This window comes from Diabrotica undecimpunctata, chromosome 4 (genome assembly GCF_040954645.1).
Source record: "Diabrotica undecimpunctata isolate CICGRU chromosome 4, icDiaUnde3, whole genome shotgun sequence".
NCBI lineage: Eukaryota > Metazoa > Arthropoda > Insecta > Coleoptera > Chrysomelidae > Diabrotica > Diabrotica undecimpunctata.
In genome coordinates this window covers 84,612,897-84,684,985 of record NC_092806.1, presented here as the reverse complement: position 1 = coordinate 84,684,985, position 72,089 = coordinate 84,612,897, and positions in this window count along the sequence as shown.

The following is a 72,089-nucleotide window of genomic DNA, read 5'->3' as shown; positions in this document are numbered from 1 at the left end:
TAAGCTATGTAAAAAAAGAATAGCACAATTTTTTTTCTAAAATGTATTTCTCAACAAGTTTCTCACTTAGTTATATCGATAATTCTGTATATTCAATTAATCATAGGATATTTTGTATCTCTGAATAAAAATTATTGGTTTGAAATCAGCTCTTTTTTTATTATTGGTTTCATTAACTTACATAAATAAGTACAACCTGATTTAAAGTAAAGTTTATGTTGATTTTTAAATGCACACTTTAGATACTCTGTTTTTGTTTGCCTTAGTTTTAGACCTTTTTGCTCAAGCGTCCATCTCCATTGTCTCAATCATTAATTCAATTCTGTCTCCTTGACATGTTTTCGTTAATTTTTCCAACACTAATTAGAAGAGATAAGGGATTAGCACTGACCCCTGATGCAATACTATTCTCAAATAAAATTTATCAGTCTTACCCTCACTTGTTCTAACATTACTTTTCCATTACTTGCCTTATGATAAAAATTGCATCCGTTGTTGATTTGCCTTGCATGCATTTAAACTGATTTCCTAATATTTCTGTTTCTTCCTATATCCTACCATCAATTATTCTCTCCCACAGTTTCATGGTGTGACAGAGTAGTTTTAGGGCTCTATAGTTTGTACATAGTTTAACCCTAGAATAACAGAGACACATAGAAGCGACACAGCGGTCCAAAAGCGGGTACCATTTTTGTATACGCATGCCCGATTCTGGTTGTATTACTGTCAAAAACACGTGCTTATTCTTTAATTCTGGTTGTATTCGATAGTCCGTAGGCGTCTATGGTAAATACTCGACGCAACAAGTGCATTTGACCATTTATATAATTTATTTATAGTTAAAAGGTTATAGTTATAGTTTATAGTTAAATATATAAGTTTATAGTTATAGTTTATAGTTAAAAGTTTAATTTATATTTAAAATGGCTGGATATATTTGTGCGATTCGCGGATGTTCATCTGTGACAGGAAAAGGAATAAGTTTATTTAGATTTCCTAAGAATAATAACAGGTAATTACTATTGCTTTGTAATTATTATTAGTTATTACTAATTACATAATAGTATTGGTTTGACTTTCGAACAGTAAGCCGACGCCGACGTGTCTGTCCGAGCTATAAAAAAATAAACTTTGGTCTGCCAAGGGATACCTAGTTCAAACTGAAAACATTAAATTTGGTGACAGTGCTTTTTCTTTTATTGAAAGACGCAAGTCTCCGAAGGCTAGGTCAAAAAATCAACAGATGGTGGCCAAATGTCGGCGCGCTCGAAGACAATAACAATACGAATATAGTATTTTTAAGAAATAAAAATATATAGAGGGTTTTATACACGGGAATATTTGATTTAAGAGCGTAGGCGCAAAATTTGGGGCAAATGTTTTTTAAATGTATTCATTTTTTTCGAATCCTGAAAAACTAATAAGTATTTTTGAAAAATTTAAAAGCAGAATGAAAGACCACATTATTACTGAGGGCCAAAAGTCCCCGAAAACTTTTATAATGTTTATTTTAATAAGTTACAGGGGTGAAAAAAAAGAGAAAATTTAGTGTGATTTTTAATTTCAAATATCTCATTCAAAAAAACTTTTTGTTTATTCTAAGGGACTTTCGGCCCTCGGTAATAATGTAATCTTTCATTCTGTGTTTAAATTTTACAAAAATATTTGTTAGTTTTCTCAGGATTCCAAAAAAATGTTAAAAAGCATTGGCCTGAAATTTTGCGTCTACGCTCTTAAACGAAACAAAGAAATTACTAAAATGCTCAAACTAAAAATTGTTGGAAACATAATTAGACCGATAATTGGGAAAATCTTAAAATTCCAACAGAACAAGACTTCAAAATTGCAAAAACATGGTTGCAAATAAACAAACTTACATTAAATTATGAAAAAACTAAATAGGTACTCATCTACTTTTTGCTATATACAAAAGTTTTCTGCCAATTTTTAATTCGTTAAATATAAATAAAAAAGATCAAATATATGGATCGAAATACATAAAATATTTAGGAGTTTTAAATGGGAATTACAAATAAAAAATATTAAAACTTTATTTGTTGTATATCTCAATATTTAGTGACTTCATCAGGAGAAAACTGAAAATTTATTAAGATTAGATATTGACAAAAGTTAAATATTTCATTACTTACAATATACTTAGAATATACTAATACCATAGAATAACAGTGCTAATACTCTTATAATTGTAAGTAATAAAGTATTATTTATAAATACAGACAAAGTTCTTTGTTTAAAATTTGTTCTGTTAAAAATTTGTGACAGAATGAAAGATTACATTATTACCGAGGGCCGAAAGTCCCTTAGAATAAACAAAAAGTTTTTTTGAATGAGATATTTCAAATTAAAAATCACACTAAATTTTCTCTTTTTCTTTCACCCCTGTAACTTATTAAAATAAATATTATAGAAGTTTTCAGGGACTTTCGGCCCTCAGTAATAATGTAGTCTTTCACTCTGCGTTTAAATTTTTCAAAAATACTTATTAGTTTTTTCAGGATTCGGAAAAAATGAATGCATTTAAAAAACATTGGCCCGAAATTTTGCGCCTACGCTCGAAGAATTTATATTGTGTGATATGCCCACTGACTATTAATTTTCTGGTTGTTAGCTGTCATTGGCGGCTTGGCCACGTAACTTCAAAGAGCTGTCGCTTCTCTGTGTTGGGTTTTTCTCTGGTTTAACATCTACTTTGTTTCTGTATACAGGTACTAAAATGCTACTTCTCCATTCATCCGGTATTCGCCTTACTTTCAAAATTCTATTAAATAGTCCTGTTAGCCAACTTGTTCCTGATTTTCCTAATGCTGATCATATATATCCAGGGATGCCATCAGGACCTATGCCTTTTCTTTTTTCATCTTATGTAGCTCTTGAGTTACTTCCGCGGTCGTCATTTTCGGCACCATTGCTATTACTGTCTCTGTTGGCTCTATAGACGCTTTCTCAAACTCTTCGTTTAATTAGTCGTTAAAGAACTCCTTCCAGCGATTTTTTACATCCTTTGCTTGCATAAATAGTTTAATGTATTTATCTCGTATACATTTAATCTGATTAAAATCTTTGGTTTTCTTTGCTCCACTTTTAGCAATTTTGTATATGATTTTTTCTTAGTATTCAGTTCATTGTACAGCTTTTCATACGCTGCTACCTTAGATTGTGCTACCGCTACTTTTAGCAATCTTGTATGTTTTTTTCTTAGTATTCAGTTCATTGTACAGCTTTTCATACGCTGCTACCTTAGATTGTGCTACCGCTACTTTTGCTTCCTCTTTATCTATTTGACAATTTTGATAATCTTAGTTTGATATATTTTCTTGTCCCTCCTTATATAACCTTCTCTTATCTTTTATATTGTCTTAAACATCGTCTGACTATCTATATTTACCAATTTTTAAGTCAATTTGCTGAGATTTTTCCAAGTATTTTAGTTGCACCCTCTTTAATAATTTTTGACACATTTCTTCAAATTTCATTATGACCTTTTTTCATATTCCGACACATTCTTTCTTCTATTTCTGTTCTAAATTGAACTAATTTGTCGCTTGTTAACGTCAATTAATTGTTTTTGTGACTCTCCTCGATCTTTTTCTTTTATTTCATATTTTGCGAACATGGAATCCTTTTAAATGGAGAACGCCTAAATAACATCCGCTATGCAGATCCTTCCGTTTTTTTGCAGACAGTTAACATTTTACAGCAACTAATAACAAAGTAAGTGAAAGATTTGGACTACAACTAAACATATCGAGAACTAAATTTATGGTCATCAGCAAAAATAAAATTAGAGACGTCCAACTGCTTATCAAGAATACACCAGTGTACCGAGTAAAACAGTATACCTATCTTGGAACAATAATAAAAAAACCATGGGATCACTCACAAGAAGTAAAATCAGAGAACAACCGAACACAAAGAAGCGACAGTCCTTTGAAGTTACGTGGCCAAGCCGCCAATGACAGCTAACAACCAGAAAATTAATAGTCAGTGGGCATATCACACAATATAAATTCTTAAGAGAGTAGGCGCAAAATTTCGGTCCAATGTTTTTTAAATGCATTAATTTTTTCGAATCCTGAAACAACTAATAAGTATTTTTGAAAAATTTAAACGCAAAATGAAAGACTACATTATTACTGAGGGCCGAAAGTCCCTGAAAACACCTATAATGTTTATTTTAATAAGTTACAGGGGTGAAAAAAAAAAGAGTGTGATTTTTAATTTCAAATATCTCATTCAAAAAAACTATTTGTTTATTCTAAGGGACTTTTGGCCCTCGGTAATAATGTAATCTTTCATTCTGTGTTTAAATTTTTCAAAAATATTTGTTAGTTTTCTCAGGATTCGAAAAAAATGATTGTATTTAAAAAGCATTGGCCCGAAATTTTGCGCCTACGCTCTTAAGCGAAACAAAAAATTACTAAAAATCTTAAAATTACAACAGAACAAGACTTCAAAATTGCAAAAACATGGTTGCAAATAAACAAACTTACATTAAATTATGAAAAACTAAATAGGTACTCATCTACTTTTTGCTATATACAAAAGTTGTCTGCCAATTTTTAATTCGTTAAATATAAATAACAAAGATCATTGAAGGTACTGCGTCATGCGCCAATGTTTTTCTTTTATTTCCTTTTACAATAACATTATCTTCAAAATGCAGTTCACAAATCCTATAATTATTATAAAGTGAATCCATTTTGAATAACAAATCTTCTCGTCTGCAAGCTTCTATCCACACTTTGGCACTACAAATTTTTAACAGAACAAATTTTAAACAAAGAACTTTTTCTGTATTTATAAATAATACTTTATTACTTACAACTATAAGAGTATTGGTATATTCTAAGTATATTGTAAGTTATGAAATATTTAACTTTTGTCAATATCTAATCTTAATAAATTTACAGTTTTCTCCTAAGTCACAAAAATGTCACTAAATATTGAGATATGCAACAAATAAAGTTTTATTATTTTTTATTTGTAAATCCTATTTAAAACTTCTAAATATTTTATGTACTTTGATCCATATATTTGATCTTTTTTATTTATATTTAACGAATTAAAAATTGGCAGACAACTTTTGTATATAGCAAAAAGTAGATGAGTACCTATTTAGTTTTTTCATAATTTAATGTAAGTTTGTTTATTTGCAACCATGTTTTTGAAATTTTGAAGTCTTGTTCTATTGTAATTTTAAGATTTTCCTATATCGGTCTAATTATGTTTCCAACAATTTTTAGTTTGAGCATTTTAGTAATGTCTTTGTTTCGTTTAAGAGCGTAGGCGCAAAATTTCGGGCCAATGCTTTTTAACATTTTTTTGGAATCCTGAGAAAACTAACAAATATTTTTGAAAAATTTAAACACAGAATGAAAGATTACATTATTACCGAGGGCTGAAAGTCCCTTAGAATAAACAAAAAGTTTTTTTGAATGAGATATTTGAAATTACAAATCACACTAAATTTTCTCTTTTTTTTTTCACCCCTGTAACTTATTAAAATAAACATAATAGAAGTTTTCGGGGACTTTTGGCCCTCAGTAATAATGTGGTCTTTCATTCTGCGTTTAAATTTTTCAAAAATACTTATTAGTTTTTTCAGGATTCGAACAAAATGAATACATTTAAAAAACATTTGCCCGAAATTTTGCGCCTACGCTCTTAAATAAAATATTCTCGTGTATAAAACCCTCTATATATTTTTATTTCCTAAAAATACTATATTCGTATTGTTGTCTTCGAGCGCACTGACGCCGGGCCACCATCTGTTGATTTTTTGACCTGAGCCTTCGGAGACTTGCGTCTTTCAATAAAAGAAATAGCACTGACACCAAATTTAATGTTTTCATTTTGAACTATCCCTTGGCAGACCAAAGTTTATTTTTTATAGCTCGGACAGACACGTTGGCGTCGGCTTACTGTTCGAAAGTCAAACCAATACTATTATGTAATAACTAATAATAATTACAAAGCAATAGTAATTACCTGTTATTATTCTTAGGAAATCTAAATAAACTTATTCCTTTTCCTGTCACAGATGAACATCCGCGAATCGCACAAATATATCCAGACATTTTAAATATAAATTAAACTTTGAACTATAAAATATAACTGTAAACTTATATATTTAACTATAACTATAAACTATAACTATAACCTTTTAACTATAAATAAATTATATAAATGGTCAAATGCACTTGTTGTGTCGAGTATTTACCATAGACGCCTACGGACTATCGAAAACAACCAGAATTAAAGAATAAGCACGTGTTTTTGACAGTTACACAACCAGAATCGGGCATGCGTATACAAAAATGGTACACGCTTTTGGACCGTTGTGTCGCTTCTATGTGTGTTCGGTTTTTCTATGGTAAAATGTAGAATAGAGAAGGCTAGGAGTGTATTCAACAACATGGCTAAACTCTTTAAAAGCCACAACCTTAATCTGGAGATAAACGTAAGGCTCCTACGATGTTATATCTTCTCGATATTATACTACGGAGTTGAATCCTGGACACTCACTGAAGCGATCGAGAAAAAACTTAAAGCCTTCGAGATGTGGCTATGCATAAGAATCCTAAGGATATCATGGACGGACAAGATAACCAACCGGACTGTACTACGAAGAATGGGGAAAGAAAGAGAAGTGATGTATACTAGGAAATGGTTCTCCACAACAACAACTAATCTATTTAAAGCATCAGTTAATAAAACAATTATAGCCAGAATGATCGCCAATATTCGAAACGAGTAGGCACCAAAAGAAGAAGAATGCAAGTTCCGTTGCAAATTCAGACAATAAATTCATTAATTCTTCAGAAGTAAAATTGCCTGCCATCAACTTGCCAACATTTTCAGGCCAATCAGGTGATTGAGATCTACAATTACAATCTACAATCTCAATACAGAGTGTGTGTGTGTGTGTGTGTGTGTGTGTGTGTGTGTGTGTGTGTGTGTGTGTGTGTGTGTGTGTGTGTGTGTGTGTGTGTGTGTGTGTGTGTGTGTGTGTGTGTGTGGGCGCGCGCGCGCGCGCGGAGGAAAGGGATGGCCTTAGACATAGTCTATTAGCCACAGGATACATTTTTATTTATACACATAAAGATACATATTAGGTGCTTATAATGTTAAAATCGATTTTAGCTCCTTTAACGTAATTTATTATTGCATCTAAAACGCGTTTATTATGGCTTGATAACAGGGAACCAATGTTTAGAGGGAGAGGAGTGTTGTATTCTATAAGAGAATTATATAGTCTAGAGATAGCTGTATCATTTTTTTTACACTCCAGAAATATGTGGTTAATATCACCTGTGTACAATTGCACACCCACACAATCTGTACATCCATTGAAGATCATACGATCTGTCTCCTCAAGAAAGTCCCCGTTTACTGTTAAATAATTACAATAGTTGACCTGAGTTCTCCAATCAACAATCCAAGATAGTTTGAACCATGTTCTTTCAACCATCAATTAATAGAGTACCGGCATGTAAGTAATGTTTATTTATTGGTTTATTTATTAATTCATTACAGTTTAATAGACTATGTTACCAATTTGTGGGTCGTACCTTGTCTGCTTAAACATTTTATTCATTTATAAAACCACAGACATGTAATATTGGCATAATTGCTGTAATTTATATAATTTATATCACCTACCTATTTTTTATCTTTGTTTTTATCTTTATTAGACAACACCCTAATATGGGATTATTATTTTCAGCATTTTAACTTTGTATCGTGACCTGAAGATGCTTTGCATATTATAGAAAGCGAAACCGGTCGTCCGATTAGTTAAATTAAATTGATTGTGAGTAAGTCTAACTTATTATTTCTTTTACCTTTTTTAAATATTTTTCTGTTATGAAAGAGACTTATGATATTGGCACATACGGTTTTATTAATTCCAATTGTTTCCATTTTTTTTGCTAAAATATTTAGGTCAACTACATCATAGGCCCCTGATAGATCTATAAATAAACATAATGTATAAAGGTTTCTAGAAAACTTATTTGTATTTCTGAAACTAAATGACTCACAGCATCGATTGTTCCTCGTCCTCTACGAAAACCATATTGAATGCTTGGTAATAGGGATCTATATTCAACAAAATGTTCTAATCTAAACTTAATTAATCTTTCGAATGTTTTGGTGACACATGATATTAACGAGATTGGGCGGTATGAAGATGGAATTTCTGGATCTTTATAAGGTTTAAGCTTAAGGCAAATTATAATATTTTTAAAGCAGTCGGAATATTTTTGTTTCCTCCACCAGTCATTAAATAACTGCAAAAGAAAAAGTTTAGCAGAATATGGTAAATTATAAACTATTTTATAGGTAAAACCATCTAACCCGGGAGCAGTGTTTCGACTATTTTTAATCGCTAAATCCAGTTCGTTCATTGTGAAAGAAGAAGACAATTCATCTTCGTGGTTAAATAGAAATTTGTTAAATGGTTTTACTACGAAATTAGAAGCAGAAGAAGGACCTATTTTGTTTAGAATTTGATCTATTAATTGTTTTGAAAGGGGTTTTTTGGGACAAAGAAAATTTTTGTTATTTACAGTTTTAACGAACTTCCAAATTTCGGTCAGTGGTGTATTTTTGTTAAGCTTATTTAGAAAGTTAATCCAGCTGCAACGTTGTTTGTTTTTAAATAAAGGTTTAGTTTGGGCAGCTACGTATTGATATACTAAATAATTATTATGATTGGACTAAATTCTATAATTTTTTAAGGTCGTTTTCCGTTTTTCTACCATCTTGCTACATTCCTGATCCCACCAAACTGGTCTAGGAGAAATAGGCGTAAAAGATTTTTTAACCGGCATAGACAGATTCGCTGCAGTGGAAATCATCTCGAAAAAAGTTGCTGCATTATTCATATTATTTTTAGAAAGTAACTCAGTAAGATCTTTTTCCAAGAGTATTCGAAATAATTCCCAGTCCGCGAATGTATCATTCCATTTAGTAGAAGGATTTATTAAAAAAGATGAAGGATTAATTTGGATGTCGATAGCTATTGGGTAGTGGTCTGATCCCATTGTATCATCTAAGACGGTCCAAGTTAATTTATCGACTAAAAAATGGGAAGTTATGTCCACCGCTGAATGATTTCCACTAGAGTTACCTAATTCTAGTGGGAGTACCATCATTTATTACAACAAGGTCTAGATGATCTATTGCGTCTGCTAAAATTTTTCCATGTCGATCATCAGGTATAGGTCCCCAACTATCATGGTGCGCATTAAAGTCTCCGCAAAAAAGAGTGTGGGCCTTGAACTGCTGAAATAATTCTATCCAATCGGTAAATTTGACAACCACGTCGGGTAGTCGGTAAATAGATACTATTGACAAGTTTATAGCAGATAACGTAATTGCGCAAACTTCTAACTCTTTGTTTGACGATTGAATAATATTAACCTCTTTAAACACTAATCCTTCAGCTATAAAAATGCCTACCCCGCCATAACCATCAATTCTACATTTTTTAACTAAATTAAACCCTCTCAAAAAAAAGTTTTCGTCAGGCTTAAGCCATAATTCTGATAAAACAATAATGTCAATTTGTGTACTGTGAACAAAATTAATTAAACTTGCTTTAACAAAAAGAGAAATCAAACGATTTCTACTTAGCGAAACCGAATTCAAATCTTAACCACTGTGTTTCCTAAAATTTGCGAAACAAACAGCTGGATGAATTAAACATTCTGTAAACTTGCTTTATTTGCTTTTAATGATCTAGCGTTCCATTGTAAAATACATAGTTTTTCTTTTGTAATTTTGTGGTTAGGAATCGGGAAGGTTAATAATATTCGGATTCAGACCCACTAATATTACAGTCTATTCCATCAGTGGGATTATCGGAATCAAATATATTATTAACAAATTCTCTTATATCTGAATCTGCAAAAGTAACTGAGCTAGACGGAAAATTTTTTTGAAGTTGTTTAACGAATGTAGATAGTATAAGTACGGACATTTCTTTATAGTTCATATATTCGTCTCTATAAGGATTAGGAAGAACAGTATTAGCATTTAATGCTAATTGAGAAGTTTTTTTTATTGGTGAAGTTTCTGTAGTGGGGGATAGAGGGGAAGGTTTTCGTTTTTTTGAAGTAGGCAGAATTGTTTTGATAAAGGGGTTTCCTTGAGACTGCTGAAGAAGGTTAAGAGGATTTTTGCTTGACATCAGGTAATGGTGGAAAGTTATTAATATTATTTAATATTGAGAACTTGTTATTCGTAATAATTTTTGCATAAGAAGGATTTATATACTTATTCTCAGCTTCTTTAAAGGACACATTTTCCTGGGCCATAATCTGTTTTATTTGTTTTTGTTTTGTGAAGACAGGGCATTTTCGCGAGATTGAAGTGTGTTAATTATTTTTACAGTATATGCAAACATTTTCCGATTGACATTCATCTTCCAGATGATCCAGACTTGTGCATTTTTTGCATCTACTATCTTTAGATTTGCATTGTCTGGCCGAGTGACCATAACGCAAACACTTAAAGCACTGCACAACTGGTTGTATATATGGCTCTACTTGTATTGTCTTGTAAATTGTACTACAATCGTCTGCCTATTAACTAAACAAGGATTTCCATCGGAATCTATTATTTTCCTTTTCATTCTTTGTACACTTACTACTTTTTTATTGGAAATGATAGCATTTAGTAGGTACTCATCGGAAAAAAAAGTATTCTTTTTATTTATTATACCATTCTTATGATACCCTTTTTGTGGGTGTAGAATTTAGGGATATATGCAACTCGATTATTTTGTTTAATGACATAATGATTAACTAGAGAATTAGCCGATTCCAAAATTTTAAATATAACTTTCACGCGGTTTATTTCTACTGACTTTATATCCTCTACTTCTTTACTTATTGCTTCATCGGGGAGTAGGTAGTGACCGGTTTTAATTGGAAAAAGTCTTCCAATATTTTTTTCTTTGTGTTGAACAAACACGAAATAAGGACCTTTATCGCCTGGTCTATAACGATTTTCTAGATCAATAATATTATTATAATCATCTTTTATTCCGCTTCCAATATTGTTCATACCTTCATTTAAATCGGGCGGTTCCCGCCCGATTTAAATGTTTAAATAAAATAGATTTTGATATAGCTTTTTTCTATCGCTATATAGATGACTGCTTGAGCGCAGCACCAGAGGATAAAATGGATATTTTACTAAATGAATTCAATAACTTTCACCAAAAACTAAAATTCACATTAGAAATTGAAAAAAATTATCAAATTAATTTTCTGGACCTGACCTTACATAGAAAAAACAGTACTATAACTACTTCATGGTACACCAAAAAAACCTGGTCGTCGAGATATCTGAATTTCAACTCTCATCATCCCCTGTCTCAAAAGAAATCAGTAGTTATCAGACTCGCCGATAGAGCTATTAGATTATCCGATCCTATCAATAGACCTCAGGCCATTAAAAAGGCAAAAACAGCACTAACACTTAATTCATACCCACACCACCTTATCGACAACACTTTCAAATCGCGACTGCATAAATTTTACAATAACAATAACAATGAAACCAACACGGTAAAGAAAAACTATATGTCTCTTCCGTATATCAAAGGATTATCAGAACAAATTGCAAATCTTCTGTCCAAACATAATATTACGGTTGCTCATAAAGGACACAATCTTTTGAAAAAGAATTTTACAAGACTAAAAACAAAAACCCCTCTATTAAAAAGATCGCATGTTGTATATGAAATTCCCTGCTCGAATTGAGATGGAGTTTATATTGGACAAACCAGTCAGCTACTTAACTCAAGAATACGTTCCCACAAATATGACAAAAAAAACTCAACCGCCCTCACAAAACATGAAAACGAAAAAAACATAAATTTGATTTTGAGAAAACCAAGATACTGGGAAGTGAACCCAACAGGAAGAAGAGAGAGCTTCTAGAGTCTATACAAATAAAAAAAAATAATAATGCAATAAATGATAAAAAAGATGTCAAAAATTTGAACAAAATATATTTTAACTTAATTTAAAAACACATAAAAAAACAATCTCAGAACGCCTATGATGTTAAAATAACTGATTGTTTAAACGATAAACTAACATCAATAAACAACACATTAGATTTAAAATACATTTTACATGTAATGACTTAGTGGGTATGTCCTATGTTTTTAATATTATTTTAAATATGACGTCTATTTGTTAGTTCCGAATTTTTACATGCTTGGTAAGTCGAAAGTTTAACTTTTAAACCGTATTATGTATGTCAAAATGTTTTTTAGTCAATATTACTTCTTGAAAAAGGCATGGATTTCCTGCCGAAACGTCGAAAAAATATATGAAAATGTCTTAGTATAAATCAAAATTTTTTTATGAACCTAAGCCCAAGAAAATCCACTAAAAAAATATATATTAAGGTTCAAGAACTAAACTCAAACTATATATATATATATATATATATATATATATATATATATATATATATATATATATATATATATATATATATATATTGATTTATAGTATCAGCAATCGGTCAGGAAATAAAACTCTATTTGTTCAGTCTCAATATTTCGTCACGATTTTGTAACTTCTTCAGGAGAAAACTGTAAATTTAAATTTATTAGAATAATTAATGATTATATGTAAACAAAATGAATATTTTAATACTTACAACTATAAGAATGAAAATTTAAATTTTTTTGACATATCTAAATAAATGACATATTTGTTTGATTTTATTAAGGAGTTATGGTAACCGCAATATGTTATAGAGTGAATTCCCGTTGTACAATTTTCAGCGAGTAGGTTAAAATAAATTAATTGCTGATACTATAAATCAATATTTAAAACAGTACGGTCAAAAAAATAATTTGAAAAATATATATATATATATATATATATATATATATATATATATATATATATATATATATATAAAGAGAGAGAGAGAGAGAGAGAGAGAGAGAGAGACGGTTGTATATTTTTGGAGAATATAAAATAGATTTCTTAACTAGCTCATTGGACAGGATACGTAAATACACATCAGAGCTTGAATTTCTTGTGGAGTAGTCATGATTAGGTCTTGCTGGAAAAACATGTAGGTGTTTACGAATTAAGCAAACAGTTTCCAGAATATATAAACAGGGAATAGTTTAAATCTCGTGATTTTTGAAGTAGTTTCTGCAATGTGTTGTTCTTCTGAGGCCAATGTTATTACTCTTTTTTGTAATTTAAAAACAACGTTAGATTGGTTAGCTGTACTAGAACCCTAAAAAGAAATACCATATCGAAGAACCAAAACAGATCTTATTGCATGATGCTGAGGCTTATTTCCTACTTAACAAATCAATATGAATTTAAGGTTGCTGTCTATAAAAATACCAAGAAATTTTACAGAATTAATGATACTGCTCTGGCTGTTATTAAGAAGCAACAGTTGAAGAGCTCTTTTATAGGATAAGGCTATTGTCTTATCCATGTTAACAGAGAGTAAATTAGTCTGCCAGGTTTTTATTTTAAGTAGATCAGAAGTTATAATTGCATGAAGAGTTGCAATATTAGAGTTCCTTCTGGTAATACTGGTATCATCAGCAAAAAGAAAAATGTTTCCATCGATTTTTAAGTTAGTGATATCATTTATAAAGATAAGGAAAAGTAGACAACCCAGTACTGAACCTTGTGGTACTCCTCCACATTCAATGCTTTTGTGACTAGAGTCAGTATCATTTGCTCTAACTAGTTGTTTCCTATTCCTCAAGTAAGAAGCTTTGGCATAGTCACAACAAATAGTGGCAGTATAAAGATTATTTTTTTTTTGCTTGATAGATCTCATGTAGTACAGAAAACATAGGATCGCTGGTACATTTATTAGATAAAAAGCCAAACTGACTATATATATATATATATATATATATATATATATATATATATATATATATATATATATATATATATATATATATATATATCTTTGTAGTACCAATTGACTTCTGGACGAAAAGTATTCCCATTTGGCATCCGTAAATATTCACGGGCCACAATATACAGCGAATTCTGTTGCGGTACCAATTGGCATCAATCGCTGTTGCGGTTTCTTTGGCATCGATTGGCTTTGGACCTTTAGCATCCATTGGTTTATGACTCAAGTCGACAATAATACCTAAAGGTTTCGGTGGAATTCTACCTGAGTCAATTCATCTGTTCAGTCATTGTAATATTTTGTTGTCGAAACGGATGTTTAAAAATTTAACTTGTTAGAGTATGCCCCATATACACCCTATTGTACAAAAAAAAACAGTAGACTCTAAACTTCAAAATATTCCCATTTAAGCCAGTTTGCTTAAAATGTAAATATGTATTAAGAAAGATACAGGGTGTTAAAGTTGAAATTTAAAATTTTATTTTTCGCTACAACTTTCATGTTTGTAGACATTTTTACGAATTAAAATTTATGACTGAGGGCTTTTGAGTACGAGGAATTATAATTTGATGCATACTTTGATGACTGATGTAGCTGATTGAGGACGCCACATACGCCACATAGGCGGCATACATTTGCGTTTAACTTTTTTGCTCTTTAAGTTAGCACTATTTGGGTAAAAAAATATTAGAGTTACATGATTGTAACAAAAAAAGGTATAATTGTTAATAACTTCAAAACTTAACAGTTTACGAAATAATCCCATTTTACAAATCAGCTGCACAACTCTGATTTAATGCAATTACTCATAGCCACGAAGGAGAAATAGGCTAAACCATGAATACTTCTTAAATTCGGTATGAAATACCTTTAACAAAAGTTAAGAATGTACTATAAAGTATGAATAATTAATAACATGCTACATGTTTTGACATTGCATTATTTTATGTTTCATGAATTTGGCCAAATCTTATCATACGTTAATTCAATCCATAGTAATATTAAATTTACAAGAGAAATAAAACAAAACCAGTCAATAAATTTTCTAGACTTAAAAATTATAAGAATTGAAAACAAACACGAGTTCTCTGTATTTCATAAACCTATACATACTGACACAACCATACACAGTACTTCATCCCATCCTGCACAACATAAATTAGCAGCCTACTATAGTATGTTCCACAGATTGACAGAAATCCCAATGTCAAATAATAACTTCGAAGTAGAATTGAATATCATTAAACTTATAGCAATAAATATTGGATACAACGAACACATAATAAACAAAATGTTACAGCAAAAACTACTCAAGAAAGCCCTTAAATCAATCTTCCCACCACAAGAGAAAAAGCCCAATACAATATATTGCTCGATCACGTCATATACAGGTAATATATTAACTAAAATAGCCAGACAGATCAAAAGAAAAGAATAACGAACACATAATAAACAAAATGTTACAGCAAAAACTACTCAAGAAAGCCCTTAAATCAATCTTCCCACCACAAGAGAAAAAGCCCAATACAATATATTGCTCGATCACGTCATATACAGGTAATATATTAACTAAAATAGCCAGACAGATCAAAAGAAAAGAATAACACCAGCATTTAAATATATTAAGAACAACAAGAGCCAAACGAAAAACATGCACTTACACACTGGGGTTTATAAACTCACCTGTGGAGACTGTCCAAAAGCTTACATCGGTCAAACCGGTAGAGCCTTCAACAAACGTATAACAGAACATAAAAGGGCTTTCAATAATAGGAAAACAGAATCCACATATTCACTTCACCTTCTAGATCATAATCATTCTTTTAACGACCAATTTCAAATTCTTCACGTCCAAAATAAAAGCCTTAAGCTATCTTTATTAGAATCTATGAAAATTAAAAGACACCAATTCTGAATGACGAACTTGAGACTAACAACTCCACCCCTCCTCAACCTGTTCAGTGAAACTATATAACCTGAACGCACAGTAGGTTAACCATCACTTAAGAAAGGCAAGTTGCCGAAACAGCTGTAGTGACAATTACTAAATAAATTTTGTGGAAGTACAGAAAACAAAAGTTTTCAGTTGTTTTATTCTAGAAATTTTACATTTCATCATAAATTGTTAAGTTTCACACTAGTTTTTCAAAATGAGAGATGACAGAATGATATACAAATAAGCAAGAAATCGTTCTTGTTGTTACTAATGAAAATGGTACCAGTATTCGACAGGTGGCAAGGAATTTTATCGTCAGTTCTTCCGTCATCCATCATGCTTGGAATCGATATGTAGAAACCGGTCGATATAAAAGACGCATTGGACAGGGTCATAAAAGCAAATCAAACCCAAGAACTTCCTTCAGCAGCACGGGATTCAAACCATGGATTGGCCACCCCTGAGTCTCGATCTAAATCTAATTGAACATAGCTTAACTTTTTGGATCAATAGCAACAACTACTCCGATGGCTAATGCCTCTCCCGGTGTTGAATTACACTATTGATCCAAATGGTTGCAGAACAACACAACTCACCAAGTGTGAAACACTAGACAGCTGTTTCGGTCCACCCAGACTATCATTAGTGACGTTTGGGTTCACCATTGGAAAGTTGTCCGTTCTGCTTTGGGGACTGTGTCCTCTGACTATAAAATATAAGCGAAAAATTGCAATACACTCTTAACTGCTCAACATATCAAGGTGTTATAGCAGGTGTTCCGCGTGCAATGCTGCCATGTTCACATGTACAGCGTGGAAAACAAGAGTCATTTGCTGTCGGTTAAGGTTACCGAAAACCCAAGCAAAGCTTAACTTTTTGGATCAATAGCAACAACTACTCCAGTGACTCCAATAGTGAACATGGCAGCATTGCACGCGGAACACCTGCTATAACACCTTGATGTGTTGAGCAGTTAAGAGTGTATTGCATTTATTCGCTTATACTAATTGAACATCTTTGATAGATGTGTCCCGAGGCGCCCACATCCACCTCAAATTCTTCAACAACTAAAAGAAACTCTAATCGAAGAATGGGAAAATATAGGTACCTCAACAAGATATCGACAGGCTTATACGCAGCATGCCACGTAGATTTCAAGCACTAATTCGCGCTGGTGAAAAATACACACGATATTAAGAATCAATTTTTCTTCATATCCTTACGTTAGAGATGTGGAACAACTGCTTATTCCATTTCATTTGTTGTAGTGTTTTCAAGTTGTTATGATTATCTTCAAAATGGTATGTAGAAATGGTTTTAATTTATTAAATTTATTTGAACAAAACATGATTCCTTTATTCAGGTAATAAGATTTCTATATTATTAAAATTATTAAGACGCAAATATGTGTGAGGCAAAATTAATAACAAACTATGAACGAATAAATAAACGAAACACAAATATAGAGATATCAGCAGGAGTGGTGAGAAAAGCAAAGAATAGTAGAAGGTAGGAGAGTAATAATATCCCAGTTAAAGACAAAAAATGATCCAGAAATTGAAATTTCATAAGACACTTTAATAAAATATAGGTAGAAGAGCGAGCACTAAATCCTACATATCTGATCTACCCGAAAATGTATTACTTTGCTATACTATAAAATACTAGTTATGTTTGGATCAACAGAAACAACTACTCCGAGGGCTAATACCCCTACCGGCATTGAATTATACTATTGATCCTATAGTCGCAGAACAACACAACCCATCAAGTGTGAAACGCCAAACAGCTGTTTCGGTCCGCCAGACCTCATCAGTGACGCTTGGCTTCTCCATTGGAAAGTTGTTCGTTCTGCTTAAGGGTACAAGGTCCTCTGAATCTCAAATGTAGATGAGAATGCAATCCACTCTTAACTGATCAACATTTAATATGTCATCACAGGTGTTCCGTGTGCAATGCTGCCAGGTCACCCATGTACAGCTTGGAACAACAAGAGCCATTTGCTGATCGGTTTAGGTCACTGAAACCCAACCAATTATGTTTGGATCAACAGAAACAACTACTCCGAGGGCTAATACCCCTACCGGCATTGAATTATACTATTGATCCAATGGTCGCAGAACAACACAACCCATCAAGTGTGAAACGCCAAACAGCTGTTTCGGTCCGCCAGACCTTATCTGTGACGCTTGGCTTCTCCATTGGAAAGTTGTCCGTTCTGCTTAAGGGGACAAGGTCCTCTGAATCTCAAATGTAAATGAGAATGCAATCCACTCTTAACTGATCAACATTTAATATGTCATCACAGGTGTTCCGTGTGCAATGCCGCCAGGTCACCCATGTACAGCTTGGAACAACAAGAGCCATTTGCTGATCGGTTTAGGTCACTGAAACCCAACCAATTATGTTTGGATAAACAGAAACAACTACTCCGAGGGCTAATACCCCTACCGGCATTGAATTATACTATTGATCCAATGGTCGCAGATCAACACAACCCATCAAGTGTGAAACGCCAAACAGCAGTTTCGGTCCGCCAGACCTCATCAGTGACGCTTGGCTTCTCCATTGGAAAGTTGTCCGTTCTGCTTAAGGGGACAAGGTCCTCTGAATCTCAAATGTAAATGAGAATGCAATCCACTCTTAACTGATCAACATTTAATATGTCATCACAGGTGTTCCGTGTGCAATGCTGCCAGGTCACCCATGTACAGCTTGGAACAACAAGAGCCATTTGCTGATCGGTTTAGGTCACCAAAACCCAACCAATTATGATTGGATCAACAGAAACAACTACTCCGTGGGCTAATACCCCTACCGGCATTGAATTATACTATTGATCCAATGGTCGCAGAAAAACACAACCCATCAAGTGTGAAACGCCAAACAGCTGTTTCGGTCCGCCAGACCTTATCTGTGACGCTTGGCTTCTCCATTGGAAAGTTGTCCGTTCTGCTTAAGGGGACAAGGTCCTCTGAATCTCAAATGTAAATGAGAATGCAATCCACTCTTAACTGATCAACATTTAATATGTCATCACAGGTGTTCCGTGTGCAATGCTGCTAGGTCACCTATGTGATCAGTTAAGAGTGGATTGCATTCTCATTTACATTTGAGATTCAGAGGACCTTGTCCCCTTAAGCAGAACGGACAACTTTCCAATGGAGAAGCCAAGCGTCACTGATGAGGTCTGGCGGACCGAAACTGCTGTTTGGCGTTTCACACTTGATGGGTTGTGTTGATCTGCAACCATTGGATCAATAGTATAATTCAATGCCAGTAGGTGTATTACCCCTCGGAGTAGTGGTTTTTGTTGATCCAAACATAATTGGTTGGGTTTCGGTGACCTAAACCGATCAGCAAAGGGCTCTTGTTGTTCCAAGTTGTACATGGGTGACCTGGCAGCATTGCACACGGAACACCGGTGATGACATATTAAATGTTGATCAGTTAAGAATGGATTGCATTCTCATTTACATTTGAGATGCAGAGGACCTTGTCCCCTTAAGCAGAACGGACAACTTTCCAATGGAGAAGCCAAGCGTCACTGATGAGGTCTGGCGGACCGCAACAACTGTTTGGCGTTTCACACTTGATGGGTTGTGTTGTTCTGCGACCATTGGATCAATAGTATAATTCAATGCCGGTAGGGGTATTAGCCCACGGAGTAGTTGTTTCTGTTGATCCAATCATAATTGGTTGGGTTTCGGTGACCTAAACCGATCAGCAAATGGCTCTTGTTGTTCCAAGCTGTACATGGGTGACCTGGCAGCATTGCACACGGAACACCTGTGATGACATATTAAATGTTGATCAGTTAAGAGTGGATTGCATTCTCATTTACATATAAAATACTAGCTTTTATCCTCGATTCGATTGTGATGGCGTCTTCTGCCGAGAAGTATCCCTTGAAAATACAACTTTTTTTAATAAAATGTATCATCTGTGCTTATTTGTGTCCCTGTCAAAATTGCAAAAATAATCAATATGATCGGTTAAAAAGTTAAACAGGGAATGCGAAAAAAAACAAGCCGACAAACACCTTACACTCACATTTATAATATTAGTTAATATTTTCACAGAAAAAAAGACAAAGCATAACCAGAGATAGATAAAAACTAAGCATCTTAACGAAAGAATCTTATTAACACAGCGCCAAACCACATTTTCAAAATTCACAACATTTTTAATGCATTTACAACCCCTAACATTAAATGCTTTTTAATACACAACGTTTTAGCAATGTGCTTCAAAAAATTATACACATGGCGCTGAGAAATAAGGTTATAAAACCTTTCAAAAAGAATAAAAGACTGCAGATAACAAGAAAGTAAGATAAAACCAATAATATATTGTAAATCCAAAAACTAAACAAAAAATATCCATTCTAAGAATTAAACTCAAACGCGAATCGACCAGATGTTACTCGAACCTTTATAAACCTGGAATCTAAGACAATCTAAGTGACTAACTGGCTTCCAAAATCGTATCACATCCTGTAGATGCCAATTGAACCGCTAAGCTGTAACGACATGAATATCGCTTCAACTCAATATACACAAATCGATGGTGGCGCTGCTTATTTTTTGCCTCGAACTACGATTTATTTACGAATCAAAAAACGGTCCAATTGGATTCCGGGTTCATATCGTGTAAAGAGCTTTATAATATCATCCACTATGCGTTTCTGATATTATTTTGAAGAGGTCAATTGGCATCCGAATACCGGATGCCAATTGACCAGCGGAAGCCAATTGAACCTACAACTTTACATGTGGGAAGTCAATTGTTACCGTAAATAAATATACATATATATATATATATATACATATATATATATATATATATATATATATACATATATATATATATATATATATATATATATATATATATATATATACAGTATACTCCCTTTATAACGAACACGGTTATTACGAGGTTTCGCTTATAACGAGGTACATTAGATGTCCCGTAAAATTTCTATTGAACTATAACCCTTTATAAAGAGGTAAATTTGCTTATAACGAGAGAAAATAAGATTGCAAAACGTGTTTTTTACGTTTTGGCCCGGCCGTAGCTATAAATAAATACCCTTTTTAACTGCGGGCCGCCCGCAATAAACTTCTTACAATTTATGATTCTTAGTCGGAAATGTAAAATTTATGATTCACAAATGTCATTGTATTGGGTTGACCATTCACACCTAATAATATGGGTCCTAATAGACAAGATGTGGAAAGTGTTTTAAAGGTTGTCAGAAACTTTATCCAAGGACAAAACGCAAATGAAGAAGCATAAAACTGTTTCACATCTTTAGAAAATATGATAGATAGAATACTGGACAATTTAAAGCGGTCAAAAATGACAAAATAACTATACGCTTTATACATATTTACAGAATACAGATTTTTTGTTTTAACATATATCATTGACAGTAAAAGTAAACAACTCTTTTTTGTTTTAATGCATTTCATTGACAATAAAAACCGGATATAACGAGGTAATTAGTCTGCCATTTCAGTTCTCGTTATAGAGGGAGTCTACTGTATATATATATATATATATATATATATATATATATATATATATATATATATATATATATATATATATATATATTATAATATATACATCTAGCGGTTAATGTAAGCTCCGTTCTAAAACGGTATTATACTAACTCCAGTAGAATATACACCGTGTATATTATCATCTGAGTAGCGCTTTATGTAGACTCCGACCAACATGTAGGATTAAGTGGACTCCACAACAGGATAAACTATTTTTGGGATCCGTATTTACCATTTTGCGTAAACTTCTAAACTCCTGCGATGTTGCCAATAATTGTATTAGTAGTAGATTTTCAAATTTTACAGCAGGTACATTTTGGAACTTGAAATTTATTTAAATATCCATCAATTTAGTCATGGAGGAAGTTCAGGACTATTTGGCTAATGTAGTTAAATATAAATTGTTAACCGACACATAACTTTATTTTACTTTTTAGTTTTAATAAACAAGGCGGTAATTTATATTACTTGCTTTATATATTTTCAAACATAAGAAAGTGTCTATTATAAACTTTGAAAAGTTCAGTTTCGATTTTTATTAATTAGTATTTTTTGTTAAAATCATTGGCGCTGAAACATTTAGTCCATAAATATACGTACATCGGATAGAGTAATCGTGTAACAGTTTATGAAAGTAGAAGCCCCTTCGGTAGGATTATAATATTTGTTACCCTATTAATTAAATAAAACTGTACAACAGGGAGGTCTTTCTAATTTTTCGATTACTGCAGTTTATGACATACAATATTTGTTTAATAGCGTAGTTGAATTTAAACTACAATAATTTATAAATCAAAATTTAATAACATCATTTTTTACTGTCTAATTTCAATAGATATGTCGATTTTTAATTAAAATATTTAATGCATTAAAGTCGCGTGGAGATTTTCACTAAACATTTAATTTTAAAGCTATTATTATAAAAGTCCAAAAAAAGTATAAAAATCTAGGAAATTCAATAGCCCACTATAGATTTGTTTTATAGATTATCGTAAAGCGTTCAACACAGTCAAATGGATACACTGTTGTACTTGTTTGTACTACAACGCCTAATTTTGCTTATAACTGAACTGTACGAACACACTACTGGACCATTTAAACTAACATTAAAAGAAGATTGAACTTCAAATAATAGATTAAGTAACGAAATACAAGTATCTGGGAAAAATTTCTCAAACGATTTTAATATTGAAAGAGACTTTAAAGAGCATCTGATAAAGCATGCTAAACCGTAAGGCGTCTAAACCAAACAATATGGATATTTGAGAACAATTACAGCTCGTTCCAGAAAGAATTGTAAATATAACATTAATCTAGATTAAGAAGAAACGCTGAAGAAAAAAACAGTAGCGGTTAGCTTAAATAAAGAAAGGCAAAAATAAGTTGTAATTTGATGTTTTGAAAAAATCTGATCCGAAAACCGTATGAAAAACATTTCATAGTATAGACTCTGCCGTCTGGCGGCCTATATCGGAAACTTTGACTACCTTCCATTTGATTATTTGTGAACGATTTTGTGTAAGGTTAAGTGGCACACCACAAAAAGTGTTTTTATTTTCTCTTTTGTTCAACAATTAAAATGTATTGTTATACTTTTAGATGTTCCAATACAACAAAGGATAATAAACATAAAGTACAGGTTACAAAATTCTATTATTTTCTATGTGCTAGTTATTATAGACACATAGGCTATCACACAGTTAAAAACTATGACCCCTATGAAAAAAATACAGTAGCCTATGACTATATTTGTGCTTTAGCACTATAGTAAAAACAAGATAAAAATCTAAATATCTACATAATTATATTAACGAGAAGTTAATAAAACTTTTGTTAGTTATCAGTGAGAGAAAGCTCATTTCAGAATATATTATGAAAAATGTTGTTGATATTACAAAATCAGGTACATTTATATAATGATAAGAATACAAAAATAAAAAAACAACTTACTTTTTCAAAACAACAATCAATCACTTCATTTTATCACGAAAAATTTAAAACATTGCAATGTAACTGAACCCATTTTGTGAGCTATAGCACTCTGATGCGCTTTAGGAGCACAACTATCAGCTAAATGTTTTTCATGTGAGAGTCCTGAGTAATAGAACTCCAACATCGTTCTCCTGTAAATTGTCAAACTTAGTCTTAGATAACAACGACAACCTTCTTAGGATTTAGGTACAAGATACCGTCCACAATTATGTGATTATGTGTACGTGCCAATATTTTTTTAAAAGATATTAACAAAATTCGCAGGTAGACACCGCAACATCGATATGTCCCGTAGCGATAAATTTACCATTTCATGATAATTAGCATTTAAAAATGAAATTTTTATCTTTCATACAAACATCGATAGTTTTTAGCTTTAGATGTATTTGAGTCACACCGTGCTGTAGCACATTTAGTCTAAAAAGTTTTATTTTACGCGCAATTAGCACATTGACTCTGGAAATGACCTATAAATATACATTATTAATTATTTCCAATCAAGATTTTTAAGCAGCTCTGCACCATTGGTCCATTTTTGTTGCTTTTTGTTACTGTTTCCCCTTTCTTTTTATCGTCAACATTACATAGTGCTACAACACTGGGTGAGTCTTCGCTAACTACAACTTTTCTTCTTAATTTTATAAGAGCTTTCTTAATTCAGTATCTGTTCTTAATCTATACGGATTTGTAGCAGTATAGTAATAAGAACTTATTTGTTTTAGTTATTGTTCATGATTTGCATCGCTATCTTAAAATAGGTCTGAAGTTTGTATTATGCTCTTTATTCCCTCAGTGACTTTATTATTAACTGTGATTATTGATCCAATATATTTAAAGTCTTCCATACTTTCGAAATTGTAGTTGTTGACTTTAATGTTATCTAGATTTATTGAATTGGTCTCTTCTGTGTATTTGCTTCTATTTGGTTTTCACCTCGTTGATTTTAAGTGAAACTTTGTTCATGCTCTCTGAGTAGAATATGGGTCACCCAAACCAGACAGACACACTGCGCATGCGTCGACATAAACCAGACATAGCGTCGGTAAGCATTGGATCTGCATTACCGGCCAACGTATTACTTAGCATGGTTCCGAACCTTTTAGTCATGACCGAAACCATTTCAATTCTTTTAATTATATTTTAACTGTTTAATATTTTAATTTCTGTTAACCATTTTTTATTCTTATAATATTTTTAATTAATTAATTTTTTAAATTAAAGAAAAAGTCTTTCAGAGGTAGGATTTGAACCCGTATGAAATATTTACTAGACCAGCTTACTGCACGCGATACCACGAGCGATTAATGTTATGCGCTCAAAAGAGTATAATAATATAATCCGGTTAGCAGCTGTGTAGGAATTGTAAACATATACCTAGGTACTCCTCGTTTTTATTGCTGACAAATTAAGTGACTAAGATGAATTATACTAAGAGATAGAAAAAAATAGCAGGTTAGGTTCTCGAAATAAATCAGTGCGGTAACAACTCATTTATATTTTTTTAAGTAAAAATTATATATTATAAAAAAAAAGGTATTAATTAGTACTAATAAACGAAAACTATCATTGACCCGGCAATATTAAATTGATATATAGTGGTAAACCGCCGTACAGGATTTTAAATGGACAACTTAAAGAAATATTAGTTTCTAGTTGTTGGATATTTAACGAGATGACCCAACTGGTTGACTTTAAACGAATATTAATATAGATACTACCCCTACAATTCATTGAACGTCTGCTGCTTGACAAAGGCGTACATTGACCTTTAATGCACACTGGTTGACACAGTTCTCTCATGCATACATATCTCGTACACTGCTCAATATAGACATACAATTTCGTCATACACTCCCAATCAAACAACCAGTTTGAATGGTAACAATAATTTTTAGGAATTTATTCACAACGGGGTACTCAGAAACTTCATTTGCCTAATACACTTTTTGTTATTCTAAACCATTGTCTTTTTTAAATGCAACACAGATGAATGTAGTTTCATCCTGTCAAAAAAACATCTTACTTTCACTCTCTTATACTTTAACTTTATTGTTGGAAAAACTTTTAAATATTCGGAATTTAATAACATTTATTCAATCTAGCTATTGGAATGATACCAAAAATAATTTTTGTGCACAGGGTTTTCAGAACTTTCATTTGCCGTTGCTATTCTAAACCATTGTCATTTTAAACACAGCACAAACATGTGCGCGCGCGCGACGACCATCGCATCAACCTTTCAATGAACGATTCTTACTATATTACTTAATCGTGTTACCAATAAAAATCGCCCGTGCAAGACGGAATAAGAACAGAGATGGTAAAAAAGGTGGATAACTCTAGAATCAATAAAAATCCTTAACAGATGCATAACAAATTATAGTCGTGGCACAACACACAAAAAGAGAGATCGAATAAACATGAACCGACCAATTAGTCTTTTACCACACCCATGTAAATTATTAACAAAGATTACAACAAATAAATTAGATTTATACCAAAGAAGGATTCCACAAAGGTTACAGTACGAATGATCATCACACACACTCAGAAAAATGCAAAAATTCCACTCAAGTTGGCATTTTTTAATAACGCTTGCGATTCCATAGAACAATGGGTGACAATGGGTAGTTTATGCATTAGACAACGGCAGAATAGACCCCGATATAAAAAGCTCTTGGAAAACATTTATAGGAAAGCAAAATTTAAAGTTAAAATCTGTGAAAGCTCAATAAGGCACTATTAATGGGGAGAGGTGTCAGACAAGAAGATACGATGTCAGATAAGTTCTTTACACTTGCTTTGGAGGATATTTTAAAAAACTGGAATTGGAACAAAAAATGAAGGTATTAACATCGATGGACGCTACTTAAATCACTTGCGATGTTTAGATGACATTATACTGATTAGCACTTGTGCACAGGAGTTACAAGAAATGTTAACAGACTTAAGCATTGGAGATAGTACCACTAAATATTGAGAAAATTAAGGTCATGTTAGCTGCAAAGGTTGAAAATGTAGAAGAATATGTGTATTAACAGTGTGTAACAGATTACGTGTCCTACTATCTTGCCGTTGGTAGGTACGTACTTCTTTATAAAAAGGTATATAGATACAAAAGGACTTGGGTTTATTTTTTTAATGGAATTTTCACTTGCATGGGAAATTTAATACTGTATTTTTAAAAATGTTTTTTTTTTATTTAACATAATTTTATTATTTCATTGCCGAATTAGATGTTTTTTTTTTATTTGCGGAAATTTCGTAATGTATTTTATTTGTATTATGTATTTTTATGTAAGAATCCGATTAATAAGAGCTGCTTTTATTTCATCCATTATTTTATGTTATCTTGTATATCGCTTTTTTAATATTTATGTTTTGGTCTCATTTGTGTACTACATATGATATCTGGATAGAGGGTTATCCCAAAACAAATATGGTTAAGTGGTAAAATAGGTATTTGTGTTCAAATGGGTAGTAGTGCTCATGCAAAAAAAAAGAATGGTTAATTTATTTAACAAAAATATACCACTTTGACCAATATTGTATACTTCTGAATGTTTTATCTCCTATTCAGGGGTAATAAGTAATCAATATAAGTAGTTAGTGTCAAATATGCAATTATCTTTATAAGCAATAGCTTACTGACTTCACTCTACATGTTGAGTCCAAATAATTAAACCTTGTCTCTTCAGAAAAGAGCACTTTAAATTGCAAAGTAAATTGCGTGCAGGAGATCGTGTTCTGTGCAAGCTTTTTCTAGCCTATGACAACTAAGAAGGTGTGATGAATCTTGCACCACCCCACATTTATAAAGGTTATCGGTATTTGCGATCATCACGGCTAACGGCATGATCGCCAACATCCGGAACGGATAGGCACTTTAAGAAGAAGAAGAAGATCGGTATTTGCGGACAAGAGTAGATAGATAGTGTTCCTTCTGGAGCGGAAGTGACGTCACACGTCGATCGTCAAGCGTACGTATCCTCATGGGTCAAGGCCACGCCCCCCTCGTGACGTAGGAACGTGCCTATGGTCTCAAGGCCACGCCCCTCGACCAATGGTGACGTAGGAACGTACCTCGTGTCTCTAGACCACGCCCCTCGGCCAATGGTGGCGTAGGAACGTCCCCCATGTCTTGCTGACCAATGGTGGACGTCCTCGTGACGTCGGAACGTGTCGTCGACCAATGGCAGCATAGCAGCGTCAGTGGTGGGAATAGCAACACCCCCAGCGACCAATGACAGCTCAGAATTTGAATAAACATCATAGAAATGGCGGTATAGCGATGAGGGACCAATGGTGACATAGTAACGCCCTCCTCGTGACGTCGGAACGTGTCGTCGACCAATGAAAGCATAGCAGCGTCAGTGGTGGGAATATCAGGCCAATGGTGGCATAGTAACGCCCTCCTCGTGACGTCGGAACGTGTCGTCGACCAATGACAGCATAGCAGCGTCAGTGGTGGGAATAGCAGGCCAATGGTGGCATAGTAACGCCCTCCTCGTGACGTCGGAACGTGTCGTCGACCAATGACAGCATAGCAGCGTCAGTGGTGGGAATAGCAGGCCAATGGTGGCATAGGAACGTCCCCCAATGTCTTGCTGACCAATGGAGGACGTCCTCGTGACGTCGGAACGTGTCGTCGACCAATGACAGCATAGCAGCGTCAGTGGTGGGAATAGCAGGCCAATGGTGGCATAGGAACGTCCCCCAATGTCTTGCTGACCAATGGTGGACGTCCTCGTGACGTCGGAACGTGTCGTTGACCAATGGCAGCATAGCAGCGTCAGTGGTGGGAATAGCAACACCCCCAGCGACCAATGACAGCTTAGAATTTGAATGAACAACATAGAAATGGCGGTATAGCGATGAGGGACCAATGGTGACATAGTAACACCCTCCTCGTGACGTTGGAGGCCAATGGTGTGCATCAACGGCCAATGAGAAAGACGTGCATCGACTAATGGTGGAGTCGTACCACAATATTAACGAAAAGACGCCCCCAGTCCCCCCCATTCCCCCGAAAAGACGCCACCAGTCCCCCCATTTCCCCCGAAAAGACGCCCCCCCAATAATAACGAAGCTACACGTCAACGTAACCAATGAGAACGATGTTCAATCGCTGGTCGGTGACTGCGTTCTATGAATTGACAAAGAGAAGAAGACGAATGACAGACAAAGAGAGCCATTTTTCCTCGTATTTTTTTGTAATTAAAACCTACAACCATTAGCGTAAAACTTCTAAATTTTTTCAATTTATATTTTACGAGTTACCTCGTATATATTTTATCGATTACCATAATAACAAAAATTCGTTTATTTTTCAATTTATACTTTACATGATCAGTTGAAATCTTTATAAAATAGATCTTGCCACTGAGAATAATGACATCATCGGATACGCCGGCTATTAAAAATTTCTCACGCGATCACGATATATATAGCCGGAAAACACGTGCACTTTGGAATTCTAGTTAATGTAAGATAAAATATATTCGCATGGAGGCAGGAAGCAGGTGCACATTCCGTTGTATTTAATAATTAAGCCCGGCATGTGATGCATAAATGAATAGTCTTACGAAATATTGCGCAACATAGTTTTAGCGTGGGAGAGGCAGTTAGATAAGGAGCAGATGCTCTACATATCATCAGTTCAATTCTGATCATCCTTCAGACAAGTTGTGTGTTGTGTGCAGCGTCAGCAATTATACAAAGTACCGTTCGGAGAAGTTCTGTGTTTGTGAAGTGCCGACAATTATATATACAAAAGTAAGTGTTATAATACTTAACCTTTTTTATATCATTTAGAATTCATCATTATCGTTACTAATTTCCAATTCTTAATAATTTTTCTGATTTAAACATTTTATTCAAATTACTTGGTTATATTCTCTGTTCTAAAAAAAAAATGTTTGTAAATAGTGCGGTATTTGTAATTTTTTGTTTCTATGAAAGTTTTGTTAGTTAAAACTATTTCATTGTTAAATTAAAAAATATACATATTATAATAGATAGAATTTTTGTAAAATAATATTGCTACTCAAAGATATTTCACTGTTAAATTAAGAAATTGCTAGTCAAAGATATGTTACTGTTAAATTAAGAAAATATATATTGTTGCAGATGGACCTAAAAAAGATTAATGCATCCTCTCTGCTTACAGAGAAGACAATCAAGCCAATTAGAAAGCTGAACAGCCTACCCGTAGGAGTACCCCAGAAGATAATTGCGGCAAGAGAAGTCGATACGAAATTTGGGGAATCCATCCTTATTGAATTAGAAAAGGAGGTGACGTTCTTGCCGCAAAGGGTGGTTAAACTCTACAGGCCGCATTTAGAACATTTCAGCGAGGGAAAGTACAGCTTGGTGTTCCGAGGAAACGTTGCCACTGGAAAGGTGCAGCCAGCCGCCACGTTTGAAATAATAGAAAATTAGAGGATTAAAAAAATTGGTGAGTTTTTCATTTATTGATTTATTGCTTTTTACTTAATCATGAGTAACATTGGTGATCTTAGTAGTGACATTGTACAACATTTAATTAAAGCGCGTGATGTTTTGTTTCGAAATTATACACCGCGAGAAGCGAATATTTGGTTAAATCACATTAAAAGGCATTTGACTTTGTTTACTAAAGCGATTCGGTGTGGGGACTTGGAATTAGCTAAATTACGGCAACTACAGACAAACGCGGGGCATTTAAAGACAATTAAATCGGAAATTCAAAATTTTGGTCTTCGCGTGGGTGGTGGAATTACTAAACATCGTCGGGTTAAATGGGAAGATGTAAATTCTGCATTCAAGAGTAGAATCAGAACAGGTATAATTATTAATCTAGGACACAAAGATTTAATGCAATTTTTCGGGGATTGTTTTAAGTTATTTAGAATTCGAATTAAAAACATTTTAAAAAAATTAAATATGATAAAATGTAATATGACATTATGTGGAGAATTTATTAGAAAATCAAATGAAGGAGGTGATATTAACCAATTTAAATATTTTAATACCAAAAACGAAGCCATAGACGCAGGAACGGATTTGGTTTTATGGTTTCACACAAACATAGTCGATAAATTAATGTTTAAGCTATCGGAATTTGAAGAAACGGGATCAGGGTGGGCTTTGAAAAAAATAGTTTCTTTAGAAGTCAATATAAATAAATATGAAGTGGGAAATGGAGCTTCGTCGTTCATTAGACTACCAGAACACATCCAAAAGAAGCACGCATGTATTAATATCAAAAACGATGATGAAGCATGCTTTTTTTGGAGCATAGTTTCAGCGATTTATCCAGCTAAATGCAGTTCAGATCGTACATCTTCATATCCACATTATGCGACTGTCTTAAATATCGATGGGCTAGAGACACCTATGACTATAAAAGGTATTTCAAAATTTGAAAAGTTAAATAATATTTCTGTAAACGTGTACGGGTTAGAAATGAATGTTGCTAAAGAGAGAACATTTTACGTAACAACGCCGGTAAGGCTATGCAAAACCAAATTAACTAAACATGTAAATTTATTGATTGTACAAGATAAATATTTTCCAAAATTGAATGACTACGAAGCACCTATGGCTCACGATGAATCTGTAGAAATTAAGTATCATTATTGCATGATTAAAGATATGTCTCGACTTATGTCCAGGCAGTTAAGTAAGAACCGTAATAAAAATTTTTTATGTGATAGGTGTTTGAATTATTTTAGTAGTTTTGACAGATTAAATGATCATGCAAAATACTGTGAGAAAATTAATGAATGTAAAGTTTCTTTTCCATCATATCAGAATGTTGAATTTAAAAATCATATTTATAAACAAACAACTCCTTTTGTAGTCTATGCCGATTTTGAGTCAATGTTGAACAAAGTTAAAAACAGTCCATTAAAATGCAAAACAATTAAGTATCAGCAGCATAAAGCCTTTAGTGCAGGTTATTACGTAAAATGCTCTTACGATGAATCTCTGTCGTTTTACCGAAGTTACGCAGGTGAAGATTGCATTTAGTGGTTTGCCAAGGAAATGACGTTGTTGGCGGCATTTGTGCAAGGAAAAATTAAAGATATTGTACCTGTGAATGCCACACCCAGTTTTAATGCATCTAATTGTCACATTTGCGAAAAAACGTTTTCAGATAAGGATGTAATTGTTCGTGATCATGACCATTTTACCGGAGATTTTCGAGGATTCGCACACCAAGTGTGTAACTTAAATTTCAAAAAACTTTTCGTTGTCCCAATTTTTTTTCATAATCTTAGCGGCTACGATTCGCATATGATGATTAGAGATCTAGCGAAAAATGGTAGTATCAACTTACTACCAATAAATAAGGAAAAGTATATTTCATTTACAATATACGATTCTGAGGTCAGTATTAGGTTGAGGTTCGTTGATTCACTGAGATTTTTAAATTCATCATTGGACAAGTTGGCTGCCACATTGCAACCTGAGGATTTAAGATATTTAGCTAGCGAATTTCCAAATACCACTCCCGAACAAATGGAATTATTGAAACGAAAAGGCATATTCCCATACGAATATATTGATTCTTTCAATAAATTGAATGAAACGCAACTACCATCAATTGATAAATTTTACAGCTCATTATCGGGTGAACACATCTCCAAAAATATGTATCATCATGCTCAGAATGTTTGGCAGTCATTCGGTATTAAAAATATTTTGGAATATAGTATGTTGTACATGAAAACTGATATTATGTTACTGACTTGCATTTTTGAAAATTTTCGACAAAAATGTCGAAGTACATACAGTCTTGATCCTGCATGGTACTATACCATGCCTGGATTTTCTTGGGATGCAATGCTTAAATATACTGGATGTAAACTTGAACTGCTGAATGATATCGATAAAATCATGTTTATTGAGAAAGCTATCCGAGGTGGTATAAGTCAAGTAAGTAATCGGTATTCTGAGGCAAATAACAAATACATGCATAATTATGATCCATCAAAGCCTAGTAAATATGTGCTATATTTAGATGTCAACAATTTGTATGGTTGGGCAATGTCTCAATTCTTACCATATGGGGGTTTCGAGTGGGTCGATACCAATATTGATGTCTTGTCTATTCCTGACGATGGAGATACAGGATACATACTACAAGTGGATTTGGAATACCCAGAACACTTGCATGACTTACATCGAGATTTACCGTTTTGTTGCGAACATCGTGTGCCACCAAGAAGTAAGCTTCCAAAACTTATGACCACCTTGTACCATAAAAAAGAGTACACTTTGCACTATCGCAATCTAAAACAAGCTCTGAATGCAGGACTCAAACTAACAAAAATCCATAAAGTGTTGAAATTCAAACAGAGCACTTGGCTTAAGCCATATATCGATCTTAATACAAAATTGCGAACTGCAGCAACTACAGCATTTGAAAAAGACTTGTACAAGTTAGCCAACAACGCCATATTTGGTAAAACGATGGAAAACATTAGGAAACATCGCATTGTAAAACTCGTATCAAAATGGGATGGAAGATATGGAGCGAAAAATTTGATTGCTAGTCCAAGATTTCATAATAAAACTGTGTTTAATGAAAATTTAATGGCAATCGAACTTAACAAAACAGAGCTCATTTTCAACAAACCATTGTACATCGGCATGTCAATTTTAGATATATCCAAAGTGTGTATGTACGATTTTCATTATAACTTTATGCTGCCATATATGGGAGTTGAAAATTGTAAGCTAATGTATGGGGACACTGATAGTTTTATCTATGAATTAAAATGTGATGACGTTTACAGAGATGTTATTAAAGCAAATTTATCCAAATTCGATACATCAGACTATTCTGAGAATAATATTTATGGAATACCTCAAGTCAACAAAAAAGTTCTCGGAATGATGAAAGATGAGGCAAACGGTCGCATTATGACTCATTTTGTCGGACTTAGATCTAAAATGTATTCGTTTAAGATTAGTACGACGGATGAGGATCGAAATGCATTGTGGGATAAATACAAGAATAATATGGATGATGCAAATATTGAAAGACTTGCAAATAATTTAGGCGTCACAAAAAAATCTAAGGGTGTAAAATATTCAACGCTAAAAAATGACATTACTTTCGATGATTATGTTAAGTGTTTAAACGAATTTACAACTAAAAGTGTTTCCCAATCAACGTTTCGTTCCTACGCCCATGATCTTTTTACAATAACACAAGAAAAAATTGCATTAAGTCCGTATGACGATAAACGTTACTTGCAACAAAATTCTCATGACACTTTACCTTGGGGTCATTATGAAACCACAATGATTGAGTAAAAACAAAAATTAATAAATTAAAACATAACCAATTTTTTTTTATAGCTTTATCAATCTCCACACGAAAATGGACCGGCTATTTTTAAATGAATATGTAGATCGATAATTGTAATTTTGTTAAAAATCAATTTGTAATCATAAGTAGAAAATAAAAGCTTTAAAAAATTTACATTGTTTTCCTGTAATTTTAGTCTCAGCTTATCTTTTCCAGCGTTGTGAGACATTCAACGTGAAAATAAAAAAGACATGTTTGCATAAATAGCATTTATTTTGATTATTACATAAAATCATTTACAACTTTAATTTTATAATAATATAAATATTCTCTTAAAGCATTACTTAACAAAGAGTCTGTGGAAATTTCGCAAAACGCAGTTAAAGCTTCAAGTGGTCCATATAAACTGCTTCTGCTGCAAAAGTTTGATTGTATCAAATCGATAACATTTCTATAATAAGCATGAAAGTGTAAATTATCCAATAACGATACACGATGACACACCAGACTGCTGTTTACTTCTAGGATTTGGTTGACATCACTTTCATCTAGATAGTATTCCAGACCATGCTTTTCAATAACAAGGAACTTGGTTGAATCAAACACTATTTGTTTAATTTTACAATAGTCTCCACACTGAAACTCGATAGGATTGTAATCATCTTGAGAGGTGCTGTTAAAGAAATCGCTAATCTTCTGCTTAAAAACTCCGATTATATCATCCCACTCGAACGTGTTTAAACTAATTCTTGCATTCTTGTTGTGCTGACACAAAATAATGGCTGATGAGAAATGACGAGCTGGAGAAAGGCCAACCTTGATTATACAGTTGTCAAGCGGAAAGGATGCTTCTAGTAAATAATATGGTTCATTGTTGGCTGCTTCTTCGAATTTCGCCAAAACTCTATCTAATTCAGCATCATAATCGATATCATCTGATGGTGAATCAGCAGCTACCACCATATCGTCTGATGAACTATAACCACTATCTTGAGAACTCATATTGATGAACTGGCAGGAACAACTGGGCATGAGCTTGCAGCATTTATGAAATTTATACTTTTTGTCACCCCCCACTCATTTAGTGTATATCTACGCGGTGTATGTAAAAGTAGATCCTAAATGATATCTTTAACGTTAATCCAACTAATGGCTACTATCGAATCCCAACCATTGAACATACATCTTATTTCCACGTCTGCGCAGTACTTTCTCTACTAAATATATGTCTTTATTTTTTGTTTTCTGTAATTCTTCTTCGTAGAATGCTCCTTTGATAGGCGCTCCAGTCATATCTTCAATCAAGTATGTTGTGGGATTCGTTATTATAATTTCAGTAATTTTAAACAGTTCTGTTGTCCAATTCGGTTTATATCCCTTATCGAAAATGTGTTTATTTTTACTAATGCGAACCACGTCACCAACTTTCAATTTTCTTGGACCGGCAATTTTCAAGTGAGTATAATATTTTCGTAAAATTTCATTTTCGTTAGATTTATTAACATCAATAGGTCTAAGTCGAATTTTGCTGTGTTTCGTGTTGTTGTACTCTTTTGTAATTTGAGGCAAGATATCAATCCATTTGTAAGTTCCATTAAGACTGAAATACTTGTAAAGTTTTTCCTTCAATGTTCGAATAACTCGTTCACATATGGCTGCTTTTTTAACACTAAAGGTATTATAGTGATTAATACTATGCTGTTTCTTGAGATTTTGAAACTTGGAATTAAAAAATTCTGTGCCTTGGTCTGTTTGTAAATTTTTCGGACATCGTCGAGTATGAGCGAGAATATCCGAAAATGTTCGAGTAATTTCCTCACCTGTTTTCGTCTTTAATGGTCGAGTCCACACAAACTTTGAAAAACAATCAATTACAACAAGAATGAGCTTGTAAGATTTATTTTGACTGGCATAAGGCCTCATCTCAGCAAGGTCCATTTGCCACAAATCGTCTAGTCCTTTAATGATTGTTCGTCGACGAGGATAATTTTTTCGTGCAGGCTTGTGTAGCTCGTTAACTAGTTGTATCTTCTCCTCGGTAAATGCCATGTCTAGCTTCCAACGATTCGATTCTTTGAACTAACGCTAATTCGTTGTTCCGTTAGCTTTATAATGTAAGAGGTAATCTTCCATTACATTAAGACGCTCATCTAAATCATGTGATTTAAGATCTGCTGTTTTAATCTTTTTTTCTATTTCCAACGTTTTCATCATAATTTGTGCATTTTGGTTGGCGGCATCTGTAATATTCTTGGTCATTTGTTGTTTAAATATATCAAGATCATTTTTAAATTCATGCATTTGTTTTGATAAATCAGATATTTTCGAAGCAGTCATTTTATTCTCATCAGACAACTCGTTAACTTTTTTACTTAAATTAACTTCTATTTTACTAATGGAGTTTGAGATTTTTTGTTCGAGTGGAGTATCTTTTTGAATTCTATTTTTTTGCATCAAATTAATCTCTTTTCTTAGAAAAGTTTTCGCACGAACAATGCTGTCATCTACATATTTCTTATTGGAAAGATGAATACCTGCTACAGGAGGATCTCGTGTAATGTCTTTATGTACTTCATGTATCTGGTTTTGTAAATCCAAAATGGATTGCTTTAAGCCTTCACGTAGCTTTTTAACAACTTGTTCATTAGAACGGTAATGATGACGACCAAACTTGTCAACACTCATGTTGGAAATGATGTTCCAATAATCCAAACATTAATATATAATATCTGCTTCACGTAATTCGTTGATAATGGCAACAATTTCGTTATTGTGGGATGTGTTTCCTGCTTCTTGGGAAGCAATTAGCAATTTGAGTCTGTCGCATAGTTCGTTTGGATCATCCCAATATACATATTCAATAGGATTATCGTTGTAGATCAAATGAGAATTATCGAGGAGCCCTGACCCTTTGGAGCTAGATGGTGAAGATAACGATATTCGAGGAGACGTTGTCATCGATGATGAACGAGTCGTTTTTGCTAAACGAACAAGACCTTCGAAAGGTTGTCTCTTTAATGCAGTAGATCGAGTTTTCGGTGGCGATTTCTTTGTTGTTTCATCGGTAGGTTTAAAGAGCGGTTTAATAATATGATGATATTTTTTCCCAGTTGCACCTTTAAGACGACCTTTGGAATCCAGATGAACTTCTGTACTATTTAATAAACTTTTATAGTGCTTTAAATCTGTATCATTATAATCTTCAGGGTTATCATAGAAAATTAGTTGGTATAGACCTGGCGTTCCCGGCACCCATCCTCCTTCCCCACTACCATCACTGATAACTTGTATACTACCTTTGTTGTTGTTAAAGTTTATTCGTCGTTTACCCAACATCCAGCCAATTTCATCATTGTAAATAGGTCCGTAGTTTTTATCAATTTTATTATCTTTCATCCAAAATTCTTTTATATACTTATGGCTCATTGGAGGATATTGCTCGATATATTCATCAATAGCCTCTTTCGAAACATTATTAGGATCAAATATGTCATGTTCGTTAACTTGATCGATTGATACTGCATCGGAAAATACATCGTCATCTCTGGCTTCTTTTTTTATCTCTTCCTCCGTTTTCACCTCTTCTTTTTTAACGTGTCTAAGCTTGTTATTAATAGCATGATGCAACGTTTTTGACGATTGCGCAATATCTGTTAGAGGTTTAGCTATGGGCTTAAAGAGTTTATTTAGCGACTCATCTTGTTCTGTTTTACCTAACTTTAATGCCAAATACTTTTTGCGAATGACACGAGCTAGTTCGGCAACTTTACGCGTGCGCGCAGCTACCTCTTTGTCTGACATATTGTTATACAATGCGTGTTTTTCGATCATACCTACAGTTTTATAAACTTGTCGAAACCTTTACGATATCGTCCGTTAGAAATATCGAAATCCTTAACAATGACGAATGTACCGTATTTGTCCTTCCAACATTCGGAACAAAATTGTTTAAATTGCTCAAATGTCATATCAGGTGATACGTGGTCATCAAAGACGTGTTTCAAATTGAGCTCATCTTGCTTAAACAATACAATAAGATTCGCATTATCACGTAAAAGTTGTTTGCCTGCTTGACTGTATGATTGACATAGGTATGCACAATCAATGTCTTTATGTCTACCCATACAGTAATATTCACGTATTGTTTGTTGTGGATCCGTTGATACGTCATCAAATATGAATATTGAGTTTGGTTTAGCTTTACTTGGGCTTATAACATCATCATTATCTTTAAATGGAAAATAACCTACTTCTTTCACAGACTCCAACACTTCCTTCAAAAATTGATACTTGGGCTGAAACAACGACTTTGAATAAACGTAAACATTTTTGAATTTAGCGCCATTCAGGTCAAAAAGTAATGCCAACATAACATTAGTTTTTCCACATCCGCTTGGACCGCATATGATAGCACGAAATGAATGTGGTAGCAATGCACCATGTTTGCTGGTTCTTGTCACGTTGTCGACAAAATCCAAGTTTTCCACTGCTAGTGTCTTGTCTTGTTGAATGACCTTCATCTTGTGATTGAGATGTATTTTGTACACATGGTTATATAAAGACAGGTCTAGCTCGTGGAGATCCGGGGATAAATCCGTTAGATCGAGCTGCGAGAGATCACGATCTCGCATATTCCCAAAGTAATTCATTGAAAGATCGACATAAAGCAGATTGGGTGTTGGAAAATAAAGCGTGGGAACGAGTTAAAGCAAAAGACGCATCTTTGGGTGAAAAAACCGCTGCCTGGATAACTACTACAGCAATGAAAGCTAAACGAAAACTGGGTATGGGTATGAAACGTGGTAAAGGTGTTGGTTCATTTAAGCGACATGTGTTACAGCCAATTATCAAAACATTGAAACGTGCTCCTCCGTCACCAAATCTGCGTAAATCCGCTCTACTTGCACTTGCAGCAGCTAGAACAGCCGTTAAGAATGTAGGTGGGAAGAAAAATGTACGTGTTCCAAGAATTATTCCATTTGAACCAAAATCTGGTGGGATTTTACCTTTAATCCCAATCTTTGCAGGCCTATCAGCTCTCGGAAGCCTCGCTGGGGGCGCAAGCGCGATAGCGAAAACTGTTATCGATTCAAAGAATGCTCAAAAGAAACTAGAAGAAGATAAACGTCACAACAATGCAATGGAACATCTAGGCAAAGGATTATACCTGCGAAAAAATGCTAAAAGTGGCTTTGGATTATATTTAAAAAAGGCAAAAAACTTCCGCTGAAGCTACCTAATAGGCCTTTAACCAATGTGGATTTAAATAGATTTGTTAAACTACTTAAAATTTCAAATTTCCGCGGCGTGTTCATGCGAGATAATTTACCACGTAGCCCTCGTAAACATGAATGTGCTATTATTAATCTCGACATTTCCACAAACCCCGGTACACATTGGGTAGCTTACAGAAAGATAAACAACGATATAGAGTGCTTTGATTCATATGGTTGCTTGAAACCACCGCGAGAACTAGTATCCTACTTGAACGGTGGAAGAATTTTCTACAATAACGACCAATATCAAAGTTATAACCAAATTAACTGTGGACATCTTTGTTTAAAGTTTCTCTACAATGGAACCATCTAACGATATATTGAGAAGTGCCATTTGCATTTTTATGAAAAATATAACGAGCGTTGTTTGGTATGAACTACCTCAAGATATTCGTCGCGCACTAGAAGATTATTTACCCTGCAAGAAAGACTATGATAGACATGAATGGAGTGATGTTTGCGGCATGTATATGGAAAGTAGATGTGTATTTTGTAATGTGTCATATTATGAGAAAAATTTGTAACAGTATAAGAATAAATAAAGGAATTTTTAACATATTTTGCTATTTAATTTCATACACCTATTCAAATGTATCAGTCATGTCTCGATTGTTGACCTTGACAAGTACTTCCAACGAGTTTTCGTTTACTCCTCAAGTACCTCTTGTGCTTGACCCTAACCGACAGTATTATGTAGCAGTGTTGGGATTTCATACATTTAATTCGATTCCAAACATCGATGGCGAAAAGTTTTACTACTACGAGAAAAATGATCGAAAAAAGTTGTGTAGCATCGATATTCCGTCTGGATCTTATGAAATTACCGATATCGAAACGTATATTTATAACGCATTAATCGATAAATATAATTCGATTCGAGATAATGAGTTCATCTTAAGACCCAACAACAATACGCTCAAGTGTGAAATCTTTAGTCAAGATCATGCTGTTACTTTCGAGAAAGATGACAGTCTCGGCAAAATATTGGGTTTCTCATCAAACAGAATATTGGTGCCAGGAAAAATGCATTCTTCGGACCAACCTGTAAACATTATAAAAGTATCGAGCCTACTTTTTGAATGCAACATTACCGAAGGAGCCTTTTACGAGGACAGACCAGCGCACACCGTTCTACATTTTCCGATAAGTGTTGATCCTGGTTTCTCTATTGACGAACGTCCTCATAATCCTATATACATACCAGTAAGCAATAGCATACGTGAAATTGCCAACATTACCGTTAGCGTACTCGATCAAGATTTAAGACCAGTCAACTTTAGAGGAGAGAAAAGTACACTTCATTTGGATTTTAAGGAAACGATATAGATGGGTTTAATTATAAAACAAAGCTCTACGCATCAATATCCATTAGTCTCACGCAAATCTTACAAGCGACGTGACGTGTCTGCTGTCAATAAAGCCTTTCTTGTTTCCATTGGATTACAGCTAAAAGATGTCAAAACGTCAATACATTCGACGACAGGTTCAGGAACCTCAACCACCTATTTTAGATCTGTACCAGAAACCTCAGTTCGACGATACTATTAGAAAAGAAGAATTTCGTACATATACACCTTACATCAAGTCATTTAATAATAGCGACGTTGTCGAGTTTATCATCAATCAATCAGATGCATTTTTTGCCATACACGAAACACTTTTGGAAATTAAAGGAAGTATAAAGAAAGTGGGTGCTGGAACTGTTTCTCTTGCACCGAATGCTGGAGCCTTCTTGTTTGATACATGTACATACATCCAAAGTTCACACGACATGGAAATAGTTCGAGATCCAGGTGTAGTTAGCACTATTCGCAGTTTGTTGTGTTACACTCCTGACGATTCCAAGTATCTCAGTACTGCAGGATGGAACTATCCCAATAATCCACATTTATCGGGAGACAGCTTTAGTTTACTGATTCCGATAAAACATATTTTCAACATTTTCAACGATTACAATAAATTAACCTATGGTCGTCAAGTGTTTCGATTTGTTCGAGCACGTAATGATAGAGACAGTATTTTAGTGGAAGAACCTAATGCCACAACAACAACAACAGTGTCTTTAACTGTTACCAGCATGGAACTGAAGGTCAAACATGTCTTTCCGAATGACGATGTGAAAATTGACCTAATGACTCCGATTAAGAATAATACGCCGATAACCATACCTTTCCGTAAATGGGAACTTAATGAACTACCTTCACTTACGGCTGGATCCCGACGTGAGATATGGAGTGTAAAGACAACTTCAGCTGTTGAACGTCCACGCTATGTCATTGTAGCTTTTCAAACTTCTAAACGAGATGACATTCACGCCAATCCAACGTTATTCAATAACATTAAGGTGTCCAGCGTACGAGTGGTTATTAATGGTGAATATTGGCCTAACGAGAGAATGCAATTGGATTTTGCGAAAAATGATTATGCTATAGCTCACTACAACTATACCCAATTCTTTCCCAGTTATACTCATTCGTCAACAAAACATCCAATCTTGGATTGTAATGCTTTTAAAAAATATGTTTTGTTTACTTTCGACTGCTCCAAACAGGATGATACGTCATTTAGATCGGGAACCGTTGATATTAAGTTGGAAATCGAAGCAGATGAAGGTTTTCCTGCAGGCACTCGAGCGTACTGTTTAATTGTCCACGACAGTCTACTCGAATACTTTCCTCTAACTGAAGTTATCAAAAATATCATTTAACTTGACTTATTCAATCATATCCAATTCAGTATACTATCAGCCATCATGAGGATCGCATTAGTTGACATTCAAGGATTCACCATAGATGGGTGGTTTGTTCCCAAAGAACTCAGCATTGAAATTGGCTTTAAACATTGCCATTATATATTTAAACCTCCACAACCGTTTGCTACATTAAGTAATCAAGATAAGAAGACTGCTGTGTACTTGGAGAAAAACGTGCATGGTCTTTGGTATTCTAATGGAGATGTTAAATATTCAAAAATAAATAAAATACTGGAATCTAAGTTGTTGTATGCAGCTGACTACATCTACGTTCGCGGAGAACAACAAGCAGAATTTTTAAGATACAAATGTTATATGCTTGACGTCTGTCCCATAATTATTGATGTTTGCAAGTTTGATGATTCTCCATACACCACTGGAGGCTTTCCTCCACATGAATACAACTGCCACGCTACTGGACTATTTTCCTGCTCCTCGATAAATGTGGATCACCTCCGTCAATGGTTGTGTAACAAAATATTACCTATATAAATTGGATTTTTTTAAATAAAAGATTAAAAGTTTTATTTTAACAGTTTTACATATTTATTTTAATGCAAGATGATTCGCATTTACGATTTACAAGAAATTTTTTAATGATATTAATCGCTACAAAGGCATTTATTACGAATATAATAACGGGTGTTTTTTTAAGAGGTATAGAACTTTAAAGTGGAATAAAACAAAGATTATTTTTTATATGAACAGGATATTAACTTTATTTGAAAGATAATTTTTTGACATTATATTTTAAATATGATTTCTGGCATATGACCACCAAGGCTGATTCTGACGTAGTCTAATCTGGAGGTCCAATTTTCGACGACTTTTTCCACTATTTGTGGCCGTATATCGGCAATAACGCGGCGAATGTTGTCTTCCAGTTCATCAATCGTTTCAGGCTTGTTGGCATAGACTAGCGACTTTACATAACCCCACAAAAAATAGTCTAACGGTGTTAAATCGCACGACCTTGGAGGCCAATTCACGGGTCGTAAACGCGAGATTATGCGATTACCAAACGTTTCCCTCAATAAATCCATTGTGGCACGAGCTGTGTGACATGTTGCGCCGTCTTGCTGAAACCACAGCTCCTGCACATTATGGTTGTTCAATTCAGGAATAAAAAAGTCAGTAATCATGGCTCTATAGCGGTCACCATTGACTGTAACGTTCTGGCCAGCATTGTTTTGGAAGAAGTACGGACCAATGATTCCACCAGCCCACAAAGCATACCAAACAGTCAATTTTTCTGGATATAGTGGTTTCTCAACATACACTTGAGGATTATCTTCACTCCAAATACGGCAGTTTTGTTTGTTGACATAGCCATTTAACCAAAAGTGAGCTTCGTCGCTAAACAAAATTCGCTTATGAAAGTCGGGATCAACGGCAATTTCGTTTTAGGCCCATTCACCGAAGCTACGCCTTACTAGGTGATCGTGTGGCTTCAATTCCTGCACGAGTTGAATTTTGTAAGCACGCAAACCAAGATCTTTCCGCAAAATCTTCCATAAAGTGGATGGACACATATCCAACTGCTGTGCACGATGGCGTATAGACTGATTCGGGTCTTCCTCTATACTACGCTCAACAGCAGCAACAACATCTTCTGTACGCACTGTACGACGTCTCTGTGGATGCGTATTATCATTAAGAGTGAACGTGGTGCAAAAACGTTCCACAGTTGATCGAATTAATTGCTCTGATGGGCGATTATGTATACCATAAAATGGACGTAGTGCGCGATACGTATTCCGAACAGAACGATGATTTTCAAAATAAATTTGCACAATTTGAAAGCGTTGTTTAGGCGTCAGTCTATTCATATTGAAATGTCAAACTAAAGTAAATAATAATCACCTGACAGCTGTCAAAATGGCCGCCCCTTAAAAACGTGTTGCCAAATTCTATTTCTATACCACTAAAAAAAACACCCGTTACTTAAGAGTATAATCGATAAACCATATTGATCGATGTCATCATTATTAGTTTTGTACCATTTTGAATCACTTTCGGTGTTATTTGGGGATATTAGCTTGATCTTATAGAATGCTCCTCCTGATTTTGGTATCGCTTTGAAAAATACTGGAAGCTGTCCATAATTCACCACTTCATGATTCATTAGAGTCCAGTTCGGTCGATTACAATCAGTTTTTTCATCATTAAAACATATCGCCTGGTTCTTAACGTTGTTTGGAACGTTTGTATAAAGGACATTGTTAACAATAGCTGTAAGGATGATGAATGAGGTTGTTAGTGGAGGCATCTTGTCGGTTGAATTCTTTTTAACGGGTATTGTGTTGTTTTTGGTAACTTTCTTTCTGACAAATTAAACTCTGCAAATCGTTTTTCAATTGCAGTTCTATCTTCGTACCACTGTATGTCGGCTTTTAACTTTTGTATTTTTTCGTACAACTCTTCTAATCTACACCGTATGGAAGTCATCGATGAAATAAATGTCTTTCGCTCCAAAAGCCAATATAAATAATATTCTTAATCACCCCCACTACCCTGGTATAATAAATAGAAATAAATGTTTTAATCCTTTATTCAAAAATACTGTTATTTAATTCACTAATTGTATCTTCCTTATAATAATACAAATATTCCCTTAATGCTAAACTTACAATACTAGTATCACAAGAAGCCTCACAAAATGAATATAAAATGTCTATTGGTTGTAAATCGTTTTTGAATGAAGTAGCAATTTTTAACGCATTGCAATAGTAATCTAAAAATCTCAGTCCTTCGAGAAAACGAATGCGTGGTAAAATTAACTTTTCATTTCCTTCAATAAGATTTTTAACATCTTTTTTAAATATCTGCAAAGTAACACCAAGTTTCTTAACATTGAGCCATTTAAGTTGATCTGTCGCTTGAGTTTCAATTGCTAACAATTCACAACATTCTGGAGGTTCATCTTCACAATAGCATTGCAGAGGCATCAGGAAAAACTGATTATATTTACGATTAAGTTCATCGATGAATTGGATCCAATCACATATACCGAACGATATCTCATTATTCTCGCTGCTTAATTTAACACCCGGCCCAAATGATCGAGCTGAACTTAATCCAACTAATACTTTTAAATGCTCAAAATTATACAAAGTATTAAGCAGCATCATTTCACTTTTGGCTCTTACTTCCACACTGTTCATGTTGTAATGACTACGTTTTACGAAATAACGCTGTGAACATGAACACGTTTAATTATATCTTCTTACCTCTCCCACGCTAAAACTATGTTGCGCAATATTTCGTAAGACTATTCATTTATGCATCACATGCCGGGCTTAATTATTAAATAGACCGGATTGTGCACCTGTTTCCTGCCTCCATGCGAATATATTTTATCTCACATTAAATAATGGAATTGGAATGTGCACGTGTTTTCCGGCTATATATCGTGATCGCGTGAGAAATTTTTAATAGCCGGCGTATCCGATGATGTCATTATTCTCAGTAGCAAGATCTATTTTATAAAGATTTCAACTGATCATGTAAAGTATAAATTGAAAAATAAACGAATTTTTGTTATTATGGTAATCGATAAAATATATACGAGGTAACTCGTAAAATATAAATTGAAATAATTTAGAAGTTTTACGCTAATGGTTGTAGGTTTTAATTACAAAAAAATACGAGGAAAAATTGCTCTCTTTGTCTGTCATTCGTCTTCTTCTCTTTGTCAATTCATAGAACGCAGTCACCGACCAGCGATTGAACATCGTTCTCATTGGTTACGTTGACGTGTAGCTTCGTTATTATTGGGGGGCGTCTTTTCGGGGGGAATGGGGGGACTGGGGGCGTCTTTTCGGGGGAATGGGGGGGACTGGGGGCGTCTTTTCGTTAATATTGTGGTACGACTCCACCATTAGTCGATGCACGTCTTTCTCATTGGCCGTTGATGCACACCATTGGCCTCCAACGTCACGAGGATGTCCACCATTGGTCGAGGACACGTTTCTGTGGCATCATTGGTCGAGGAAAACGTTCTAACGTCACGAGGAGGGTGTTACTATGTCACCATTGGTCCCTCATCGCTATACCGCCATTTCTATGTTGTTTATTCAAATTCTAAGCTGTCATTGGTCGCTGGGGGTGTTGCTATTCCCACCACTGACGCTGCTATGCTGCCATTGGTCAACGACACGTTCCGACGTCACGAGGACGTCCACCATTGGTCAGCAAGACATTGGGGGACGTTCCTATGCCACCATTGGCCTGCTATTCCCACCACTGACGCTGATATGCTGTCATTGGTCGACGACACGTTCCGACGTCACGAGGACGTCCTCCATTGGCCAGCAAGACATTGGGGGACGTTCCTATGCCACCATTGGCCTGCTATTCCCACCACTGACGCTGCTATGCTGTCATTAGTCGACGACATGTTCCGACGTCACGAGGAGGGCGTTACTATGCCACCATTGGCCTGCTATTCCCACCACTGACGCTGCTATGCTGTCATTGGTCGACGACACGTTCCGACGTCACGAGGAGGGCGTTACTATGCCACCATTGGCCTGATATTCCCACCACTGACGCTGCTATGCTGTCATTGGTCGACGACACGTTCCGACGTCACGAGGAGGGCGTTACTATGTCACCATTGGTCCCTCATCGCTATACCGCCATTTCTATGATGTTTATTCAAATTCTGAGCTGTCATTGGTCGCTGGGGGTGTTGCTATTCCCACCACTGACGCTGCTATGCTGCCATTGGTCGACCACACGTTCCGACGTCACGAGGACGTCCACCATTGGTCAGCAAGACATGGGGGGACGTTCCTACGCCACCATTGGCCGAGGGGCGTGGTCTAGAGACACGAGGTACGTTCCTACGTCACCATTGGTCGAGGGTCGTGGCCTCGAGACCCTAGGCACGTTCCTACGTCACGAGGGGGGCGTGGCCTTGATCCATGAGGATACGTACGCTTGACGATCGACGTGTGACGTCACTTCCGCTCCAGAAGGAACACTATCTATCTACTGACAAGAATCCTGCAGGCAGAATAAGAATAATAACTACCAGAAGGAAGTTTCTCATGAGAATTCAATTGGCGGGGATCAACTACTTTTTTTTGGCATGATGATTTTTTCTGTATATCTTACAGTATTTTCTTGATTTGAGTCGGCATACAAAGGGCTGGTATATGTGGAATGGATTTTACGAATCTAGACTTTGTTTGTTTCGTTCTCTAGCGAGTTATCTTCGAATATTAGGTATGGTGATAGCTACGATATGGTAGAGCTTATATATGGATCTGAGTCTTATTGTAACAAACTTCCGCTGGTGATTTTTGTTGACTAACTTATAACTAAATATACGTGACAAGTATGTGTTGATATCACCCATGCTGGCAAGGTATATTCGGCAGCAGAACCATATAGTGCAAGCGTCTATGTTTTAAGGGTGGAAGGATGTGCGCCCCATTTTTAGCTGACAAGCTTGCGGAGAATATTATTTCTTGTCCTCAGTTTGCCTTTTAGTTTTAAACAATGTTCTGTGAATGACAGCGTGCGATATAAACTATCTCCAAGGTATTTATAGGAAGTCCAGAGTTCAAGGTTTACATAACACTATTGAATGTTAAGTTTTGTAAAAGCGTCTGTATTACGGAAATTTAAGAAGTACAACTGAGTTTTTCTGAAGTTTGGCTTAAAATTCTTTCGTAGTGTATTTTTATAGTATTTGCGGCATCATTTAGATTTTTCTCCACTTCAGCAACAAAATTTTTAGGTTGTGCAACAATATCGTCTACATTTCGTCCTGTTATCTACTGGTATGGGTTGATCGTTTGTGTATATGTAATACAGTGTAGATGGCATTACGCTACTTCAAGCGAGACCGTTCTTCTGCATTCTCCATCTGGTATTCTTGCCATTAAGTCATACTAAAAATCTTTTCTGTAGGCATACGCGGATAATACAAGTGAACTAATTATCTAAGGAAATGTTATATAGTTTTTGGAGCATTGTCCTCTAATTTAGGATATCTGATATCTTTCGTACCTGTTTTCGCTGTGTTGGGTAAGATTTATTATTTTTAACGTACATGATCTTTCCTGTTTTTTATTGGCCGATAGCTCTTGTGGTCGTCGAAGTTTAAGCAAGGTAATAACTTTGGCTTGTATCCAGACTTTGGTTTCTGCATAGTTTAAGTACATGTATATCATTCAGCACCGGAAAAGCCATTGTAGTGGTTTTGGTCCAAATTTCGTAATTGGCTGTGTGCTTAGATCCTCAATGTTGGGAGCCATATCATTTTTCATTATACATGTAGATGGTGGATGCAAGCTCAACATCGTTAAAAGGTTCCCTCAGCAGACTGGTTTGAGTTTTTCTTTGTTTCTTTGTCCACAGAGAGAGCATTTCCATAATTACCATGTGATTTCCAGCGATAAGCTGAATAACAATTACCCTAGGTTTGGCGTAATTCAGTCTTCTATGTGTTTCCTGCACTAAAAATATGTCACATTTGTATAAGCGCATATGTCTCATAAGGTTAACTAAAGTAAAGTTTCTTTATCTCTAGATATGTCCTCAATATTTATAGACATAATTAGAATAGTTGATTCTAAAAAGAACCGATTTGACCAAATTATATTGAACAGAAGGCTCCTTCTTTGAACCCCATAAGTAATGGCTATTCTTTTTATTTTTTATTAAAAATTTAAATTTTACATACTGACTATTACTTTTCGACGATATATCAAATCAAATTTGTATAGTATCTGTTGGTAAAAAAGAGTCTCTTTGTGAAAAGTAAATAAGTTTGTAATATTGGTCAGAACTCATATATGGATAATAAGCAAATCAACAGTTACATTGAGGGTATAAAATTTCAATTACATAATATATTATATCGGCGCAGGAGATAGGTTTATCCCAGAGATCAAAAGTTACATGTCTATTCCGGGTTCTATTTAGTATTTACGTATTTTCATTACTTAAAGAGTGCGAAAAGACATGCTCATGCTTTTTATTTTTTTTTTAATATTTTCTACTACGTCCTCTCTAGCGTCCCCTCTTTTTTGAACAACCTGTGTTATTTTTTTTAATTATGCACTTGTCCAGAACTATTTAAAACACTCTGTCCTCTGCTATTACATTAATATGACTGGTTCATTATTTCCTTTCTTTCTTGCAGCCATTAATGAATGTTGTTTATCCTGAGTATATTCCGCATACCACTATTTCTTCTGTGTATTAGGATTTTTAATTTTGGTTATTATTAAGATTCTCATTTCAAGTGTATCTAAATATAAATATCACCTCGACGTGTTTACTACTAGTCTTGTTTCTGCGGTACGAATATCCATGTATCATGATAGGTTGTAACGCGTAGTTTATTTAATGTATTTAAAGTATCTTTTGCCAATTGCTTTCTTACTTTATTTAATGTAGTTAAAGTACCCTTCACTTTTGAAAATTGCTTTCTCACTTCTTCAGCAATAAGTCTCTTTTCCTCATCAATACTGTTCTCGCTCGATACAGTTATTCCAAGATATTAAGATTTCACTATATGCTCTATCATTTGGTTTTTATCTAAAATTTACACCTATAACAAATTTTTTATAATATCTGATGTATTGGTATTAAACTGGAGTAGAATATTTTTTAGACAATATTTGTTTTGATTAAGCCTGTTTTACAATCTAGTGCACAAAAGAATAAATGTTTGTGTGTTCAGTGTTTTCTAAGTCTGCAAAACTTAAACAGGCCTACATATTAGAATATACAGGGTACTTTATGAAGAATGTCCAATTTCTTAATTGAAGTTTTATACCTCAAAATATGCCTACAGGCCTTATACAAATATTACTCTTTTCTGAGATACTAGAAGTATAAATAAATATGGATTTTAAATTTCACAATGATTTTTTATTATTTTTTAATTATTTTCTTGTGGCGTTTTGTAACTGTTGAAGTTTTATCCTGGGAATAAGATTCAACATGATTTTATATTTTATTTGACGTTTTAATCTTCAAATCGGAGTTCATTTTTCGAAAAACTATAAAATTGTGACACAAATTGCTATATAAAAATATTCTCATGCGGTAAGCTTATGCTGCTCTGCTTCTTTTATATATGTCTCCCCCCATTTCTATTCACAATTCTTTTAATTTTTTCAATGCTTAAGCCATTTTGGTATATTGTCAATATTTTTGAGGTGCGTTATTTTTAGATGACTGTGTTTAAGGATGGTGCATTTGATTACATAAAATTGACTTTAATTTAATAGTTTTCATTCGATTAGTATAAAATTAGTATGATGGTAAATGACTAGCATATGTTGGTACTATATATAAAGTTCAACATATGGGAATAAGAGCATTATGTTAGTAATTTCAGGGTAAATTATGACGAAACCAAAAATAACCCATGATATTCTTCCCTTGATCTTAAGTACTTTGCAGTGATTTTTATTAATGTTTATATACATATATTTGAAAAAATAGAGGAGAAAATTCTGTACAGGCGGATAAACAGCTGATCTGTCAATTTAGAAATGAGAGAAAGTACCAACTTGCTAAAAAGCATACCCATACACAAAAGTGATGATAAATGTATTGTGCAAATTATAAAATTATATTACTTATTAAAATAGGATATAAAGTATTTTAAACTATCAAATAGGGATTATTAGTGTGGAATTAGAAAAACTTAATAAACCGTTGATCAAGTATTCACTATTAGGCAGTTAATGAGAAATGTTGGGAATACAAAAAAAACATTAAACTAGTTATTTATAGATTTTAATAAACAAACATATGATATAATCATAAGATTGAAACTATGAAATGACATGGCAGAACTCGCCTTACCTAAGAAATTAATTAATTTAACAAGCAGTAGGTAATCTACAAGTAAAGTAACATTTGAAAGAAAGCTGTCGACTTATTTTTAAATGAACATTGAGCTTATGGAACAGGAATATTCCATGTTTCCACTAGTCTTTAACATCGCTTTGGAGAACATCGCCTGGAAAGCAAAGACAGAAAATTTCACAGATTAATAATCAGGATCCTTATTATACGGATGTTCACCTATGACTTTAATATACTAGCGAATATAATTATTAGTAACTGTTGCTTTTTAAACATACGATGACCTTTATATAACAAATAAAGCCATTAGAAAGGGGGGATAATGTCTACTATCCATCTAGAACTGGCTGATTTTCTTCCTTTGGCATTGGGTCTATATATTACCATAGAAAATTAAAGCCAGATAACAATATGAAATGCTTTTTTAACAAGTAAAATTGATAAACAAATAATATATACATAAAGATTGTATAAATTCCAAATATTTACAAATTAAAATATGCGTGGTAATGATATTAAAAAGTAGTCATAACCTAAAGTGATTTTAAAAAAGGTGAACGAATTAGCGTAACAGCTGTTCTGAGAAATAAATATGATAAGACGAATTGTGGATATCTATGATATGATACGGCAGGAAAGATTAATGACTTTACAGCTGATTGTCACATAAATATCAATGTAACGCAAATAGGATGATTTTGTATAAAAGACAAATAATATTATATAATAATCTATATATATATATATATATATATATATATATATATATATATATATATATATATATATATATATATATATATATATATATATATATAGATACAAATAGTTAAATAAAAATACAACTATTATAAAATATAGTAAATATTTGTTTAAATAAACGTAAAATGTTCCACTGAGAGTTAACGATAAATATTAAAAAATAAATGTTAATAAATGTTTTTTAATTCGCGGCACAAGATTTAATAGAGATCAGCACACAAGATAAATTCGTAACAAAATGCATATACTACTAGTAAACGTTACTCTATGCAGCAGCAAAGTAATTCTGACAACAAACATGTAGGTTGTACTTTACCTCAATAGAATCATAGCAACAGCTATCGAAAAAGATGTCTTCTTTGACATACATCAAACACAAAAGAATCGGCGATAGCGCAAAGGGCAGCTACCCCTTAACCAAGACACGACTGTCTTGTTTGGCAGATGGAACTCGTCTCTTCGATGACTGAGCAGCGTCCACCCCTACTCGATGGAACGACTCTTTGTTATACTGGGCTAATTATACGAAAAGAATCAAAACTAACCAAAAGTTTGTTAATATTTTAACAATGTTTTTATATAGTTGCGAAACTGCAACAATAACAACAAAAATTTACATTCAATACCAAAAAGCGCAAAAACCGGGTCCTCCAAATAAACGAGGATAAAAATATATGACTATTATAACAATAGAACGACGAAACATGATAGGACATATTATTTCAATAGAGAGTACAACTTTGAAATGATTCATCTGTCTAAATATGTGGTAGCTTAGATAACTTTTTAACAGAAACCTTACAAAAGAGATTAACAACAGAATACAAACTAGCAATCGCTCCTTGATTTAAGCAAAAAAAAATAAAATAAAAAATATACCATGCAATACCAAAAAAAAACAAAAATAAGAATTTACCATACAGTCGTAAGACGTAGAATAACGTATGTACGTGAAAAATAGACGACAAAAAAAAACAAAATAAGAGTTGATTGAGTGTCGTAGAAAGAAGAATTATTAGAGAAATATATGAATTTGTTATGGATAATGTCACAAATCAATACAGAGTGCGAAACAACCGAGAACTAATTGATTATATAACCAGCCAGGTAAAGTAAAAACATAAATAACATCTTGTTGGGCATAATACCTTGTAAAAATAATATACATTTTTGAGAACGAACTAATATTAACTTCTATTTGAAGATCGAAACGTCAAATAAAATACGTAATAATAAATATTTTGACATATTTCTTGCATTCTATCCAAAAAAAATTTAAAAAAAAATAAAGTCGGACATACTGAGATGGATTAATAAATACTATAGAATACAGGTATTTGGAGCTACCCAATATTTTAATACAATAAAATTTGGTGTAAACATATTGGACAAATGAATAAATTTTAGTATTAAGTATTTTTGAGTTTTTAGTGTTATGTGATTAGGCTTCATATGATTATTTGGTTTTTATACTACACATAGTGTAGATAAGAGCTGTCGTAACAATAAATACTTAAATAATTTTAATTTTAACATACTTTTGGAGTAAAACGCTGAAAGTAAGCTACAATAGTTACTTTTACGTATGTTATTTAACGTTTCTATCTCAAAATTCCTTTATTGGAGTTATTTTACAAACACGTATATTATTGTGATAACAAATTTTTATCTCAAAATTTAGGAAAAACCACTTTCACGATGTGAGGTTATATTGCCATTTCTTCTTTTTGTGGAATTAATAATGATATGAGTGTTATACATCTGTTTGCTACATAGACATATAATACAAATAGACTGATTGCTGCCATACAGTCGCGTTTTCCCAATGCGACAGAGAAAACTGATGCAAAACAGTCCCTACATATCTTTCTAATTTCCAGGTTATCTGTTGAACACCTAACCTAAATGACTTAATTGACCAATAACCTGACAGACCTGTCTCTACTACTCTCCTAACCTAACTCTCAGTGGAACATTTTACGATTATTTAAACAAATATTTACTATATTTTATAATAGTTGTAGTTTTATTTAACTATTTGTATCTATATATAGATTATTATATAATATTATTTGTCTTTTATACAAAATCATCCTATTTGCGTTACATTGATATTTATGTGGCAATCAGCTGTAAAGTCATTAATCTTTCCTGCCGTATCATATCATAGATATCCACAATTCGTCTTATCATATTTAGTTCTCAGAACAGCTGTTACGCTAATTCGTTCACCTTTTTTAAAATCACTTTAGGTTATGACTACTTTTTAATATCATTACCACGCATATTTTAATTTGTAAATATTTGGAATTTATATAATCTTTATGTCTATATTATTTGTTTATCAATTTTACTTGTTAAAAAAGCATTTCATATTGTTATCTGGCTTTAATTTTCTATGGTAATATATAGACCCAATGCCAAAGGAAGAAAATCAGCCAGTTCTAGATGGATAGTAGACATTATCCCCCCTTTCTAATGGCTTTATTTGTTATATAAAGGTCATCGTATGTTTAAAAAGCAACAGTTACTAATAATTATATTCGCTAGTATATTAAAGTCATAGGTGAACATCCGTATAATAAGGATCCTGATTATTAATCTGTGAAATTTTCTGTCTTTGCTTTCCAGGCGATGTTCTCCAAAGCGATGTTAAAGACTAGTGGAAACATGGAATATTTCTGTTCCATAAGCTCAATGTTCATTTAAAAATAAGTCGACAGCTTTCTTTCAAATGTTACTTTACTTGTAGATTACCTACTGTTTGTTAAATTAATTAATTTCTTAGGTAAGGCTAGTTCTGCCATGTCATTTCATAGTTTCAATCTTATGATTATATCATATGTTTGTTTATTAAAATCTATAAATAACTAGTTTAATGTTTTTTTTTGTATTCCCAACATTTCTCATTAACTGCCTAATAGCATTGTTTAAATAGGACTAGTTAGACAATCCTTATGGAACAAACGTTTGATTTTTATTCTGCCGTCATATGGCGGCCTCTAGTCATAAATTTAAAAAACTATTAACAGAAACTTAATTCTCAGTAGGATTCTATTCGAGTATATTTTTACCTGTCTGGTAACTTATGCAAACCTGTACACGGGTGCCAGATTGTGAAGAAAATATAAGATTTTAATAAAATGCTTATTGTTATTATCGTTGTATGCGTTTTGTGAAACATAACTTGACTATTTCGAGCGAATATTTCAAATTGTTTTTCTACTTTGAGACTTGATAAATCTAAACCGGTTAGTAATCTATTTAAATGAAGCAGTTAAATGCTGCCTTTTTTTAATTTTCATTAGTTTACCAGATATTTAATTTGGTTATATGATTTGTTAGAAAAGGATTAAATATTTAATTGAAATAGACTCGACTGCTATCGTCTTAGAACACTCATGCGGAGGTTTATTTTTTAGTCGAGACTTGAGTTTTATCATTGTTTAAAAAAAAAATCTTTTTAAACAATGGTTTTATGTATGTTTTGAGAAAATTAAATTTTCAATCTTTTAATCTTTAAAATGACGTTTGAAAATATAGTAAATTTATGGGTATGGTTTTTTGATAATGGTTTTGAAACAAATAAACAGATCGATATGCCACAACAAGAGGCAACACATATTTAGGGACAAATTAATCTATGTGTTGGGATAAAAGAAATAATAATTAACAAAACTTTAATAAATAGTACCCTTTATTTTATTTATTTATGTATTTTATAATATACACACCATTTTTGTATTTCTGTTTACATAAATGAGAATGTTTTTTTCAATCAACTCGCCCGATATGACTGTTTATGCAAAAATTAAATTCGCGTTAGTTTAATAGTTAGATAACACTTATGAAAATTCTAATATCTACACCATAGACAATATTAACAAAATAATAATTCAAGGTAAAAAAACAAATACAATTGTTTACATTAATAGTTATAGAAATCGATTGTAACATTGTTTGCATGAACTAAAATAAGCAATGTATGAGTTGGATCTATGTATGACCAGCAATACTAGTTTAAAAATATTAGATCGATGTTTAACTACAATGGTATCAAGTCCAACAAACGTTATGATAGCAAAGTGTTCAAGAAAAACTGCAGCAGAAAACTGAGTTTGTGGCTTTCGTGCAGTTTGTACAGATTTTGTCCTAATCTTAATCAGTCTCTTTTTTTAGTGCTGTTATGCGAGTTTTAAGAATATTAATCCGTATTCGAGATGCATGTAATCTCCTTTAAAGTGTGTGATAATTATGAAATCTTTTTTTCTTGACCAATGGTGATAACGGCATATCTAAAAAGCTCATCAACAAAATCGTCAAGTTCAGAATTATCACTGTGCGAAACAGTATTGGCACTGGTTGATGGTTGTTTTTCTATTGAATACGTATGAAAAATGCGTGGTGTCGTTAACGAACCTTCCTCTTCTACCTCACTATATTTTTTTGGTATAGCAGTACTGGGTAAATATTTTGCATTTAGATATTTTTGGTCAAAATGCTTACTGCATAGATTTTTTTTTAAATCGGGTAGCTCCAGACTTTCCAATGCAGCATTACCTACAACAATATTATTATTAACACAACTGAAAAAAAGCAACTTTCTGCACAATAAATTAAAAAAATAATTTCTGTATTTAAGATATAGATAACTTGGCAGTTATGCCAATATATGTTTATATATCTATATATATATATATATATATATATATATATATATATATATATATATATATATATATATATATATATATATATATATATATATATATATATATATATATTATATATATATATATATATATATATATATTGATATGATATAGGAGAAAGAAAAATAGTGATTAAAAATTAATTTATAAGTTATATACTACATAATATTAGATATAAAAAAGTATTTGATTATTTTAAATAAGTTATATACTAGAGAATTTTATAAAAATATATTTATGTGAGGGCTATTTTAATAAATTAGCATATAATAATTGTAAAAAGTTGTATTTTAGTAATTAGGAATTTGTAGATATATTTAAGTGAGCCATGTGCATAGGCAACCAACTATACAGTAAATTTACAGACAGAAATTAATCATAATACGAATGTGAAGTGGGGTTATAATAATAATGTTAGTTTAAAATGTTTAATTTATATATATTTAATGATTTAAATGTTTATTCTGATCTGAAAAGCCTAAATGTAAACAAAATTATCAATAAAAAATGAACGAATTCTCCAGAATGTAGAATTTGACCTTTGTTGACGGTCGAACATTCTGGAAATAATGGTGATGTCTGTGGATCCAACATATATTTTTTTCGAGAACATCCATATAGAAGAAATAGAACTAAATAGAACATGATTTATTACCAGATGGTTCTAGAAGATTGAAAAGATATAAATACCCGTGATTTGGATTCAAGATGGCAGTTTTTTACTATGAAAGTCAGTCAGAAGGCAGTTTATTATGAAAGTTAGTAGAAGATAGACTCATTAAGTTAGTGAAGTCAATTGTTCAGAATTTTCAAGATAGTGCAGTCAGAAAAGTTTTAGTAAGAAAGTAGGTCCAGTCCATTCAGTTACAAATAGTCCAATTGTTTAATATAGTGAGTTAAATGAAGATTAAAAATTATGCATATATTTTAATGCACATTTATAATTATACACAAATAATTATTGAAGATTAAAAAAGTAATAGTATAAATCAACTTATAATAATTGGATATTGGTATATTGAAAAGAAGAATAAATATAAATGCTGTTTTGCTGGTTTGCTTGGTGGTTTATAAATGATGGTGAAGAAAAATATATCTTAAATTGGTAGAAGCTGATAATTGGAAAAAGTAATTTCACAAAAACAAGGATAACCGAAGTACGAAGACATTCAGTGGTGATTAGAATCTATATAGTGGAAAACAGTTCATTTAGGCATTCAGTGAAAGAAAGGTACAAAATTTTGTTAATATAATTTAGTTAGTGTCATAACAATTTCAATTTTGAAGATAGTTTGTTTAAATTTTACATTGTCTATAGAATTTAATTAGTTTTATAAGAATATCAATTTAAAGATAGTTTATTTTAAATTTACATTGGCTAGGTTAGATATATATGTGTGTTTCATAATAGTTATAATAAAGATAATTTAAAAAAGTACTTACAAACTAATTCTTTGAGAACCGCGATAAAAACCCTATATTATTAAAAATACTCATTGCTCATCATTCAAACAAACAATACATCATAACAAATTTGGCACCCAACGCGGTGGCTCTCTATTTAAAAGAATTAGTTTGGGAAGATAAGTGCTCTCATATAATTAAATTAATTTTCATTAGAAAGAAAAAAATTTATTTTTAATTATATTTGAACAAGTAAAGTCTCAAAATGTCTCAAGGAAAGAAAGGTACAAGAAGCAAAAAGAATGAAGAAGATGTGGAAGTAGAAACACAACCTATACAAGAGGAGAGTTTAATTCAAGTTCCACAAGATACTGCAGAAATGAATCCAGAAAGAGAGGAAAATGTCAATATGGCAGCTTTGATGTCATTAATGATGCAGATGAACAAGACAATGGAAGAGAATTCAAAAGAAATCAAAGAAGACATGAAAAAAATGGAACAGAAAATGGAAGAGAATATGAAAAAAATGGAAGAGAATTCAAAAGAAATCAAAGAAGACATGAAAAAAATGGAACAGAAAATGGAAGAGAATACGAAAAAAATGGAACAGAATTCACAAGAAGTCAAAGAAGACATGAAAAAAATGGAACAGAAATTGGAAGATAGAAAATTAAAAAAGAAAATAGAAGATAATAATAATAAAATTGTAAAACAAATGGAAAAACAAATGGATAAAAAACTTGAAGCTGCAGAGAAGAAAGTAGCAAATGAAATAAAAAATATACAGCATGACTACAAGAAAAGGATAAAAAATGAGAAGACAGAAGTAAAGAGAATTATTCAAGATAATAAGATAGATATAGAACAGAAAATAGAGTTGCAGAAATGTAACTTAGAAGTAAAAATTAACGAAGACAGGAGAAACACAGAAGAAAAATTAGACGATATACAACAAAATATCCAAATAAATAGTAATCAAATAAGAAATGTGGATCAGAGAATAGATGATATTTCACAAATGAGAGACATAGGGAGACCTTACTTAAATTTAACAAATGAGACTGGGATTAAATTCTCTGGTAATATAAAAAATTTGCATCCTAGAGTATACATAAATAGTTTAAAACATAAATTAAGATTTGTGAATAATATTAATGATATTAAAGATTATATTAGAATGACATTAAATGACAATGCAGCAACTTGGTTTGCTAGTATTGAAAATGATTTAGATAATTTTCAAACATTTGAAAATAAATTTTTAAATTATTATTGGGATGAATTAGAGCAAGCCAAGTTTAGAGAAATTCTATATTTTGGAAAGTATAATCACAATTTAAAATCAAATATGGTAGATTATGCATTGAAACTGATAACAGTTGCAAAATATTTAGAACCACCACTTAGAGAGGATGAAACAGTCTTAAATGTATCTAGACATTTTGATGCTGATGTTGTGCAAACCGTAACTGTACAAAATATTCAAACAATAGATAGTTTTATTAATTTTATTCAAAGAATACAAAGAGGCAATATGACAAGTAATAATAACAACAGAAAAAACAATAATAACTTTCAATATAATAAAAATGATAATCAACAATATAGACAATCATATAATAATTATAGATATGGTAATAATTTACAAAAATTTAATAATAATAACAGTAATTATAATAGACAACATTTTAATAACAGTACTAATAATAATAGACAAGATTTTAATAATCGAAGAAATACAGAGCGACCTAACTATAACAGACAGGTAAATTGTGTACAAAGGAATAGGAGCTGCGAAGACAGGGAACGAAATAGTACAAGGCAAGAAAATGTGAGTAGAAGTCATAGTAGGGAAAGACATAGGACATCAGATCCAAGTGGTCAGATACAATCTGACAATTCTAATAATCAAAATTTTGTGCAGTAAACTTTCTGAATTACAAGTTAGGCCATTGCTATTATGAAAAACCTTCAGAATTTATTTCTTTAGATGAAGAGAAAATTATTGAATCTATTAATTTAATTTATATAAATGCTTTGGCCAAAAATAAAATGATTAAAATTATGATAGATACTGGTTCAGAAAGTACTTTAGTCTCGGAGAATTTTATTTTTAATACATTAAAACTATCAGATATAATAAAGATTCCAAAAATTAAAATTGTTGGTGCAAATAATAAGAAGTTGGGTGAAATTGATAAACTAGCCAATTTTAAAATTAATATTCTTAATAAAGAAATTAATATGCAAGGATTTATTGTCAAGGATTTATGTGTTGATATATTAATGGGAAATGATGAATTGGAAAAGAAGAAAGTAAAGATAGATTTTGAAGAAAAAATGGTAACTTTGGAAGGGCAAATAATTAAATTTATGCAGAAAGATGAGGTGGAAGAAGGAATAAGAGTTGATAGGATATTATTAAAGATTATTTAAAAATTATTATTAAAGAAGAAATGTATTTTGATGATAGGGAAATGTCCCAAAAGAATGTAAAGAATAATTGTAGTGAATATTTAAGGAATGGAAATTTTAAGCAGATGGATGCCTACGAGGTGGAGTGCGTAAAATTGGAAGCAAGGAATAATGAGTACATAATGAAGAATAATGTTATTTGTAAAGAAGAAGATATGATGAAAGTTTTAAATTGCCCTGAAGAATATAAATCAATAGTCATTTCCATATTGCAGCAACACAAGGGACTTGTCAATAAAGAAAATAGAATTGCACAAAATTATATCCATAGTATAAAAGTTAAAGAAGAAAAAGATTTTAAAACAAAATCATACCCAATACCATATAAATACAGAGAAGAAGTAAACAAAACAATTAATAATATGTTAGAAGATGGAATCATTGAGAAGGCAGACACACGTTTTATAAATCCTATAGTAGTAGTACCTAAAAGATCAGGTGAAATCAGGTTATGTTTGGATGCAAGGAATATTAACAAGATTACTGAAAAGCAATTTGAAGCACCAATGAGTATAGATGGAATACTAGGAAGAATTACAGGAATGTCATTTTTCACTAAAATCGATTTACAGCATAGTTTTTGGTTAATACCTCTAGAAAGAAAAAGTAGACAGTATACAGGATTTCAGATAGATGGAGTAGTATATCAATTCAAAGTAGTACCATTTGGACTTCAATCATTTTGCAGTGCTCTATGTAGATGTCTTCATGATATTTTGAATCAATATGAACATTTTGTAATTCACTACATTGATGATATATTAATTTTTTCTAAAACGGCTGAAGATCATGAGAAACACATAAAAATTATAATAAATAGATTAGACAAAGTTGGACTAAAAATAAATCAAGAAAAATGTACATTTTTTCAAAAAGAAGTAATATATCTAGGTTATAAACTTAACACTAAGGGAATCGAAATGGATCCAGAACGGACACAAGTCATTCAGGAATATAAAACACCACACAATTTAAGAACTTTAAGAGGATTTATTGGAATAATTAATTATTTTAAAAGGATGATACCAGATCTAAGTATAAAAGAAATTCCATTACTTGAACTACTGAGAAAAGGTGTAAAATGGAGATGGGATCAGAGAAGAGAACTAGCATTCCAAGAGATTAAAAACATTTTTCTGTCAAATTTGAAAATATACTATCCTGACTACACACAGCCATTCATATTAAGAACAGATGCATCAATAGAGAGATTATCAGGGGTATTATTACAAATACATGATGGGGTCGAATACCCAATACAATTCATTTCAAGAATTACAAAGCCACATGAAAAGGGTTACTCAGTTTCAGAATTAGAACTAGCAAGTATAATACACTGTGTCACAAAATTAAGATTTTATTTGTTGGGTAATGAATTTACAATAGAAACAGATCACCAAGCTTTAACGTCTATATTAAATAACAAATATGGAAACAGTAGAATACATCGGTGGAGTCTAATACTTAGTGAATACTGCTTTGAAATCAAATACATTTCTGGAAAATCCAATATAGTGGCAGATGCTTTATCAAGGTTAGAAAATATACCACAAAAAGGGCAGCGAACAATAAAAATTGGATTAAATCAATTAGTAGAAAGTACTGGATTATATTCTAAAGAAGAAATTATAAGAGATCAGATCAATTTGAGTGAAAAACATAAAGTCCTGAAGAAAGATGGAGTTTATTATAAAATAATAAATGGCATAGAAGTATATGTAATAACTAGAACTTTAGCAAAGAAAATATTGAAAAATTTACATAACAATTATATGCATATTGGTTCAAGAAAGCTATGGATGCTATTTAGGGACAATTATTTTGCAAAGAATGACATAAGTATAGCAAAAGAAATTACTACCCAATGCCCAATATGTCAACTAAACAAAGAAAAGAATTTCAAAAACCAGAACACATATAAATCTAATGTTGTATATGAAAAACTAAATACAGTTTCCATGGATTTTATTTCAAATTTAGTTCTCAGTCCAACAGGAAAAAAGCATATACTAGTGATAGTTGATTTATATACAAAATTTATTAAACTATATCCCTGCTCCAGAACAAATGTTAAAACATTAAAATTATATATTAATCAATTTTTCGAAGAAATAGGACCATTTAGAAATTGCATAATAGATAATGCTACATATTTTAACAACCAAAAATTTCGGACATTTTGTGAGAAAAAGGGAATCAACATTCATTTTACAAGTATCAGACATCCTCAGGCAAATCCTGCAGAAAGATATATTAAAGAAGTTATAAAATATTTAAGGATACTGTGCCAAAATCAACATGAAACTTGGCAGCAACATATACCACAAGTAGAATATTTTTTAAATAATACACATAATTTGAATACAGAGGAAGTACCAGAATATTTAATGTTTGGCCATATAGGAAACAGAAAGTGGATTAGTGAATATAATCAGGATATGTTAGAACAAGTAATGCAGAAAGTGAATAACCGAATTAGGAGGAAAGCTGAAAAATATATCAGAAGACAAAATCGAAATATAAAAAAACCAATCACATTTCAAAAAGGAGACCAAGTGTTAATTCGTTCACTTAGAAAAAGTAATGTTAAAGAAAATCGTTGTAAGAAATTACAACCAATGTTTGAAGGTCCATATACAATTGAAAATCAGAATGGACTAAATAGTTATGTGTTAATAGATGCAGAGAACAGACTAAGAGGCATATTTCATATCAACGACATTTTTCAATATCATGAAGAGATTGAATAATATTTTCTATACCTTTAACACAAATATAATAACACTAATAACTTACTGATATATCCATTTTATTCAATAGACTTGATTTGTTAAATGGTAGGTGGTAGATTTCATTAGTACCCTAAAAATCATAATTTGGGGTTAGATACAAAATTGATTTTATAAATGTCTTTCTAATATAATAAAGTATAAAACTTACCAATTTATATGGATGAAAGCCTGTTGAATGGAAATAATTCCTAGATTTGTATCTTAACATCCATTGTAAAATGTAAACACAATAAAACAATACACAAACTTTATTTGACATGACAGTTTGACATAGACAGCGAACAGGGATGTATTTAACACATTTTAAATAAAAAAAAATTGATTTATTAAATTTAATAAGGTATGAGAAAATTAATATTTAAAAAAATAATAAGTATATTATTTATTTTAAATATTATTTTGGGGTAATGATATGATATAGGAGAAAGAAAAATAGTGATTAAAAATTAATTTATAAGTTATATACTACATAATATTAGACATAAAAAAGTATTTGATTATTTTAAATAAGTTATATACTAGAGAATTTTATAAAAATATATTTATGTGAGGGCAATTTTAATAAATTAGCATATAATAATTGTAAAAAGTTGTATTTTAGTAATTAGGAATTTGTAGATATATTTAAGTGAGCCATGTGCATAGGCAACCAACTATACAGTAAATTTACAGACAGAAATTAATCATAATACGAATGTGAAGTGGGGTTATAATAATAATGTTAGTTTAAAATGTTTAATTTATATATATTTAATGATTTAAATGTTTATTCTGATCTGAAAAGCCTAAATGTAAACAAAATTATCAATAAAAAATGAACGAATTCTCCAGAATGTAGAATTTGACCTTTGTTGACGGTCGAACATTCTGGAAATAATGGTGATGTCTGTGGATCCAACATATATTTTTTTCGAGAACATCCATATAGAAGAAATAGAACTAAATAGAACATGATTTATTACCAGATGGTTCTAGAAGATTGAAAAGATATAAATACCCGTGATTTGGATTCAAGATGGCAGTTTTTTACTATGAAAGTCAGTCAGAAGGCAGTTTATTATGAAAGTTAGTAGAAGATAGACTCATTAAGTTAGTGAAGTCAATTGTTCAGAATTTTCAAGATAGTGCAGTCAGAAAAGTTTTAGTAAGAAAGTAGGTCCAGTCCATTCAGTTACAAATAGTCCAATTGTTTAATATAGTGAGTTAAATGAAGATTAAAAATTATGCATATATTTTAATGCACATTTATAATTATACACAAATAATTATTGAAGATTAAAAAAGTAATAGTATAAATCAACTTATAATAATTGGATATTGGTATATTGAAAAGAAGAATAAATATAAATGCTGTTTTGCTGGTTTGCTTGGTGGTTTATAAATGATGGTGAAGAAAAATATATCTTAAATTGGTAGAAGCTGATAATTGGAAAAAGTAATTTCACAAAAACAAGGATAACCGAAGTACGAAGACATTCAGTGGTGATTAGAATCTATATAGTGGAAAACAGTTCATTTAGGCATTCAGTGAAAGAAAGGTACAAAATTTTGTTAATATAATTTAGTTAGTGTCATAACAATTTCAATTTTAAAGATAGTTTGTTTAAATTTTACATTGTCTATAGAATTTAATTAGTTTTATAAGAATATCAATTTAAAGATAGTTTATTTTAAATTTACATTGGCTAGGTTAGATATATATGTGTGTTTCATAATAGTTATAATAAAGATAATTTAAAAAAGTACTTACAAACTAATTCTTTGAGAACCGCGATAAAAACCCTATATTATTAAAAATACTCATTGCTCATCATTCAAACAAACAATACATCATAACAATATATATGTATATATATATATATATATATATATATATATATATATATATATGTATATATATATATATATATATATATATATGTATATATATATATATATATATATATATATATATATATATTATATAAGAGTAAGAAAAAAAAATTTTAGATAGGAAAAAAAAAGAAATTAATTACTATTTAAATGGGAATAAGCCACAATTAAAGGTTAAAATACGTTTATTGACGTTTCAATTTCCACTTCGGAAATCGTTCTCAAACATGTTTGTTTTTCAGAACGATTTCCGAAGTGGAAATTAAAACGTCAATAAACGTATTTTAACCTTTAATTGTGGCTTATTTCCATTTAAATAGTAATTAATTTAAAATGCCACAAGAAAATAGCTTCAGAACAATATTAGGAAAAAAAAAGATCCCATATCACTACCAAAAACAAATTTTTGATAGTCCTATGGGATCTAGTCATGGATGATGTTATCAGTGATTGTATCAACAATTACACTTTTTTCATTCCTTTTATTAAAAGATATGTAGATGATTTAGTTTTGGCACTTCCTAAGCACAAAATTAATGAAATAGTCAACATTTTCAACAATCATAATCAACATATACAATTTACAGTTGAGGAAGAGGTAGATGATTCTCTAGTTCCTTAGAGAAGGTTTCAAGTCCAGTGCTTTATACAGGTTGGTGAATTGTTTGCAGTCGGTAAGTTTGGTATGGTTGATTCGTAGTCTTCTAATAGTCGATGCTTCTCTTCTAGTTATGAAGTCTAGGGAGAGATGACCAATAAAAGATTGAAGTTTATGAAAAGTTGTTTTGCTCTTTTGCTATAAGTTTTGTCAAATATCCTCTACTGACTTTTTAAAAACGAATTTCGAGATTCGTTAGCTAGTTGAATTGGGGTGACTTCAGTCACCCCATGGTTGGTAGCTTCTTTGGCAAAATTATCTGCTGTTTTATTACCAGTAGTTCCGGTGTGAGAAGGCAGCCATATGAGAGAGACTTACATCGTAAGCAGAGAGATTTTGGTATATGTCATGAATGTTTTGAACTAATAGGTGGTCAGTGAAAATTGTATTGACTAAATGGATATATGAAAGTTAATCTGAACAAATGGCAATATGTCTGTTTTGATGGGAGATGCATTTAAAAGCCAACAGAATACTATATAGTTCACCTGTGCAAACGTTGCATATTAAGGGTAACCGAGATGATCTTACAAGTTCATGTTTAGTGGTTACTGCGCAACCAATACCAGTGGTAGTTTTAGAAGCATCTGTATAGAAAATTAAATTCTAAAAATGCTTTCTTTATAAGAAGGTTAGAAGATTCAAGTTTGTTAAAAATGGTGAGTGAGGTATATATTGAAGGGAGATCTTTAGCCCAGAGGGGAAGTAAAGTTAGAGGAAATGAACTAGTCTGAAAAAGGTCAATATTTTTAAGTAGTGGACAAATTAATTGAGGTATAGGTTTTATGATAAGGTGTTGGTTATTGTTAGTGGAAGAAGACGCCATTGTGGCAATTAGGGAATGAACGGGATTAAATGGATTTGCGGATGTTGATGAAGCATACGAAAGTAGAAGTGACTATCGTCTTAGGGTAGGAGAAAGTTCATTAGATTCACGGTATACACTCTCAATAGGACTAAAGCGAAAAGCGCTCAGACCTAGAAGAAGTTTTATCGGCACCCCATTGAAGATGACTGAGAGTTTTAAAACAAACTAACAAACTTTTAAAACAATTGATTTTAAGTTCAGAGATTTGACTCTTTCAATTTAATCTGGAGTCAAACATAAAACCGAGAATTTTACATTAATTAACAGCAGAAAGTAGAGAATTGTTAAATACAATTTTGGTTAAGGGAATGAAAATTCTTCTGGAAAATTTAACTAATTTGGTTTTGTTCTCAGTGAGTGATAATCCTAGTTCGTTAGATCTATCTTGAAGTAGATTTACTACACTTTGTATAAGTTTATATGAGGTTGGGACCTCACCAGGGTTGAGTTACCAGTGGATATGATAACATTTGCCATGTTATTATATCCACTGGTAGCTTTAACATCCTAATATATAAGACTAAATATTGTAAACTAAATTGTAACATATAACTTTTAACGGGTTTTTACCCAGATATTTAGCGGCTCAAAACATGTTCACCTAGACACCGATGATGGAATATAGATTCCAAAAACCTTTTGTCTTCATGACATAGCCCATTTGGGTTTTTTAATTTATATAGCTTTTATAATGGATTTTAACAAAAATTTTTTTTGTAATGATTTTTCTTTTATATTAGTATAGATTAGGGCAAGATCTTTCATTAACGATTGTCAGCGGTATGTCAGTGGTAAATTTACTGGCTTCATTTAGAGGGTCGTTGGTGCTTAAGGAATTTTCGAGAAATTTTTCAAGATAATTCTAGAAAACCCTAATTTTTGTAAATTTATAGGATTTGAGTGCAGCTTTTAGTTCGAAATGGTTTATAAAAGAGTTCGGAAAATTGGTATCTTGTGAAACTAAGGATGAATAAGGAAAAGGTGAAGGAAGAAAAGAGTATATATGGTTAGATCCAGATTTGTTCCAAAACTTTTATTTTATCAAGTATAACCTTTTGATTAAAAAAGGGATTGGATATTTTAAGGTTATTTTTTATTAACAATTTTTTTTAAACTAGACTTGGGCTAGTATTTGAAGTACATAAAGTTTTCTTGCTTAATTAAATATCGTGTCTAAATTTGGCAAAAGATGAAGTAAAAATATACAAAGAGCAAAAAACTCATGATATATGCCTATTGATCATCTGATGTTCCGTATTTCTTAGGGACTGTTCGATTAGTGAATGCGGGATGGAAGGGGATACATTTGAAATAAGGATTCTTTTGGTCGCAGAAAGAAGCCTGCAGATAAAGATGACGGTGAAATTAATTATGACGTTGGTGTATTAGTTGATCAACGATGTCAGTAGAAGTGAGGAAAATGTAGATTCGATTATTCGAAATGCGAGATTTAAAAGTAATATTTTTTGGATAAACTATTTTACCAATTTCTTTAATATATTCAAATAAAACAGTATTCAAAATGGAGTGCATGACAATAACTTGTCCCCTTTTAGAAAACGAACGGGAAGGAGGTCTAGAGACTGCGCCAACGACATATGATTTTGGGTTGAAACTGGAGTTGTTTTGTGTAAATGTAAATATTTAATTACTGTTCATGATGTGTAGTTCTGGTTACCCAGACCGTAACACAATACCTAAACGTGAGTACCTAAAGGACCCTCTCCCAAACTGGAAAGAAAGAAAAAAAGGATCTCACCTATTTCTTGGGATTTTCTCTGGTTTTCTTTAATTAAACCAATATAGCCACAATTAAATTCGACTATTGAAATATAAAACCAAATTTGATACTCGTCTTCTTATCACATTGTGATTAAAGAACTTCGCTTCGTATTGTTAACTCGTCGATGAATTAATTCATCTGTTTAACAGTTTAAATCTTTAAAATCCATTAGGAACTTTAACAAGGGTGTTTAACTTTTGACAGTTATTTGATGTTTTTTGAATCGATTATTTGAAGCTTTATTTATAAACTTCACCATTTTATTAAACTTATTATTAAAAAAACGGTTTGCAAAAGTGCTTTTTAGCTTATAAACATTTATACTACTTTTGATATTTTTCATGTCATACGGCTGTACGTAGGCTCAATGAAAAGCTGGCGTAAAAGCACAATTAAAAAAAAAACAGAACTTTCTATAACCACTAACAAGAAACAAGCTGAGATATTGCAGCGGACAGATCTCCCTTGCATTTTTCTGTGGCGATATTTTACGAGTACCATTATTTTAATGTTTCAAAACTAATTTACTTCTTCACTGTGTATGCTATTGATAAATCGAATTACTAAACAATGAAAATATTTGCAATTTCTTAAACAAAAAAAAAATGCTATTTGATTTTCTCTGGGCCATACAAGGTTTTGGTTTTTTTTAATGTTTTTTTTATTAGCTTTATATTGAGCCTACATACAAGTGTATGACATAAAAAAGTCAAAGTTATTAGAAATTTTTATATGCTAAAAATTTGTTACTCTTCAAACTGATTTTTAAAAACAAATTTATTATATTCTTGATGTTTTTTTTAAATAATTTAAAACGAAGCCATAAAAAATCGATTGCTATTTACAAAATATCCCTAGAGTGACTGTTTGGACAAGTACAGTTGTTTAAATAATCGGTCTCCTGGATAAACAAATTGAATAACTCATAAACTGTATGGTCGTTCTGTATGACATTTAGCACACTTTAAAAACTCATTAACTGTCATAATTTTAAATAGTTGTATTACATATCGTTATGCAAAAAGAAAGTTATTAACATTTATAAATTATACTTTAAAAATAAGGGTTTTTAAATTATCTCGGTCAATTCTTTATGTATTTTAATTATAAAAATATCAATATTAGAGAACATTTTATGATCTATAACTTTTATTTTAACGTTTTATGCGCATAAACTTTTTTCACTTTTTACGATTGTTTAAAAAAAAAGCAAAGCAAAATTAGCTAAAGTCTTCACATAATTGTCATCAGCTACCCCTCATATACCTTTTAGAGACTTTAAATATCTGTTTAAGATTTTTTCAGCTTTTTTAGAGTTGTAGATCATAAAAAGTAATGTAACTTTTGAGAGTATCTAAATTAAAATACAAGAAACTATTAATCGAAATAGTTGCAAAAAACCTTATTTTTGCAGATATTTATAAATTAAAATAACTCTTTTTTGTGCAAAAACATATAACATAGATCCTTGAAATTATGGAAATTAATAAGTTATTACAGTGCGCTAAATGTCAATCAGAGCAAATAGTTTATAGGTTATTTAATCTGTTTATAAACATTTATATCTTTGATATCGTTTATGCCACAAACTTATATAGAGGCTAATGAAAAACTGATGAAAAACACACTTCCTAAAAAAAAAGAATCTTCTATGACCATTACGAGCCAAGAGAGCATTTTATATTTAAAACCAAAGCATTTTATTCTTAAAATCATACTTCCATTGTCTATTAACAGTAAAAGATGAAAATTGAAGGGACTCTAAATAAAGATCTGAATTGTGCGATCCAGCTTACAGATGGCATATGCGGTAAAGAAGTAAAAATTTATAACCCGTTAAAATGATGGTACTCGTAAAATACCTCTTCGGAAAAGTAGAATGGAGAACCATCTGAGCTCCGTTTTTTTTTTTAGATTTGAACTTTTTTAAAATAAATCGCGCTTGTAAAATTTGCAATATCTTGGCTTCTGTGGCACGTAAAACATAATTTTTTTTTTAACTGGGGTAGCTCAACAAAAAGCTGTTTAAATAATCGCTTTCCATGATAAACAAATCGTCACTATTTTTATTAGTTACATTACATACCATTATGCAAAAACAAAGTTATTAAAATTTATAAATTTCTGCAAAATCAAGGGTTTTTTGCAACTATTTTGGTGAATTCTTTATATATTTTAATTTAGAAACTCACAAAAGGAAGAACTTTTTGAGATCTACAATTTTTATTTTAACTATTTTTCTCTAAACTGGATAAAAAACGTTTTATAAGCAAAAGAATGACCTCTCACTTTTTAAAATTGTTTAAACAAAAACAAACCAAAATACCTGTATGTCTTCACAGATTTATTATTAACTAACACTCGTATATCTTTTAGAACCTTCAAATATCTTTATAAGATTTTTACGTGTAATCAATGATTTTTTTACAGATGGACTGGTGTATAAATTAGTTCTCCGATAAAGATGAACTTATTTCTACTTTTCAGTACAATAACTAAAAATAGGTAGCTAAAGAAATACATATTTAAATATCTAATATTTTGTTTATGTTTATTAACTTGATATTTATTCACTAATTTGTTTTTCCGAAGTTTATTATATCATAATTATAATACCAACGAAAACGTAAAATTCAAATGATGAATGAAAAAAAAATAAACATTTTTTTAAGTTAATTACGTAACGGAAACGGTGTAAAATAAAAGAATATAAAAAAAGTTTCTATTTACTTACCAGAGTGTAATATCCATGTTTGACAAGCCGAAAGATTTTTTGTCGGAAATCTGAACATTCTTAAACCATGAATTTTGTATGATGATAAACCACATTTGTAATAACAACAAATATTTCCAGCCATCTGTAAAAAACGATTTATTTATTATGGAAGTAACATTATTTTAATTTAAAATCACTTTTTTCAAATATTATCGAATGTATGTATTATCCGCTAAAATTTATTTCTAAATACCTAATTTGTTCATTTCTCATACAAATGTTTTTTGTTTTAAACACACAGAATTAAAATGTTTTACTTACCTCGGACCAAATTTTTGTAATACACTTCCAAATAAAATAAAATATTTAAATTCTTTAAACTTATTTAGATATAGGAAGATTTAGAAGCCACAGTACGTTTATGTACAATTTTATTTGACACGATATTTACTAGTTGATAGTAATAACTCTATTTTAAATGAATATCTTAAGTTATTCAAGGTCTGTTTTTTGTTACATGTTTATTTGTAAATAAACCTGTTTCTACTATGTCAGTGAAATATTGCAACGCTGGTGAATTTAATTCAATGGATCAAAAATGGACATTAAGTTTAGTCTTTAACTTTTTCACATAGCACCATCTAGTATAACGTATATCAAACAAACAATGGTATATTAAAATCTATTGAGACAGAAAGAGTGGTGACATCTAGTGACTGTCTCAATTAGAATCAAACAAATTTATACATTGCGTTGGCTAACTAGTTCTATTTAAACAATGCTAATAGTGAATACTTGATCAACGGTTTATTAAGTTTTTCTAATTCCACACTAATAATCCCTATTTGATAGTTTAAAATACTTTATATCCTATGTTAATAAGTAATATAATTCTATAATTTGCACAATACATTTATCATCACTTTTGTGTATGGGTATGCTTTTCAGCAAGTTGGTACTTTCTCTCATTTCTAAATTGACAGATCAGCTGTTTATCCGCCTGTACAGAATTTTCTCCTCTATTTTTTCAAATATATGTATATAAACATTAATAAAAATCACTGCAAAGTACTTAAGATCAAGGGAAGAATATCATGGGTTATTTTTGGTTTCGTCATAATTTACCCTGAAGTTACTAACATAATGCTCTTATTCCCATATGTTGAACTTTATATATAGTACCAACATATGCTAGTCATTTACCATCATACTAATTTTATACTAATCGAATGAAAACTATTAAATTAAAGTCAATTTTATGTAATCAAATGCACCATCCTTAAACACAGTCATCTAAAAATAACGCACCTCAAAAATATTGACAATATACCAAAATGGCTTAAGCATTGAAAAAATTAAAAGAATTGTTAATAGAAATGGGGGGAGACATATATAAAAGAAGCAGAGCAGCATAAGCTTAC